The sequence below is a fragment of the Equus przewalskii genome, chromosome 14 (assembly GCF_037783145.1).
Source record: "Equus przewalskii isolate Varuska chromosome 14, EquPr2, whole genome shotgun sequence".
Classification (NCBI taxonomy): Eukaryota; Metazoa; Chordata; class Mammalia; order Perissodactyla; family Equidae; genus Equus; species Equus przewalskii.
Window position 1 is genome coordinate 16,277,036 of NC_091844.1, and position 62,815 is coordinate 16,339,850.

At 38.2% G+C, this 62,815-nt stretch overlaps 1 pseudogene; it reads right to left on the reverse strand.

Moving 5' to 3' along the window:
* Positions 1 to 48,225: 48,225 nt before the first annotated feature.
* On the reverse strand, positions 48,226 to 50,282 carry LOC139075705 (immunoglobulin kappa variable 4-1-like; annotated as a pseudogene).
* Positions 50,283 to 62,815: the final 12,533 nt, after the last annotated feature.

Consider the following 62,815-nt stretch of genomic DNA (forward strand, 5'->3'; position numbering starts at 1 on the left):
TGCAAGTCCGGTCCAAAAGATATCCCTGGTAAAGGAGGGCCAGCCAATATTAAAAAGTCGCCTTCTAAACCATGTCCTTGGTGCTGAAGGGGATTCCATTGGGCAAATCAATGTTGCTCTAAACTTAATGTAGATGGTAATCTAATCAACCGTGACTTGGCGTTGGGAAACTCGAAACGGGGCACACTCCCCAGTGCCGCAAAAAAACAAGTTTGGGGAGCTCTCAATCAGCAGGCTGACTCTATGTGAATGATTTAGTGGCGGCCTCGTCAGGAAGTGCCGGAGTGGATCCCATGGCCTCAGAGACAGTTGTCATGGATTGTGCTGACAAAACCTTTCCTGTTCCTACCAATGTATGGGGACCTTTACAATCAGGATATTTTGGGTTATTAACGGGATGCTCTAGTTCAGCTTTGAAGGGCTTAAACATCATTCCTGGGGTAATTGATGCTGACTATCAAAGCGAAATAAAAATCGTGGTCCATTCATCTAGTTATTATGTGATAGAAGCTTTTACGAGGATAGCTCAGTTGATATTAATACCTTACTTGTCCCCTGCTCATGCCTCCGCTATCAAGAGGGGGGCCAGTGGCTTCAGCCACACTGGCGACGGTGCTTTCTGGATACAGTCATTAACATTAAATTGGCCCATTCTTACAGTATACATACAGGAGATTCCCTTTGAAGGGCTCCTGGATACTGGGGCCAATAAAGCCATTATAGCCTCGCCCACTTGGCCTCCCTGTTGGCCTAAAAAACAAACCTCTGCATCTGTACAAGGTGTAGGGGGGCTTATGATGCCTGAGGGAAGTGATCACGTACTCAAAGTCAGAGGACCTGAAAACAGAATTGCCTTAATTACACCCTACATTCTTCCAACTCCACACTCCCTATGGGGGTGAGATTTTCTTTCTCAATGGAAACTACCTCTAAACGTTAAGACTTTTTCCTAGGGGCCGCTGATGTTATTAACATTCCTCCCATACCTATTCAATGGAAAACTACCACGCCTGTATGGATAGATCAGTGGCCCCTTCCAAAAGAAAAATTACAGGCTTTAAAGATGCTAGTACAGGAGCAACTAAAATTAGGCCATATTGTACCCTCAAACACCCCAGTATTTGTGATAAAAAATAAATCTGAAAAATGGAAATTACTCCAGGACTTAAGGGCAATTAATGCTGTCATGCAACCTATGGGGGCTTTACAGAAGGGATTGCCAAACCCTTCTTTAATACCTGAGAATTGGCAAATTGTTGTTATTGACATTAAAGACTGTTTCTTTTCTCTACCTTTGTGAACCGCTGATAGGAAAAGTTCACATTCACTGTCCCAGTTTAAAACAATCAAGAGGTCCCCCAGAGATATCAGTGGAAGGTCTTGCCTCAGGGCATGAAAAACAGTCCTACCATATGCCAACAATTAGTAGGAGATGTGTTATTAACTTTTCGAAGCAAATACCCTACTATACAACTTTACCGTTATATGGATGATATTTTATTAGCAGTGCCAACTAAAAATTTATCATTAACAGCATACCAACAATTAATTGAATTGCTAAAAGGCAAAGCCCTACTTGTGGCTCAAGATAAGGTACAGTTTACCTCCCCCTGGAAATTTCTAGGATTAATGATTGATAGACACCTGGTAAAGCCATGCATTCCCTCTATTTCCATACCCAATACTTTAACATTAGTTACATTGCAACAGCTTTTAGGAAATATCAATTGGATACGTCCTTTTCTTGGCATCTCGACACATTCTCTGAGTCACTTGTTTTCCATGGTACAGGGTGACTCTTCCCCCTCTTCTATGCGCACTCTTACCCCTGAGGCAAAACAAGAACTAAGCCTAGTAAACAAGGCTCTAACCTCCCAATTTTTAAATCGTTTTGATCTGGAAATTCCCTTATGACTTTATGTGATAAACACACCTAAAAGTCCTACTGGTATTGTCTGTCAAAAAGTGGGCAAGGTTATAAAATGCTTGGAGTGGATATACTTGCCCCACACACCAGCTAAGGTACTCTATACACATTTTGATGGAATAGCGGAGGTTATTCAAAGTGGATGTTTACGGTATTTACAATTGCGAGATTACAGAAGGGATTGCCAAACCCTTCTTTAATACCTGAGAATTGGCAAATTGTTGTTATTGACATTAAAGACTGTTTCTTTTCTCTACCTTTGTGAACCGCTGATAGGAAAAGTTCACATTCACTGTCCCAGTTTATAACAATCAAGAGGTCCCCCAGAGATATCAGTGGAAGGTCTTGCCTCAGGGCATGAAAAACAGTCCTACCGTATGCCAACCCTCAGACCATTTTTTTTTTACCTTGCACGTCTTCTCAATTTGATTATGTTATGATGATCAATTCACAAATACAAATGGCTTTGCAATCTTATATGGGTGAGATTTCTTTTAAATCCCTGTCCCATCCATTCTTTCGTTTTTGTACACAAACTCCACTTCACTGACGGCTCCGGAAAAACCGGTATAGCTTGGTTTGCTAATAATGACTGGCAGACCAAAGTCTCTCATGGACATTCAACTACGCAAATTGCAGATTTGGCAGCTGTGTATCTAGCCCTGTGCACATTTCCTTCTGTTCCTTTGAATATTCTTACGGATTCTGCTTATATAGCTAATGCTGTCCCGCTTTTGCCCTCAGTTTTAAACTTTCATCAAATCACACAAGATATTTTCACTCATTTTCTGAAAATCAGGCAATTGTTGTCCCAGCGTACTCACTCCTGCTTTATTGCACACATACGCTCTCACACTCCTCTTCCCGGTCCTTTATCTCAAGGGAATGCTATTGTTGATTCTGCTGTAGCCAATGTTTCACTTGACTGTCCTGCGTTTACAGCAGCACGTTCGTTTCACACCTTACACCATTGCAATGCTCCAGCCCTGCACTCGCGCTTTCACTTAACAAATTGACAGGCTGCACAAATAATTGCTGGTTGCCCAGCCTGTCAACAGTCTTCCCTAGCCACCTCTCCCTTCACTGCTGATGGGATTAACCCTCGTGGACTATACAGCAATGATCTTTGGCAAACGGACACAACAATATTTCTGCCTTTTGGAAGTTTCAAGTATATTATCGCTTCTGTTGACACTCACTCTGGATTTCTTTTCACATCAGCACATACAAAAAATACTGCTAAACCAGTCATTCGTCATTGGCTTGCTATATTTGCTTTCATCGGGTCTCCTACATGCATTAAAACTGATAATGGTCTCGAGTTCTCACGCAAATTATCCGCCAATTTTGTGCAAATTGGAATATTATCCACAAAACTGGCATCCCCTATAGTTCTATGGGACAAGCTATTATTGAGTGATGTCATAGAATGCTAAAGGCTGCTTTACAAAAAATGAAAGGGGCGGGGGGCTGGCCCCATGGCTGAGTGGTTAAGTTCGCGCGCTCCGCTGCAGGCGGCCCAGTGTTTCGTTGGTTCGAATCCTGGGCGCGGACATGGCACTGCTCATCAGACCACGCTGAGGCAGCGTCCCACATGCCACAACTAGAAGAACCCACAGCGAAGAATACACAACTATGTACCGGGGGGCGTTGGGGAGAAAAAGGAAAAAATAAAATCTTTAAAAAAAAAAAATGAAAGGGGGAAATGAGTATTATAAGAATGATCCGCAAGGTATTCTCAATCACGCCTTATTTACTTTAAATTTTTCGAATCTAGTGGAAGATGGCACATCAGCTGCAGAAAGATATATGGGTCAAACTCAGAACCATATGCATATCTGGAAGGGCCCTTTTATGGTTAAATGTGGGAAGAGAGGAGCTCTTTGTGTTTTCACAGGTAAAGGCATTGAGTGGATTCCATCAAAATGCGCACGGCCTGCTCTGGAATTACCGGAAAATGGACAAACAGATAAGTAAATCAGTTTTTCTCTTTTTCCTCTTTTCTTCTCCAATGCATGTTGAGGTGATTTCAGAGCATGAGAATCTCACATCTTGGGCCTTTATTCCTAATCCTCCTCTCTTTACTCCGGTTGCTTGTTGGCATGCCAATCCCCCTTTGTCCTCTAACGATTCTGATTGGACAGGAGGAACCCAGGTACCCCGACAACAACATACAGGCCTGCATCAAAAGGAAGAAGAACCTCTGGTGATGTATGCTAACAATTCACCTTTTTGTATGGTTTATCAAAACAAAAGCACAACATGTGTCACCTTTCAGGAACAAATGTATTTCTATTACTAACCTAAGAAAGGACAACAGGCAGCCAATCTGACATACGTTACTGCTATATCAACATCTTATGAAGACAAAAGTAATGTCACACAAGTTCCTTCCATCCCAATTTGCCATCCAAAAACTGATTGGCATTACAAACATTACTCAGTACAGTGGTCCCCCTGCCGTACAGCATATCCAAGGCGGGCAACATCTTTGGGGCCAACGTGCTGGATTAGGGACCTCATGGACATCTTTTGAGTGACAACCATACTTGGGCCTTCAACAGATCAAGTCAGAAACCTATAACATGGAGTGAACACAGCCTATTTGGACCCCTTTTACAACTATCTTACGAGACAGTGTGCAGCCCCCTTTACAGAGGAATATGGAGGATCGGGTTGCCTTTTATATCATGACAATTGTCCAATGGCAAGTATGAGAATGAAACTGGCAATTATTTACTAACATTGGTCAAAAATGTTTCTGATACCGTTATGATTTGTACCACCCATCCTTATGTGTTATTATGGGGAAACAGTGTCCCTGCTATCCTAGAATCTTCTGGTATGTATGTGGTTAATATTTCTCCCCCTTTTGGTATTCTGATTGTTTAACACATTATAATATAACCTCATTGAATGTGACCTATGTAATGGTGTTAAAAAGAAGAGCACATATTTGGTTACCTGTTTCTCTAAATCAGACATGGTCCGAAGAGCATGCTCTACATATCCTCCTTGAGTCCACGAGAAAATTACCCCCTAAGCAGTTTTTGGCTATGCTAATTGCATTCATTGTGTCTGCGGTGATTATCATTCCATCAGCCGCTACAGCTACTACTGCCTTGATTAACAGTGTTCCAACAGCCCGTAAGATGGAGTCCATCTTGGTAAATGTCACACAAGAATTACAGACACAGGCGGATATTGATAAAGAGCTGATGTCACGATTGCAGGCATTAGAAGCAGCAGTAGAGTGGCTTGGAGAGCAGCAAAATGCATTAAATATGCGTATGAAACAAAAATGTGATTGGCAATTTACCAGGAAATGCGTTACCCCCCTACCATATAATAGCTTGCTGACATCTTGGCAAGAAACAAAAAAAAAACATTTACAGGGGGCATTTAACACCTCCCTGGCCAATGACATCACTGGGCTATAAGCTCAGTTAGAAAGGCAGTTACAAGAAGTACATAAGGTGTTCTCTCAAAAAATATTTCAAGACATTGAAAATGGGTTACACTGGCTAGAGCACTCCAATTGGTTCTCGGGCCTCAATTTACGCATATTTGTTAATGCTGGTGTGATTTTGATATTATCCACGTTAATAGTTTATGTTTTATGTCTGCTATGCTTCCTGAAAAAACAACAAAGGCAACAAGAGCAAGCATTGGTTGTGATGGGCCTTCTGGCCTTAGCACAATATGACACCTTCCTTGCTTTAAAAAACAAAAAAGGGGGAAATGTAGCTGACCCTGATGCAGGAAGGGTTAATAATCAATGGAAAAGGCTTGCCAACAAACTGTGACCCAGAGCTGAGAAGGCCGGTCAGCCAATGATGGGTAAGACCTCCAGGGAGAGGCTACCTAAGACAGGCGCAGTCACCTAGGGGCACAGATGGAGACACACTATCAATATTGGGAGCAGGAGGGGCCGTTGCCTAGGAGACATTGCCTGCTCCCAGATAAAAATATACGAGCACGGCAATAACATGATAATATCAAAACAGAGGCCGAGGGAGGGCTCCTTGAGAAATCACTAAGAATTCTTGGCATTTGCTAATTACTTCATCCAGAACACCTGTGTACATTTAACAGATGTAAGCTATGTATATATTGAAACGCTGGTTATAATAAACTCAGAGTGGCCATCAGCCCTCTCCGCATCTATCCTGATGTGTACATTGGATTGCAACACTGACAGTGGCAGCTTCAGACCTGTGGGGTGAAATGATCTCATTAGCTCAGGCAGCTGGAATCCACAATAGTGACAACTGCATGACCCTTGATGGTAAGAACAGTGGGAGGTCTGTGGTAGCTCAAGGGCTGGTGAGATCCTCAGCAATGCTTCCAGGTGCAGCAGTGAACAACAGAGCAACCAGCAATGGTAGCCAGAACTAGCAGTGTGCACACACTCAGTGCCAGGGACTGTCTATGCATGCCTGCATGTTTGAAGTGCTGGCTGCAGGCACTCATGAAGTGGTGAGAGTCAGGACCAGCATCAATGGCTGGAGCTGATTGTAGGTGCATGAGCTGCTACTAGTTTGTTGGTTGTTGGTGTACACTCATGTGGCTGTAGATACCAGCTGCAGGTGCATGTACAGTGGTGAAGTGGTGGCATGAGTCAGTGATGTGCTGGTGCATAGTGACAGGGGCTAGACATGTGCATGCTCAGGGAAGTGAAAGCTAGTGATGGGAGTCAGGGTCAGCAATGTGCAAATGAGTGGCTGCTTAGGCTGGCTGCAGGCACACATGGTAATGCAGGCCAGTGGCAGGAGTTGGGGCTTTCAACAGGCACTGGAGATGCTATGCGGGCCTGGGCTGTTGATGTGCCCTCATGTAGCATCAGAAACTAGACACAGTTGCACACAGAGTATTGGGGACCTAGGCTGGCCTGATGCACACATGCAGCCACAGTAGCTGGGACTTGCCATGTGGGAATCCCAGGGTCCAGGACATCCATGGCAGCACAGGCTGGATTGTCTCCACCTTGGGGTGGAGGATGCAGAGAGGTACTCAGGCAGGTGGAGCCTGTGAAAGCAAAATCCTCAGAGGCCTTCTGTGGCAAAACCTACAGATGGTCTGCAGCAACTGTGCTGGCCATGGCTTTCCTCAGTGGTGAAAGCTCTTTAGGACCTTTGTGGAGAAGTCTGCTGGAGTCTGTGATGGGATCCTCAGTGATGAAAGCTCTAGGGGTCTGCAGCCTCCACAAGGACTGTTGAGGTCCTCAGCAGCAAAGGCTGCTAGAGTCCTCTGGAGAGAAGAGGAGCTGTGGTCACTCCTGCCAAGTGACTGGTACTGGTGTTGCTATAATCTTCTTTGTTCCTGCCAGTCCCTAGCTGGAATGCAATTAAAGTAGGCCTTTCATGCAGTGCCCTGAAAAGCTGGGAAAGCTGATCGCTCACACTGTTCTTGTTTTCCCAGCCAGGGGAACTCTCTTGGTCTGGGCAATTCCCTCTTGGTCCAGAGCAGTTCCTTCCTGGAAAACAGGTTGATGCAAGAAAAATAAAACTGTTCCTTCTACCCTTTTTGTGCAGATATTCTCAGGTTTTTTGCTCCACTATGTAGCTGAAGCATCTAAAGTGGTCTCCTGAGCTCTCTTGAGCTATTTTTATGAGTGAATACTGTCTAACTGTTGCTCTTTGTTGGTTGAAGGAGACTGGGTTCTACTATTTTGCCAGTTAATGATATCATTCCCATGTATTTGTAACTACTTTAACTTCTTTCATCAGTATTTTATAGTTTTCAGTGTACAAGTCTTTCATCTCTGTGGTTAAATTTATTCCACAGTAGTTTTTTTCATGCTATTGAAAATGAGACATCCACAAATCAGTCAATGTGATAGACTACAATAACAAAATGAAGGGTAAAATCATATGATCATCTCAATAGATGCAGAAAAAGCATTAGACAAAATTCCACATCCTTTCATCATAAAACCTCTCAACAAAATGCATAAAGAGGGACCATACCTTCACGTAGTAATGGCCATGTATAACAAGACCACAGCTAACATCATATTCAAGGTGAAGAGCTAAAAGCTTTCCTCTAAGATCAGGAACAAAAGAAGGATACTCACTCTCATCACTTTTATTCAACATAGGACTGGAAACTCCTAGCCAGAGCAATTAGGCAAGAAAAAGAAATAAAAGTCATCTAAATCAGAAAGGAAGAAGTAAAACTGCCACTATTTGCAGATGCCATGATATTATATATAAAAAACCCTAAAGACTCCACCAAAAAAACTGTTAGAACCAATAAATAAGCTCAGTAAAGTTGTAGGATACAAAAATCAATATAAAAAAAACCTGTTGCAATTCTGTACACTAATAAAAAATGATCAGAAAGAGAAATTAAGAAAACAATTCCATTTGCAATTGCATCAAAGAGAATCAAATATCTAGGAATAAATTTAACCAGGGGGTGAAAAACCCATATGTTGAAAACTATGAGACATTACTGAAAGATGCTGAAGGAGACACAAGTAAATGGAAAGATATTCTCTGTTCATGGATTGGAAGAATCAATATCGTAAAAATGTAAAATGAGTAAAACTCAATGAAATCCCTATCAAAATTCCTATGGTATTTTTGACAGAAAAAGAACAAATCCTACAATTTGTATGCAACCATAAAAGACTCCAGAGAAAGAGGAACAAAGCTAAAAGCATCAATTCCCTGATTACAAACTACATTACATACAAAGCTAGAGTAACCCAAACAGCATGGTATTGGCATAAAAACAGACACACAGAACAATGGAAGAGAATAGAGAGCCCAGAAATAAACACACACATATATGGCCAATTAATTTATGACAAAGGAGCGAAGAATATACTGAGGAAAGGATAGTCTCTTTAATGCATGCTATTGGGAAAACTCGACAGCCACATGCAAAAGAATGAAACTGAACCCTATCTTACCCAAAATTAACTCAAAATGGAATAAAGACTGAACGTAAGACATGAAACCACAAAACTCTTAGAAAAAAACATAGGCAGCAAGCTCCTTGACATTGATCTTGGTGATGAATTTTTGGATCTGACCCCAAAGCAAAAGTAAGTAAGTAGCACTACATCAAATCAAAAAGCTTCTGCACAGCAAAGAAACCATCAACAAAATGGGAAAGCAATCTATTGAATGGGAGAAAATATTTGCAAATCATATATCTGATAAGGTGTTAATATCTAAAGGTATAAAGAATTCATACAACTCAATCAAAAAAATAAATAATCTGCTTATAAAATGGACAGAGAATCTGAATATCCATTTTTCCAAACATCGCCAACAGATGGCCAACAAGTACATGAAAAGGTGCTCAACATCTCTAATCATCAGGGAAATGCAAATCAAAACCACAGTGAGATATCACCTCACACCTGTTAGAATGGTTATTATCAAAAAGACAAGAGATAACAAGTGTTGGCAAGGATGTGGAGAAAAGAGACCCCTTCTTGGTGGGAATGTAAATTGGTGCAGCCTTTATGAAAAATATTATGGAGGTTCCTCAAAAGATAAAAATAGAACTACCAAATAATCCAGCAATTCCACTTCTGTGTATTTATCCAAAGAAAACAAAAACAATAACGCAAAAAGATATATGCATCTCCATGTTCATTGCTGCATTATTTACAACCACCAAGATTTGGAAAAAGAAATTGTGGTATATGTGTGTGTGTATATATATATGTGTGTGTGTGTGTGTGTGTGTGTAATATATATGTAAATATACATGTGTGTGTGTATATATTTAGAGAGAGAGAATAGAAAATTGCTCATCCATAAAATAGAATGAAATTGTGCCATGTGTGACAACACAGATGGACCTTGAGAGTATTATACTAAGGGATGTAAATTAGACAGAGAAAGAAAAATAACGACCTCACTTATATGTGGAATCTAAAAAAAAAGAACAAAAAAACAACCTAGCTCATAGATACAGAGAAAAGATTGGTGGTTTCCAGAGGCAGGGGATGTGGGTGGGCAAATGAGTGAAGAGAGTGAAATGGTACACATTTCAAATTATGGAATAAATAATTCCTGGGAATGTAATGTACAGCATGGTGACTACAGTTAATGATAATGCTTTGTATATTTGAAAGTTGCTAAGAGTAAATCTTCAAAGTTCTCATCACAAGAAAAACAAATTTTGTAATTACATGTTGTGACGGATGTTAATTAGACTTATTGTGGTGATCATTAAATAATATATACAAACATCAAAGCGTTATTTTGTATATCTGAAACTAATAGAATGTTAATTGTCAATTTTACCTCAATTAAAATAAAATAATAAATAGCTTTCCTTACTTACAAAGAAAATTTCTTTTAGGGATGGATGTTATTAATGGTTCAAACACTGTTTCATTTGTAGCATCACAATTGCCCCTGAAAAACTAGGGGGTTTGGAAGGTGATTTTCAAAATGGAGTGGACACTTGCTGCCGTCTGCTGGTCACATTCATGCACTACATATTTCTGACCTGCAAAGGTAGCATAATCGCTTGCTCTCTAAATAAGGGCTTGTATGAACAGTCACACAAGGGTTTTATTGTCTCTTACTTTAAATCAGTGAAATTGCTTAAAAGGAAGATTGCTCATTAGGTTTTGATTTTCAAAATATCTCTGAATATTAAAGCTAGAAAGAGCCTTACACCACATGTGTTCCAACATTTTCGTTTTACATATAGGAAGCAGAGGCTCAACCAGAAAAGTTTCGTGTAAGGTTATTGGCAAAGTTCATCAGACTTGAATCCTAGTGTTTTTCTCACTATTTCAAGTCCCCCTCCCATTTGCAGCCGGGTACAGTGCACAAGATAATCCGCACATTGTACCAACTCTACCACCTTGTACTCTAATGTTCTTTACTGCTTCTCACACTCACTGACCACACCCAGTGGCAGAAAAAGGAAATTCACGTCTTCCAAAATTCTGAAGACTTATCCTAAAACTTTCTTGGGAAGTATTTCTTCAGTCTTGTGTTTGATTTCTTTTAAAATTTCTAGAAATTTTACATTCTATTCCACAATAGTTCCACTTGCGTTTTAATGTAAAAGGTTTTTATCACAAATTTTATACTTCTAGAAATTCCCCTCACCCTAGTTTAAAAAATACACCCCAAGAAATTTCACAGAATGAAGTTCTCTCAAGTGCACTATAGCTGCATAATAAAACAACCCTTACTGATACTTCTTTATTCACAAGATACATTCCATTTTTGATTAAAATTCTGATTTTTTTATCATGGATTTTTGAATAAATTTTGATTTTTAAAATATTATTTATCTGAAGTACTGAGTTTTTTTGGCACCCCCCCCCCTTAAATTTTGTGCCTCACCCACGTTGCCCTACTCTACACCCTGCATCAGGGAACCCAAAAAGCATGAATAACTTTTCATTACCTGAGGCTTAAACATCTGCACCTTGAAAATCAAATTAGCCCTGTGAAATTCGTAATCAATATATGAAGATGCACAAGTTTCCAAATACAACCAGTAGCGAAAGTCTGTTTGTTAAAGTCGCAGCCCTCCAAAGCCCCAGATTCCTGACGTGAAAGAGAACGTCAGGTTCTGAGCAGGGGCCAGAGTCAGAACAGAAGAGGAATTGGAGGTTGACATTGAAGGGTTGGCAGCACCTAAGCTGGAACCTCAGTAGTGAGGAAGCACTAGGGCCTCCTGAGAGAAAAAAGAACTCAGCACAGGCAAAGATCAGAAAGGAGGCCCAGTGGTTGAGCAGGAAGGGAGAGGAGGCATGGTAGGAAACACCGGTTGGACAGTAGGGAGGGGTGAGGTCAGATCACCCTGGAATCACTTGGAGTGTTCATGAAAACCCAATGCCCAGTCACCACCAAGGCCAGTTTCATCAGAATCTCTAGGAGTGGAATCCAGGCATCATTAGTGCTTAAAGTTCCCCAGCAGATTCCAATCACAGCGGCCAAGGATGAGAACCAATGATGTAGGCCTGAGAGAACATGACAAGGAGTTTCTAAGCACAATAAGAAATCTCTGAAAAGTTTTAGCCTGGGGAACAATTTGATCTAGTTTACTTTTTTTTCAAGATTACTCTGGTTATTTTGTGGAGGAGAGCAATCAAAAAGACCTGCTGTTCACCAGCCACATGTCAGTAAATTTTGCTGCCTCTGTACCTGGGTCTAACCAATGAACATTAGTACATACTAAGAACTTATTACACACCCAGGCACTATGCAAAGTCATTCTTTTATCTTATTCTATTTACTCCTCACAGGACCTTTGTGAGTGAGGTGTTACTATTCCCACATTTCAGATGATAAATTTGAGGCTTAGGAAAAGTTAAACCATTTACCTAATATCATGCCCAGCTCATAAAATGCAGTCAAGGTTGTAATCCTGTCTTACGTGATGTTCTGATGACTACACCACACCTCCTCCAGCTAGGAAGAGAGGAGCTAGTCAGAGGAAGCCACCATCCAGTTTACTAGATGGTTAGATTTTTGGTTGCTAATAAATAAATGGGCATGTGGCTTGGCATTAGGATGAGCCCATTCAGCTCTGAAATAGTAGCAAGAGGGTTATGAGCCGGCAAGTCTAAGAGGTAAACGCTTGACTCTGATGAATTCACCGAGAAAAACTCCCGCTGAGGTCAATGGATGGACAGTCCACCTGAATCCTAGGCCACATACCAACCTTACCATCTGAGGTTCTTTATTCACAGTCAACACTTGTACAAGAAATAATCACAGGAATTCTGTTTTGTGTTTTCTATGAAATTATTATTTAGAATATTACCCAATACACAGCCCCTATTCAATGCTACCAAGACAGAAATTCTCCTCAACTTGATAATAGGAAAACCGTTAGTCACGCATAGGAACTGGCACTTTTCTCCTGTATGTATGAGCTATGTAAGTTAGCACATTTACTTTTTATTGGTTTCCAAGAAGCTCAGAGCCAGGCTTTAATGTTTAATCACAGCACTTCTTTTTTTGGAGTGAAGTTTACTAAAGTATGATTTACATACAATAAACTCTACCTTTTTTTAATGTAAATCTCTATGCATTTTGGCAAAAGTATAGTTATGTAGCCGCAATCCAAGACAGAGAACAGACTCACTGCCCTTAAAAGTTCCTTTGAGTCCCTTTGTGGTCAACCTCTCCTCAGCCCTAGCCCCTGGCCAGCACTGATCCATTCCATGATCCTACAGTTTACCTATTCTAGAGTGTCAGAGAAGCAGAGCCATAAAGTATGCAGACTTTTGAGTATGGTTTCTTTCAATTAGCATGATGCAGTGAGGTTCACCCGTGTAGTTGTGTGTATCAGTAGTTCATTTCTTTATTGCTGCATAGTATCCAGCCACGCTGTACCATAATTTGGTTGTATAGTTACCAGTTTAGAGACATTTAGCTGTTCCCGGTGTTTGACTTATTATGAATAAGCTTGCTGTGAAGGTTTGACTACAGGTTTTTGTGTGGACATAGGGTTTCATTTCTCTTGGGTAAAAACCTGGTAATGGACTACTGAGTCATAAGGTAGGTGTAGGCTTAAGTTTATAAGAAACAGCCCAACTTTTTTCCAAAGTGTCTGCCACTTTGCATCTCCATCAGCAATTCCTGGGCTTCCAGTTGCTCAGGCAGGCTTTGCCACTTTACTGTGTATCTTCTTCAGTGAAATGTCTCTTCAAATATTTGGCCAAGTTTTAATAGGAGTGTTTGTTTTCTTACTATTGGCTGTGAGAGTTCTTTGTATACTCTACATAAAATTCCTCTCCCACATTTGTGTTTTATGAGTATTTTTTCCAAGTATGTGACGTGTCTTTTCATTTTCTTAACTGTGTCTTTTGAAGAGCACAGGTTTAATTTTGGTGAAGTCTAGGTTGTATTTTTTCCTTTCTTTTTTGGATCGTGTAACACTTGTTTTGATTTTTATGATTAGTGTTGTTGTTTTATCTCACTTTGGTTTCCCCCTTAATGGTCTTATTTTTCTAATTTTTTTAACTTCTCTTCCTCCTTCATTCTTTTTTTTTTTTTTTTTTGAGATTCGCCCTGAGTTAACGTCTGTTGCCAATCTCCCTCTCTTTTTTTTAATCCCCAAACCCCTCAGTAGTTAGTTGTATATTCTAGTTGTAGATCCTTCTAGTTCTGCGATGTGGGATGCCTCCCTCAGTATGACTGGATGAGAAGTGCTAGGTCTGCACCCAGGATCCAAACCAGGGAACCCTGGGCCACTGAAGCAGAGTGCATGAACTTTACCACTCAGCCACTGCACCAGCTCCTTATTTTCCTAATTTTTAACAAATTTTTAATTAAATTCAAATTTTGGGGGGAAAGGTTGCAAGGGATAAACAGTCTAACTTGTGCACAAATTCTAGAGTCATCTTGATCTGCTGAGAATGGGAATTAGCTCTTTTAGGATGATTGTCTAATTTTACATCTCATTACTTCATAGGGATGCTCATATTACAGGCATTTTAAATAATAATATTTGAGTTAAAAAAATAAGTTATTTGTCTACAATCACACAAGAAAGGATTCTAACATGTGTTGGCCCACAAACAGAGTCTATATTATTTCTATACATCATATTCCACAGCCACTCCTTAAAGCTATTTTAGATAGCTTAAGTTAATTTAAGTTAAAATGCAATAGTATTGGTTGAATAAATAGTTTATTGGTGATGAAATTTTGCCTATTGTTGTGCTCAGAAAATCTCTTAAAGTATGCAGCTCTTTCTAAAGTTTGAACTACACCAACTAAACAGGATGGTCTTTATGAAAGCAAAGTCCAAAATCATTGATAAAAGGATAGATAGATAGATATTAAAAATACAGATATAGGTAGATGAGATAGAGAGATAGAGGTGGAGATAGAGAGAAAGAAAGAGAAAGAGAAAGAGAGAGACCAAAATATTTAAACAGGTGTAAATAGTTTATAGGTTTATGGAGTTTTTGTTTTATTTTACAGTTCTACCTAAATTCTCTATTAAACATTTATAAATCACTTTAAAATAATTTCAGATTGTTAAACAATTATAGCATAAAGGTTAAAGGGGAAAAATGCATTAAAGTAACTAAAGCTACATCAATATGGTAATGAGCTCACAATATAAAAAGAGATAATTTGGGGCAGGCCTGATGGCATAGTGATCAAGTTCACATGCTTGACTTCAGTGGACCAGGGTGAGCCTGTTTGGATCCTGAGTGTGGACCTACACACTGCTCTTCAAGCCATGCTGTGGCGGAGTGCCACATACAAAATAGAGAAAGATTGGCACAGATGTTGGCTCAAGGACAATCTTCCTCACCAAAAAAAAGCAAAAATATCCCACAATAGATAATTTGTGGCAATAAAAACATAGAAGAGTGGAGGAAAAGAACAAAACTTGTGTAGGCAAATTAAGATAAGATGCTGTCAGCAGAAAAGAGACTATCTTATCTATGAGACATTTTATATAGATTTCATAGTAACCACAGAACGAAAGTCTGTAGCAGAACCACAAGACATAAATAAGGAGGAAATAGAGAAACACATTATTGAAAACCACAAAAGTGAAATGGCACGCAGAAAGACAAACAAAAAGAAGCAATGGAAATATAAGAGCAAACAGAAAACAAAAGACAAAATGGCAGTGTTAAGTCCTCAGATACCAATAACCACCCTTCAGGTAAATGGATTAATTCACCAACCAAAAGACACCAAGTGACTGGATGGATGGAAAAATACGACTCAACAATATGCTGCCTCTGGGAGATCCATCTCAGCTCTAAAGATAAAGATAGGTTCAAGTAAAGGGATGGAAGAGGATACTCCAATAAATGGCAACCAAAAGTAATTGGGTGTGGCCATACTTAAATCAGACAGAATAGACTTCAAGCCAAAAAGATAACAAGAGACAAAGGATGACATTATATAAAAATAAAGGGGACAATGCATCAAGAAGACATAACATTTATTAATATGCAGGCACCTAACCTAGGAGCACCAAAATATAGAGAATAACATTAAAAGACCTAAAGGGAGAAATTGACAGCAGGACAATAATAGTAGGGAACATTAATACCCTAATTACATCAATGAATAGATCATCCAGACAGAAAATCAGCAAGAAAGCATTGGCCTCAAAGGACACATTAGACCAGATGGAATATATATAAATTTCCATCCAAAAGTAGCAGAATACACATTCCTCTCAAGTAAACCTGGAACATTCTCAAAGACAGACCATATGTCACAAAACAAAACAAGTCTCAATAAATTTAGGAAGATTGAAATCATGTCAAGCATCTTTCCTGAGCACAATGCTATGAAACTAGAATCAACTACAAGAAAAAACTAGAAAGTGAACAATTATTTTAAGCCTAGACAACATGGTACTAACCAACTATTTGATCAATGAAGAAATCAAAGGATAAATCAAAAAATACTTCAAGACAATTGAAAATGAAAATATGACATATCAAAATATGCGGGATGCAGGAAAAGCGGTATGAAGAGGGAAGTATACAGCAATACAGGTTACCTCAAGAAACAAGAAAAATCTCGAATAAACACTCTAATATTACACCTAGAGGAATTAGAAGAGAAGAGCAAACAAAGCCCAAAGTCAGTAGAAGGAAGGAAATAATAAAAATCAAAACATAAATAAATGAAATAAAGACCGAAAAGACAATAGAAAATATGAATGAAACTAAGAGCTTGTTCTTTGAAAAGATAAACAAAATTGACAAACTTTTAGCCAGACTCACCAAGAAAAAAAGGGAGAAGGCTCAAACAAATAAAATCAGAAATGAAAGAGGAGTAAGTGCAATGGGCAGCCCAGAAATACAAAAGATTATGAGAGAATACAATGAAAAGCAATACACCAACAAATTTGATAACCTAGAAGAAATGGATAAATTCTTAGAATCATACAATCTTCTGAGATTGGACAGTGAAGAAATATAAAATCTGAATAGACCTGTCACTAATATGGAAATTGAAACAGTAATCAAAAACGCCCCAAATACAAAAGTCAAGGACCAAAGGGCTTCTCTGAATTCTACCAAACACTAAAAGGAGATAGTATCTACACTTCTCAGACTCTCTCGAAGAATTGAAGAGGATAGGATGCTTCCTAATTCATTTTATGAGCACAACATTACCCTGTTACCAAAATCAGACAAGGGTAACACACAAAAGGAAAATCACAGGACAATATCTCTGATGAACATACATGTAAAAATTCTCAAAAAAAAAAAAAAAACCCTGGAAAATTGAATATAATACCTTGAAAGGATCACACACCATAATCAAGCAGAATTTATTCCAGGGATGCAAGGATGGTTCAACATCCAAAAATCAATCAGCGTGATACACCACATGAACAAAATGAAGAACAAAAATCATATCATCTCAATAGATACAACGAAAGCATTTGACAAGATTTGGCATCATTTATGGTAAAAATTATGAATAAAATGGATATAGAAGTACATCAAGATAATAAAGGCCATATATGACAAACCAACAGCCAACATCATACTCAACAGTGAAAAACTGAAAACTATTCCTCTAAAAACAGGAATAAGACAAGGATGCCCACTCTCACCACTTTTATTCAACATAGTGTTGGGAGTCCTAGCCAGCACAATTGGGCAAGAAAAAGAAAAAAAGGCATCCAATTGGAAAGAAAGAAATAAAGTTGTCATTATTTGTGGATGTCATGATTTTATATACAGAAAATCCTAAAGACACCACAAAAAAAATCTACTGGAAATAACAAAAGATTAAACTAAAAATGCAGGATATAATATACAAAACTCTGTTGTCTTTCTCCACATTAACAACTATCAGAAAGAGAAATTAAGGAAACAATCCTATTTACAATCACAATAAAAGAATAAAATAATGAGGAAGAAATTTAACCAAAGAGGTGAAAGCATGTACACTGAAACCTATAACACATTGCTGAAAGAAATTGAAAGTAAGAAAGAAATGGAAAGATATTCCACGCTGATTGATTGGAAGAATTAGTATTGTTAAAATGTGCATATTACATAAAGAAATCTACAGATTCAATGCAATACCTATCAAAATTCCAATGCATTTTTCACAGAAAAAGTAAAAATAGTCCTAAAGTTAGAATGGAACCACACCTGAATAGCCAAAGCAAGGCTGAGAAAAAAGAACAAAACCAGAGGTATCACTCTCCCTCATTTCCAACTAAGCTACAAAACTATAGCACCAAAACACTATGGAATTGGCATGAAAACAGACACACAGATTGATGGAACAGAATTGAGGGCCCAGAAATAAACCTGCATGTCTATGAACAACTAATTTACAACAGAGGAGTCAAGAACATACAATGGAAAAAGAACTTCTCTTTGAAAAATGGTGCTGGGAAAACTGGACCACGGAAAACTGGTGCCATATGCAAAAGAGTGAAACTGGACCACTATGTCACACCATACAAAAAACTAACTCAAAATAGGCTAACAGCTTGAGCATAAGACCTGAAATCATAAAATACCTAGAAGAAAACAGTTGGTAAGCTCCTTGTCATCAAACTTGGCAATTGTTTTTTGGATTTGACAACAAAAGCAAAAATAAACAATAGGGCCTACATCACTCTGAAAAGCTCTGCACAGCAAAGGAATCCATCAACAAAATGAAAAGGCAACCTAGTGAATAGGAGAGAATATTTGCAAATCATATGTCTGATGAGGGGTTAATATTTAAAATATATAAACAACTAATATAACTCAACGACAAAAAAGCAATGGGCAGAGGATTTGAATAGACATTTTCCCAGAAAAGACATATAGATGCCAACAGATACATGTAAAGGTGCTACACATTACTAATCATCAGGGAAATGCAAATCAAAACCACAATGTGATATCACCTCACACTTATTTCAACGGCTATTATCAATAAAACAAGTGCTAGCAAGAATGTGGGCAAAATGGAACCCTGTGCACTGTTGGCGGGAATTTAAATAGATACAGCCACCATGGAAAACAGTGTGGAGGTTCCTCAAAAAATTAAGAATAAAACCACCATGTGATCCAGCTATTTCAGTTCTGGGTAAATCAAAAAGATATCTGCACCTCCATGTTCATTGCAGCGTTATTTACAATAGCAATGATATAGAAACAACGTGTGTTCATTGATGGATGAATGGATGAAGAAAATGTGTATATACATATACAATGGAACATTATTCAGCCATAAAAAAAATGAAATCTTGCTATTTGCAACAACATGAATGGATCTTGAGGTCATTATGATAAGTGAAATAAGCTAGACAAAGAAAGACAAATGCTGTACGATCTCACTTACATGGGCATTAAAAAAAAAAAAGGCTAAGCTCATAGATACAGAGAACAGATTGGTGCTTGTCAGAGGTAGGGGGTGGAGGGCAGGCAAAAGGGGTGAAGGGAGTCAAAGGTATAAACACTCAGTTATGAAAGAAATAAGTCAAGAGGATATAATGTACAGCATGGCAACTATAGTTAATAATACTGTATTGCGTAATTGAATGTTGCCAAGAGAGTAAATCTTAAAAAGTCTCAACACAAGAAAAAAAATTGTAATTCTGTATTGTGATAAATGTTAACAAGACTTATTCTGGTGATCATTTCACAATATACAAATACTGAATCATTATGTTGTACATCTGAAACCAGTGGAATGTTGTATGTCAATTATACCTGAATTAAAAAAATAATAATTTTTTAAATGTGCCCTCTGACTTGGAGGAAACGTATAGTAACTGTGCAAAGAATTTTCCTGGTTAGCAAAGATTTTGCCAATTGTCTCAGGAAATGTAATAGAAGTACATTAACTGGGAGTCAAGACACCTGGTTCTGCCTCCAGCCCAGCCTAACATGGTTCCAGGGTGAGGTGCAGCCGAGACAATATCGGATTAAGGCACCACCATCAGATGCAGTTTTCAGGGATTCAGAAACTTCTGAAGATGGTCATATGAGGGCACCAGAGTAAGCAAGGAGAAAACAGCAAGCACCATGTGACTGCTGAACAATACTTGCTCATTTCATTCATTTATTCTATAAATAGCTATTGAACACTAACTGTATGCCAGTAGCTTGTTAGTCACTTAAAGCACAATGGTGAGTATAAGCCCACATGAGATGTCCCTTGAAAAGCAAGAAATAATGAGAGAGGCGAACAATAATGTTGTTCATTGGATTGGACGATATGGTATCCTGGGTAGAGATAAGAGTCAGTGACATGTTGTGTGTGGTTATTCTTGTGATCCTAGTTTTACTTCTAGGTGTGTGTCCTGGTATAGACACCTTACATTTGGGTGGACTCCTCTTGGTTTCTGTTGTTAATGTTGGCCCCTGTCCCTTGTGTGTCATACCTCAAATTCCCAGCCAGGCGATTAGAAGAGTTGACTAAATATCTAACCTTTCTCTTCACTTCACTTAAAAACGACATGAAATTACCGGATTTAAGGTTGAAGGAGTGAACATCAAGATACGGGCCCTTGTAATCTGTAGTGGTCCTAGGTGTCTTTTTAGAGGTACTCCAATTCAGCTGCAGAATCACAGTCAAGCCATTAAGAGAACAAATTGAAAAGTATCCCATATCTGCTTATCTTCTTGACATAAGAATTACCAGTTTCATAAGAACAAGTTTATAAAGAAACTGCTTGAAAACCATCTTACATTAAGGTTCTTTTGGAGGAGGTAAGTCTTTGGCAAGCACTTCAATTTCTTCTGTAATTGTGAGTTTACTATATTTTATATAGCTTTTTGAACCAATTATTTGAATTATTTTTGGAGATGAGGAATTGTCTGCTTCCTTTACATGTTGCAAAAGCCATGGTTTAAGGGAGTTTTGCTCTGAATATGGGTAGAAATGGGGTAAATAAATTCTATCAACGAAACCGTGTATAACCAGGAAATCCAGCATAAGTGACTTTTTGTTATAATGAAAGAAGAAGAGTCAAACATGAGGCAAGGAGGGACAGAGAAAAGGCAGAGGCCACATGAACCATGCCAGCCTTCAAGGAGATCAATAATCCCTTTGGAACAAGAATCTGAAACATAAAGGAACCATCCATTTGAGAAACTTCTGAGAATAAAGGTGCAGCCTTCACCAACATGTCACAGGGAGGCCCAAGTAGTATTATATGGGTAATAAAAAGAGTGTTATCAACTGGTGAATAAATAAGCAAAATGTGATATAACCATACAGTGTAATATCATTTAGTCATAAAAGAAGAAAGAGGTACTGATACATGCTACAACAGGAGTGAACATTGAAAACACCGTGGTTAGTGAAGGAAACCACACACAGACATGAAATCATATTATGATTATGTGAAATATCCAGAATGAGCAAGTGTAGAGAAACAGAAAGTAAACTAGCAGTTGCCAGGCTCTGGGAAGGATGGGAGTGCTATAGATAAGGGGTACAAGGTTTCTTTTTGAGATGATGAAAATGTTCCAAAATTGTTGATGGCGATGGTTACATTTGTATCCTGGTACTGTTGAATTTTACACTTTAAAAAGGCGAATTGTGTGGCATGTGCATTATATCTCAGTAGACCTGTTACACTCCACTCGCTACCAAGAAAAGAAAAAGAGAAAAAATAAGCATGAGGTTGGCTCCAGAAGGCTGGATGAATGGGAGGATTCAGGCAGCATGTGCTTTAATTCTTAAAAGGTTTGTTTATGTTATTACAATCTCTTTCTCATTCCCAATGTCTATTTGTGTTTCTCTCTTTTTCCTTTGTCAGACTTTCCAATAATTTGTCTATTTTATTGATCCTTTTCAAGGAAAGATTTCTTGGTTATATTCACCAAAATCTTTTATTTGTTTTTCATTTGCTTCTGTTTTTATTTTTACTGATTGCTTCCTTCTACATTTTTTTTTTTTTTTGGTTTGTTCTATTCTGTGGCCAGCTTCTTGAGTTTAATCCTAGTTTGTCTATGTTTGATCTCTTGGTTCTTTAATCAGTAAAGAAAATACATTTTCACTTGAGAGCCACTTTGATTCCTTCTCGTAGATTTTGATATGTAGTATTCTCACTGCTGTTTACTTTTAAATAATACGATGCCTGTAATTTGATATATTTCCTGCTTAAGATTTCTAAAATGGTGTGAAATTTTTTGGTTTCCAAGTCAGTCATTTGTTAGTCAGCTATTTTATGGCTAAGTTCTAGTTTTATTGCATTGTGGTTAAGAGAATGTTACCAATGATTCCTACGTGGGATAATGAATTGTTCCATTTTTTTGGATGGGAGCCTAGTATAGTCAAATGTTATAAATACTCTGTGGGCATTTGAGAAGATTGCATTTTCTATGTAATAAACACAAATATATATACATATGTATGTATATATATATCAGAATGAATTGAGACATATCTCTCCTTCTATTTTTCTTTTGAGGGTCACTATAGGGATTAGAAAAAATTTACTTGAAGCTTGTGCTTCTGGATCAGGGAAACTAGACAGAAATATTCTCAACTACCTTACTACCTTTTGAAATGTCCTTTGTTACGTGAGCACACTTGGGAAGGGGGCAGATAATCTTTAACACTTTGATGCCAACACCATTATCTCACACTATGATCAGTTCCATGATTCCACAAAAGGTATAGAATGATGGGTGTGAGAAGGAAAGGAGGAAGGGGAGAGAGATTCAGGTTTTTATTGTGTTGGTCCAATGTTCTATATACATATATAGAAGGTTTTCTAGTCTTATTGTCATTTTTTCATGTTCTTATTCTGTCCTAATAAGAATTTATCATATCTATCTCTCTCTCTATATGTATATATATATATATGAGAGAGAGAGAGAGAGAGAGAGAGATGCACTGTGACTCAATATAAAAGTAGATCATTAAGTTTTCTTGGTGAATTTTATTTTTTATTTACAGTCAAAATATCCTAAATCATGAGCTTTGGATTCAGAATATACCAAAGAAAAACAGAGCAACGGACATTTCATTTCCTAACGGTATCCTTGCATTTCCTAAAAGCAAACCGAGCTCCATTTTGAGGAATTACTTCTTCCTGATTGGATTCGGTCAGGTGAGGAAGTCACGGGGCCCACTTTTTTCTACACCAGGGGTGAGCATCTGACCCAAATGAGGCTACACAAACCTCTCTTCTTGCAGCCTGAATCTTGAGAGAAAGGACACAGAGACTGAAAGTATTTCATTCCATCTAATGACAGCAACTTGACCAGACTGTTCCTGCTATAAAGAATATTTTGGGGGAGAAAATGAGCATAAATTGGAGCCACTGCCTTCCAGCAACGTTGGTGCTGCCGGATGAGATTTGACCCTCCCCATCTTCCCTACCACCATCACCACCAGAGCCTCTCTCAGCTGCTACTGATCCCTGAGTCCCAAGGGACACACCCCTCAGTAAGTTCCAAGGCCCACCATCACCTGTCCTTAGGAATGTTGGCAGTCACAATATCCACTGCAATGCTCCCATGGTTCCCAAAACACATTCACAAAAATAAATCAACCTGATAGAGATGCATCTCCCACACTTAGGGCTCTTCAGTCTTATAATTGATCATCTTTTTATATATCACTACCTATATTTGATTTTGTCCCTAGAAGTACTCTTTCCTCTCATTCCATTTTTCTGATATTACATATTGTCTCTTTTTCAGTTAGCAGTTGCCTTTCTTATCCTCATCCATTGCATTAGTTGTTCCAATCATTTTATGTATTTGTTTTAGATACATCTCATGTAAATGGTGTACATGGATTGGTGTGTTTTATTCACTCTTCTTTGTCTTTCAGTTGTGAAATTTTTGCCATTTATATTGTCAGGGTATAAATTTTCCCAAAAATTAAGCAAAGCTCTCATGCATATATATTGTGAGCATGTGTCAAAGATTAATTTAATACATTAGTGACAGGACCAGATGATAAAGCTGGTTCAAAGAAGGATATATATCTACACATCCACACAAACACACACACACATATCAATGATGCAATAATATTGATAAATAAGATACAAAACTAGTTAATATCTTACAGAGCAATAAAACTGTAAGTATCAGGGTTATCTTCTCAGACAAAAATCATTTATCATTTCCATGATATCAGTTTTCTCTAGGTTAACATCTAATGTTTTAGAATCTAGTTTTTAATGAGTAGTAAATAGAAGCCAAACAAACTGTTTTCTCTAGCAAATCAAATGATCTTGAAAAGACACATAGTGTTGAAGAAAACATGATTTATGACACTTTTTAAAAACAGTAAGTCAGGCTTTATTCAGGACCATCACCATAGGTGTAGGGTCTATTGCAATGGGGTTATATAGTGGAGGAGAGAGGTTGGGCTCAACTCCTAATACAATAAGAAAAAGTAGGCGTTTATAGCCAAGGAGTAAGGTAGAGGTCAGTGGATGGAAAATTACAACATCAGGGGTCAAGGTTGATTCTGGCTAAACCAACCTAACAAAATGCTTGCAGTAGGCACGCCAGGGTGATCAGACATCACCTGGGAGATGGTGGAGGAAGAGGAACCCGATCAGATATCGAAGAGAGAGGATTCTGGTTAAACTCATTTAGCAAGATTCTTGCTAAAATTGAACAATGCAAAAATATGAAAGCTCAAAAGTTATGGCCTGGTTGAGAAAGAAATTTGAAAAGTAATGGAGGAAAATTTCCAAACCTGGTGAGCATCATAAATTTACAACTTAAGAAGCTCAGCGCACTCCAACAACATATACTCAAAGAAAACCCCATCTATTCATATGAGAATCAAACTGCTAAAGAAGAAAGAAAAAATTCTTGAAAGGAGACACGGGGCAAATGATATATAGAGAGAACAACACCAATTCAAATGTATGCACACTTCTCATTGGTATCTATGAAAAACAGGAGACAATGGAATGATAGATTCAAAGTGAAATACAGAAGAAATACCAACCCAAATTCTACATCTAGTGAAAATATGCTTTGGGAATAATGGGAAATGAAGACACACTGTGATGAAGGAAAAGCAAGAGAATTTTTTGCTATCGTACCTCCTTTAAAAGAAATGTGAGAGAAAATTCTTCAGTCTAAAGAGAAATAATACTAGAGGAAACTTGGAACTTCAGGAATGAAGAAAAATGCAACATAAGTGATAAATATCTGAGTAAACATAGTAGACTCTTTCTCTCCTCGTAAGTACTTTAAATCATGTATGATTGTTGAAAGCAAACAATATAGCAATGTCCAGTGGAGATTAAAATAGACATAGTGGTACAGTATGTAAAGAAGAAAACTAAAGACACCTATGTTTTTCCAGAGCTCCTACATTTTACTTGAGGTGGTAAAATACTAGCTCCAAGTAGACTGTAATAATTTTTATACATCTTGCAGAACACAGAGCAGACCCAGGCACATTTGGCTGGTCTGCAAAGAATCTGACAGGGACAGAGCATCAAATACAGTCATGCACCACATAATGACATTTTGGTCAATGACAGACCCCATATCCAATGGTGATCCCATAAGATTAGTACCACATAGCCTAGGTGTGTAGTAGGCTATACCATCTAGGTTTGTGTAAGTATGCTCTATGATGGTCATACCATGATGAAATTGCCTAACGACACATTTCTTCAGAACATATCCCTGTCCTTAAGTGACACATGACCCTATTCCACCATCACCATCTGAGAGTAGGAGAAATTAACTGTCCCAAAATGAAAAAGAAAAGACCCAGAGCAAGTGAGGTGGGTTGTTGCCTGTAATGCAATGTAATGTATTAATAATGACACTTATTAGAAAATTAAAAGTCTGGAGAAATGCTAAGCTGGACAAGACACTAAGGCAATTGATAGAAACCAGGATTGTTTCAGGCAAGATTACTCTACAAATGAATGAACTCAATCAAAGAAATTAACTTACACAAAGTCACATAATCAAAGAGGATGATCAGTATTTCTCAGAGGACTTCCATATCAGAATCAGCTGGGAAACTTGTTAACAATATGAATCTTGAGCCACAATCCAGGAAAACTGGTCAGGATTCTCAAAATTTGGGTTTTGGAATCTGTATCTTATCAAGGTCCCCAGACTTTTCCTTGCTAGTCTGTCTGCTCCAGTCAGTGAAGCAACTCCAATGATATTGTGGACAATGAGAAACTCTACTTCACATGGTTTTTGAGTATTAAATGAGAAGTGTACAGCACATCATAAATGATGTTATCATTATTATCCAAATATCCAAGGAATGACAACCCAGCTAATGACTAAAAAATGCCTACTTAATCTGGAAATTATTCAAGATTCATGGTTGACTTTCAACGTGTGGTGGGTTGAAAATCAAGACTGTGCAGAGTATTAAAGAGTAGATCAGACAAAGAAATGGAAGTGGGCCTGGCTCTGTGGCTGAGTAGTTAAAGTTCTGTGTACTTTGCTTTAGAGGCTTGGGTTCACAGGTTTGGATCCTGGGTGTAGACATACTTCACTCACCAACCACAATGTGGAGATGTCCCACATACAAAAAAATGGAGGAAGATTGGCACAGATGTTAGCGCTCAGGGCTAATCTTCCTCGAGCAAAAAAAAAAAAAGAAAGAAAGAAGATTGCTAATGGATGCTAGCTCAGGGTGAATCTTCTTCAGCAAAAAAAGAAAGAACGAAAGAAAGAAATGGAAGCAACAAATGCAAGTTAAATTAGTAGCTGGAAGACTCATGAGCTTTAAGAATATATTTCTTAATGTGATAAAAATTGAGCATGGTAATAAACAGAGAAGAAAGAGCCACTTGTGAAGGATGATAATGAGAATAATGCCCAAGCACTGTTCAAAGCATTTGACATACACTGACTCTTTTTGCCCCACAACAATCATTAAAAATAGATACAATTATTGTATCCATTTTACCTGTAAGGAAACCTTGTCACTGAGGAGTCAAGTAACTTACTCAAGGTCACTTGGATAGGAAATGTCAGAGCTGAAAGAAAAGATATGATACCTGAAGGATTAAGGTCATGGGGCAATCTGTCCTCAATAATACATAGGATTACAGAATTAGAGAATGGTCTTTAAAAGAAGAAATATGAATAAGGAATTTATTTTCCTTATTTTTTTTTTTTTTACTTTCTGTGTCTTTCAAAATAAAAGCAGTACTAAGCAAAGAAACTGAAGTAGGACTACAAAAATCACAATCAGAAGACATTAAGCAAAAAGTCTGGCTGGTAAAAATGGTCCATAGGCAGGGAGGGCAACAGGTAGATCTGGGTCAGTGGTGGAGTTTTTGAACCTGAAGCTCCAAGATTTGGAGGATAATAGCAAGGAAAAGGGGAAGGGGAGGAGCCTGAGAAGAAATTAAATAGGAAAATTAAGAGGCAAGAAACCATAGGGAAGTGATTCATCAGGGCATAAATCTCATTGGATCTTATATATCCAATGGACTACCTGAAACGACATATGGAGGTCTGATACACATCTCAAACTCAAAAAGTCCAAAACGAAATTCTTGACCTCAGTCCCCAGTACTGTCCGCACAGTTTATCTAAATAAAGAAGTCTCCTTCTAGTGCTAAGAGAAATGCTTGGAGTCATCTTGAGATTTCTCTTTCTCTAACACTCCTTCTCAACACCATCCCCATATTGTTATCTTTATCTTCAAAATGTATTACTGCTCACCTCCTGTACTCCTACTGCCATAGACCAAAGCTGTCATTGTCTCTACCCTGGATGATTGCAGTGGTCTCCGAACGCAGAGATCCTGTAAAACTACATATCAAATCATGCCCTGCTCTATTCAAAACTATCCCATTTACCACATAACTCAAAACCAAACCTAAATCCTTAAAGAAGTCTACAAAATCCTACACAATGTGGCCTCCTCATTGTTTCTCTCATCTTATTTCCACTACTCTCCCTTTGCACACTCCACTTTAACAACATTGACTTCCTTCTATTTCTCCACCATGCTGGTCACATTTCTGCCTCAGAAATGTGCAATTTCCTCTAACTAAAACTCTATTCCCTACAGATATATCTATGGCTCATTCACTCACCACATTTAGACTTTAAGTCACACCTTCTTATTCTCACTATTTCCAGGAGTTTCTATAGTAGATTCACAGCAAAAACCGATCCCCTATTCTTAAAGTGGATCCCCTCACCCGATCTATATCCATGCTTTTTGCAATATAATTTTGTATTTCCTCATACCAAGACATAGGGGCAATATGTTCTCTCCTTCAATAGGATCACTTACGTTAATCATTAGAATGCATCAAATGGGACATTGTGACAGTACTTAGTCTAAGCTTGAAGATGCTTTATGTGGTTTTTACTTTCTCTCTTGGGACCCTACCAGCTGCCATAGGAAATTGAGATTAGTCTGCTGGTTGATGAGAGATATGAGGCCTAGTCACCTAGACAGCCCCAGCTGATGGTGAGCCAGCTACAGAAATGTGAAAGAGATGAAAGAAATGTGAGCCTTTCTATATTAACCAGCATCCAGTTGACCTGTCGCTTAACTTCAAACACACAAGCAAGCCAGCCAAGGTCAACCTAGTCAGGCCCATATTAAGAGAACTAATCAACTGACCTATAAACATCGTGGCAAAAAATACGCTGCGATTTTAAACCACAACATTTGAGGGTGGTTTATTTCACAACAATAGCTAACCACTACATCATTCAGTTTTAACTTTCTACTCACTCTTACCCCTGCAATATTTTACTCCCTTCCTTGCTTTATTTTTCTTCAGACACTTAGAAAACAACAGTAAATATTTACTGATGCACTTGTTTCTTGTCTGGTTTCCCAAACTGAAATGAAAGCAGATTTTTTTAGCTCCTGATACAGAGGAAGCACTCAAAAAACATATCTTGAATGTACGAGTGACATGGATTCCTCAATATTGATACATAAATACATTTCTAATTATTATGAGGAGCTGTTATGAAGGTAAGAGTACACTGATCAGGTTTGCTGTGAACTTTCCTGAAGCTAAATTTCATTAACCCATGTGTTAAGAAGGAAGTGAATATATAACACTAAAATGATAGGAGTTTTTCTGTTTTTACACTGAAATTGGGCATGTTACTTAAATGTTATCCAAGGGACTCAAGTTGTAGCACACTAAGAGCCACGATTTCCTTCAGTCACTTGGGTGCCCAAGGGATGTATTTAAAGAGAAAGCTGACAAATGATAAGAAAGGATAATAGGGAACACTACCATATATTTCTAGAGTGACAGGGCTAAAGAATTAGAGAATTGCCTTTGCAACAATGAGCATGACTGGGGGGTTGGAGAGAAGATAAAAGGGTGATACAAAAGGAGAGAGAGTAAGAAAGCAATTTCAGTGACATTGACCAAAAAGGCTTGGCTGGAAAATAGGTCCAGGGAAGGGAAGAGAGAGAGAGGGATATTATCTTCTATGTGTAATGTTTTGAATAGGAGATGTCAAGGGTTTAATCGTGGAATAGTCCAGAGTTAGAAGGGTGATTGTAGATAAAGGAAGGAGACCAAGAGAATCAAAAAGTAAAATAGAAATGTTCCAGAATCAAGGAGGCACAGGGAAGAGAGAATGGATCCATCAGGGTATAAAATTCACTGGATCCTTCTCCAGAGGGTAGAGACAAACCTTATTTACTTAATCATGCAATTAGTCCATGGTAAGCATGAAGGTTCCTGTGACACAAACCCCCGATCTTTAATAGATCTCTATAGCAGTTTTCTTTACAACAATTTTCTTGAATTATCTCCCACAAAAAGGGATCCAAAAAAGCCAACTCCCATAATTTTCTCCTGGGCCCCATAATCTCTCCAAGGAATAAGTCAGGCAATATGACCTCTCAGGCAGACAGAGGAATGTGCATGTAGAGGCCTCTGTGGGGATGAAGCAGCTGCTGCAGCTAAGACTCACTGACTCGTGGCACCAAGGAGGAGGTTTGTGTTCGAGGGTGAAGCACTGTGGGAAGATTGTCATAACCCTGCTGACAGTAATAAACTGCCACATCTTCAGCTTGGAGGCTGCTGATGGTGAGAGAGAAATCTGTCCCAGATCCACTGCCACTGAATCCGTCAGGAACCCCAGATGCTTTGCTGGATGCTGCATAGGATTAGCTTAGGAGCCTGTCTTGGTTTCTGCTGGTACCAGGCTAAGGAGCTGCTAACACTCTGACTGGCCTTGCACTTAATGTTGACTCTCTGTCCTAGAGACACAGCCAAGGAGCTTGGAGACTGGGTCATCACGATGTCCCCGAAGGCACCTGCAATCACAAATCAATAATGATGATACACACACACTTTATCATAGACACACTGAAATATGTAATTTAAAATGTGTTTTCTAATGACATTACATGTCAGCACATAACTGGATCTACTTTAGAAATAATTGTTTTTTCCCAGTAAACCATAAAACTATTTTTTTTACCTTTAAAAAGATATTACTCTAAAAGCACTGAGACACTTGTAAAATTTCTCACCTGAGACCCAGAGCAACAAGCAACTGTGTCCAAGACATCATCTTGCTGCCCCTGCCTGCCTGATGCAGCTCAGCTCACACTGCAAAGGCCCGTCTTATAAAAGCTGAGGAGCTGCTCTGGGCCTGCAGGGGCCTATGCAAAGCACTCAATGATGATAGAAGCAAATTGCATGCGCAGTGGGTCGTGAAAGGATCTAATGCAAATCAACAGCCCAAAATATCATCACCAACAGCATACTTGTATCACCAGAAGCCACAGAAGCCAACTTAGAAGCTCTAAGATTGACTTAGAAGATCTGAAACTGCAAAACTGCTAGGTGATCTAATGAATAGCTTCTACTTTAAATTTAGAAAAGTTGTTAAATGGGTCCAGTTTCCAGAAATGATAGGCTAGTTTAGTCACATCAACAATCTTGCTGAAATAATGAAACAAGTTAGGAACAAAAGCTATAAAAGGAAAGAAAAAAGGAAGGGGAGGGGAAGGAAGGAGAAGGCAAGGAATAGAAAGTAAATGGGAAAATTTGGGCCCAATGTTTTTAAAACCTATGGCCAGAAAATGTCTGAATTCTAAGGCCGTTTTTATCCTGAAGGTATGTAAGGACATTGCAAACACTTCAGCTTGGGTTTGGAGGCCGTGCGATGGCCAGAGATAGAACACAGGCCTGGAATGTACTCATTTGGAATGACACCAGGGCCCTAATCTGAGTTAGGAGCCAGAGGGGTTCTAATCTCAAGTTAAGTGTCAACCAAAGAGAAACCGGGATCAATCCTTCCTACAACTGCTAGGAACTGAAAAAACGGCACTGCGTTCATTGCAGATATGGTGAGAAAAAAAATAAACAAATAAGATTTCCTTGGGAAGCTATGGCTGCAGACCAACCTTTGCAATGATTTTTACTCCAGAAGTGCATGGCCTATATGGGTCTGTAACTCTCCATCCTTGGAACTGGGTTAAGATATTCCTACTGATATGGCCCCCAAATGGAAGCTGCTCCAGAGAAGGGCCCAGGAAACCTCACAAATAAGTTTTCAACGACTCTTGCCACCCAGAAATCAAAGATTCTTGCATCCAAGAAAATAAGTTAACTTGAATATGAATGAGAAAAAACAGAAATAACAAAGAATAGAGTTTGGCCAAGATGTAAATTTGGAAATGATGAAATTGTGAGAGCTTGTTTAAAGAAATAAATTACAAATTTGACATTGTGTGGAAGGTACAGGAAACTGAAAAAAAAAAAAAGCCGCTGTATATTTTAAAAGAACCAAATAAAATTTCTAGAAATTATTAATAAAATAACCGCAATTTTAAAAATCAATTGTCTTAACAATAATACCATAAACGAGACGGCATATAAACAAAAGAAATTTATTGCTCACAGTTCTAGAGGCTGGGAAGCCCATAATAAACCCATCAGCAGATTCAGTGTCTGGTGAGTTCCTGCTACCTGGTTCATATGTGGCAGCCTTCTTGTTGTATTCTCATATGGTGAAAGTGGTGAAGGAACTGTATGGGGCCTCTTTTATAAGAGAACTAATTCCAGTCACAAGGCCCCACCTCATTATACCATCACATTGGAGGTTAGGATTTAAGACATTAATTTGGGGGGATACAAATGTTCAACTCTTGACATCTATGGAGAAGGGACTTCCACTTCCAGGCAGAATGGGGAAAAAAGGATAAGATTTACACTCCCACGTTTACATGTCTGTATCTTTGAAAAAAAATGGTTTTCAAGACATTGGACATCAGGCAATGAAGGACAGTCTGAGAGACAGAAAAACAAATGATCTGAGTCTTATGAGTGTACCAAATTGTTGCCATGAGAGAGTTTTCAGGCTGAAGCACAGGGAGGAAGAACCCAAGGAGCTGGTGGCTGTTCAGGAGTTTGTTGTTTAATCTCCACCTACGTAAATTTTCCAGGTTTCTTCCTGCTATTGATTTCCAGTTTCATATCACTGTGGCCAGAAAAGATATTGGTATGATTTCAATATTCTTTTATTTACTAATACTTTTTGTGATTTAATATAGAATCTATCCTGGGAAATGTTCTCTGTGCACTTGAGAGGAAGGTGTATTCTGCTGCTATTGGATGGAATGTTCTATATATGTCAGTTCGGCCTATTTGGTATAATGTATAGTTCAAATCCAAAATTGTCTTATTGATTTTCTGTCTGGATGATCTATCTATTGTTGGAAGTCAGGTATTGAAGTCCCCTACTATTATTACATAGCTATCTGTTTCTTCCTCAGATCTGTTAATATTTGATTTATATATTTAGGTGTTCTGATGTTGGGTGCATATATATTTACCATACTTATTTCTCCTCGATGAATTGATCCCTTTATATGTATATAATGCACTGCTTTGTCTCTTATTATGGTTTTTAATTAAAGTCTATTTTTTCTGTTGTAAGTATAGCCATGCCTGTTCTCTTTTGGTTGCCATTTTCATGGAATATCTTTATCTAGCCCATTATTCTAGCCTATGTGTGTCTTTAAAGCTGAAGTGAATTTCTTGCAGGCAACATATCTTGGGTCTCATATTTTTATGCATTCAGCCACTTGAGGTCTTTCATTCGAGAATTTAGTCAGTACATATTTAAAGTAATTATTGATAGGTAAGTAGATTCTATTACCGTCTTGTTCATTGATTTATGGGTGTTTTGTAGACCCTTTGTTTCTTTCTTCCTTTCTTGCTGTCTTCCATTTTGAATTGATGATTTTCTATAGTGGTATGCTTTGATAGTTTTCTCTTTATCTTCTGTATATCTACTATTGTTTTTTTTTCAATGTGTTTAGCATGAGGCTGGCATAAAGATAATTACAACAACCTATTTTCAGTTGATAACAACTTAACTTTGCATACAAAAGCAGAACATCTTCACTGCCCCTGCCACATTTTGTTTTTAATGTCACAATATACAAATCTATATACTGTGTATCCATTCACAAATTATTGTGGCTAGATTTATTTTTAATTACATTACATTACACTATTAGCATATTCTGGATTTTGCTATATATTTACCTGTGCCAGCGAGTTTTATACTTTCATATGGCTTCTTGTTTCTAGTTAGCACCCTTTCATTTCAACTTGAAGAACTTGCTCTAGCATTTCTTGTAAGGCAGGTCTAGTAATGATGAATCCCTTCATCTTTTGTTTGTCTAGGAATGTCTTTATCTCTCTTCCATTCTGAAGAATAGCTCTGCAAGGTAAAGTATTCTTGGCTGCCAGTTTTTTTCTTTGAATATATCTTCCCACTCTCTTCTGACCTGTAAGATTTCTGATGAGAAATCCACTGATAGCACTGGAGGAGTTCTCTTGAATGTTACAAGATTTTCTTTTGTTACTTAGAAGAATCTCTCTTTCTCTTTGACCTTTGACAGTTTTATTATCATGTGTTTCAGTGAAGTCTTTTTGTTGAACTTGATTTGGGACCTTTGAGCTTCATGTACCTATATGTCCATATCTTTCCCCACATATAGGGAGTTTTCAGCCATTATTTCTTTAAATAGTCTTTCTGATCCTTTTTCTTTCTCTTCTCCTTCTGAGATTCCCATAATGAATATATTGTTTCACTTTATGTTGTCTAATAAGTACCAGAGGATTTCTTCATTCCTTTCCATTGTTTTTTTTTTTTTTCTCCTTTGACTGCATAATTTCAAATGACCTCTTTTGATTTTGCTGCCATTTTCTTATGCTTGATCAACTCTACTATTTGAAACTCTCTATTGTACTTTTTAGCTCAGTGTTTGTATTCTTCAGCTCCAAAATTTCTATTTGGTTGGTTTTCTTAAAGTTTTCTATCTCTTTGTTGAACTTCTCATTTTGTTCTTGTATTGTTTACCTGATTTCATTAAAATTGTTTATTTTTGCTTTCTTGGAGCACTCTGAGCTTCTTTACAAGTATTTTGAGTTCTTTGCAGACTATTCATGGATTTCCATTTCTTTGGGATCACATACTGGAAGTTTTTTGGGTTCCTTTGGTGGTGTCACGTTTTCCTGATTCTTCATAATCCCTGTAGCCTTGCATAGGTTTCTGCACATTTGAAAAACCAATCAACTCTTCCAGACTTTATGAACTGAACTCATTAAAGGACAACCTTCACCTGCAGTTGGGGGCATGCTGGATCATGCAATGGCTCCAGGTCTAGTGATACAGGGCATCAAATGTGGGGGCATGTGGCATCTTCATACCTGAGGGGGAAAGGTGTCTAACTAGCTCAGGCAGCTGGAGTCTATGATAGCGGCAACTGCATGCTCTTTGATGGTAAGAACAGCGGGAGGTCTGTGCTAGCTTCAAGGACTGTTGAGGTCCTCAGCAGTGCCTCCAGGTTCAGCAGTGAAGAACAGGGCAGCCAGCAGTGGTAGTCAGAACTAACATTGTGCACACAGTCAGCAGCAGGGGCTGTGTACAGGTGCCTGCATGGTGGAAGGGCCAGCTGCAGTCATTCATGCAGTTGTGAGGATCAGGACCAAATACAGATGCTGGAGCTGACTGTCGGTGCATGAGCCACTACTAGTAAGGGGGTTGTTGGCATACACTCATGTGGCTGCAGATACTAGCTACAGGCACTTGTAGAGTGGTGAAGGTGGTGGCATGAGTCAGTGGTGTGCTGGTGCACAGCTGCAGGGGCTAGCTGTGGGCATGTTCATGGAGGTGGAGGCAGGTGATGGGATTCATGGTCAGCAATGTCCAAGTGAGTGACTAAAGAGTCTAGCTGCCAGTACACAAAGAGGTGTAGGCCAGTGATAGGATTTGAGGCTGTCTTCAAGCACTAGAGCAGCTCTGGGGTGTTGATGTGTCCTCATGAAGCTGTAGGGAATAGCCACAGTTGTACACAGAGCATTGGGGACCTGGGATGGCATTATGCACACATGCAGCCACAGAAGCTGTGGCTAGCCACTGGTGTGAATCCCAGGGCCCAGGAAATCCATGGTAGCACAGGCTGGAGTGTCTCCACCAGGGAGTGGGGGACACAGAAAGGGACTCAGACAGGTGAAGCCTGCAAATGTAAAAACCTTGGAGTTCCTTATTGGCAACGGAGTACTACTCAGCAATAAAAAAGACAAAATGATGCCTTTTGTGACAATGTGAATGAATCTTGAGGGCATTATGCTAAGTGTAATAAGTCAGACAGAGAAAGACAAATGCTGTGTGATCTCATTTATGTGGGGAATAAAAATAAAAGCCAAGCACATAGATACAGAGAACAGATTTCTGGTTGTCAGAGGTAGGGGGTAGAGGGCAGGCAAAATGGGTGAAGGCAGTCAAAGGTACAAACTTTCAGTTATGAAATAAGTAAGTCATGGGGATATAATGTACCACACAGTGACTATACTTAATAATGCTGTATTACATATTTGAAGGTTGCTAAGAGTAAATCATAAACGGTCTCATCACAACAACAAAAAATTATAATTCTGTATTGTGATGAATGTTAACTAGACTTGTTGTGGTGATAATTTCATAATGTAAAAAGACATTGAATCATTATATTGTACACCTGAAACTAATGGAATATTGTATGTCAATTACACCTCAATTAAACATTTGCTTTAAACTTTTTAAAATGTCGCCTCTGATTGGAGGAACCAGATGGCAACCATGCAAATACTGCTGGTTTGCAAGGATTTTGCCAATTGTCTCAGCAAATGTAATAGACGTAGATTAACTTGGAGGGAAGACACCTGCTTCTACCTCCTGCCTAGTCCTTCCCAAGCTACGTAGCCTTGAGTGAATCACTTTTCTCTCTTAGGAACCCAGTTTTCTGCTGTTTGTAGTGAATGGAGCTAGATATGGTTTGTGTCTTCCAGTTCAAACAGTCCACAAACCTACAAAATCCCTCCAAGGACACTCTAAGTATATTCTCTATTCAGTCCAATATGGTTCCAGGGTGAGGTGCAGCCAAGACAAATACTGGATTAAGGCACCACCAACAGAGCCAGTTTTCAGGGCTTCAAAATCTGCTGAAGATGGCCATGCAAGGGCACCAGAGTAAGCAAGGAGAAAACAGCCAGTGTCATGTGACTGCTGAACGAAACTTGTTCATTTCATTCATTTATTTGATAAATAACTATTGAACACCTACTGTATGGCAGATGCTTGTTAGTCACTGAAAGCACAATGGTGAATGTGAACCCCCATGAGATGCCCCATGAAATGCAAGAAATAATGAGGGAGGCAAACAATAATATTGTTATAATATTGTTCATGGGATTGGAAGATATGATGTCCTGAATAGAGATAAGAGTCAGTGACATCTTGTGCGTGGTTATTCTTGTGACCCTTGTTTTACTTCTAGGTTGATGTGTCCTGATGTATATGCCTTACATTTGGGTGGACTCCTCTTGGTTTCTGTTATTAATGTTGGCACTTGCCCCTTGTGTGAAGTACCTCAAATTCCCAGCCAGGTGATTACAAGAGTTGACTAAATATCTAGGCTTTCTCTTCACTTCACTTGAAAAGGACATGAAATTACTGGAATTAAGGTTCAAGGAGTGAACATCAAGAGATGAGCCCTTCTAATCTGTGGTGATCGTAGGTATGTTTTGAAGGCTACACTAGTCCAGCTGCAGAATCATAGTGAAGCCATTCAGAGAACAAATTGAAAAGTATCCCATATCTGTTTATCTTTTTGACATAGGAATTACCAGTTTCAAAAAAAAAGAAAAATCTTATAGGGGACAGCCCAGTGGTGTTTCAGTTAAGTTCACACACTCCACTTCAGAGGCCCAGGTTCACCCGTTGGGATCCCGGGTGTGGACCTACATACCGCTTATCAAGCCACACTGTGATAGGCGTCCCATGTATAAAATAGAGGAAGATGGGCATGGATGTTAGCTCAGGGCCAATCTTCCTCAGCAAAAAGAGGAGGATTGGCAGCAGATGTTTGCTCAGGGCTAATCACTCTCAAAAAAAAAAAGTATAAAGAAACCACTTGAAAACCATTTTATATTAAGGTTCTTTTGGAGGAGGTAGGTCTTTTGGCAAACTCCTCAATTTCTTCTATAACTATGAGTTTATTCTAGTTTATATCTCTTTTTGAACCAATTATTTCATTGATTTTTGGAGATGAGGAGTTGTCCACTTCCTTTAGGTGCTCAAAAAGCCATGGTTTAAGGGAGTTTTACTCTGAATACAGGTAGAAAATGGGGTAAATAAATTCTATCAACTGAACCCTGTCTAATCAGAAAATCAGGCATAAGTGGGTTTCTGTTAAAATGGAGGTAGAAGAAGAGACAAGCATGAGATGAGGAGGGGCAGACAAAAGGCAGTGGCCACATGAACCATGCCAGCAGTCAGAGAGATCAGTAATCCCTTTGGAACAAGAATCTGAATCATGAAAGAACCATGCATTTGAGAAACTTCTGAGAATAAAGGTGCAGCCTTCACCAACATGTCAAAGGGAGGTCTGAGTAATATTATTTGGGCAATAAAAAGAGTAAATCAACTGATAAATGAATAAACAAAATGTGGTATAACCATGCAGTGGAATATTATTCAGTCGCAAAAAGGAAATAAGTACTGATACAACAGGGATGAACCTTGAAAACACCATGCGAAGTGAAGGAAACCACATAGAAAAGACCACATATGATGATTTCATTTATATGAAATGTCCAGAATGAGCAAGTGTAGAGAAACAGAAAGTGAATTAGTAGTTGCCAGGGTCTGGGAAGGATGGGAGTGCTATAGATAAGGTGTACAAGTTTTCTGATTGAGGTGATGAAAATGTTCCAAAATTGATGATGGTGATGGTTACATTTGTAGTGTTGTATGGTGAATATATTAAAAACCATTGAATTGAACATTTTAAATGGGTGAATTTTATGGCATGTGCATTCTATCTCAAGAGAGCTGTTACCCCCCCCCCCCAATAACTACCAAAGAAAAAGAAAAAGATAATCATAAGCGTGGCCCCAGAAGACTGGAAGAAAGGGGGGAATCCAGGCAGCATGTGTTTTACTTCTTAAAAGGTTTGTTTATGTTATTACAGTCTCTTTCTCATTCCCAGTGCCTATTTGTGCTTCTCTCTTTTTCTTTTGTCAGACTTTACAGAAATGTGTCTATTTTAGTGATTCTTTGTAAAGAAATATTTCTTGATTTTATTCACCAAAATCATTTTTTGTGTTTCATTTGCCTCTGTTTTTATGTTTGCTAATTACTTCCTTCTACATTCTTTTGTTTTATCTTGATCTGTGGCCAGCTTCTTGAGTTTAAGCCTAGTTTATGTTTGATCTCTTGGTTCCTTAATCAATAAAGAAAATACATTTCCATTTGAGAGCCACTTTGATTCTTTCCCATAGATTTTCATAAGTAGTATTCGCACTGCTGTTTGCTCTTAAATCATCTGATGCCTGTAATTTGATATATTTCCTTATCAAGATTTTTAGTATGGTGTGAAACTTTTTAATTTCCAAGTTAATAATTTGTTAGCTGGCTATTTTATGGCTAAGTTCTAACTTAATTGCACTGTGGTTAAAAGAATGCTACCAATGATCTCTACTTTGGATAATATATTGTTTCAGTTTTTGGAGTGTGAGGCTAGGGCTAGTACATAGATAAATGTTGTAAATATTCAGTGAGCATTTGAGAAGATTATGTTTTCTATGTTGTCAACAGAAATATATTCTGTGGAGATATGTATATTTATATATCAGAATGAATTGAGACATACGTCTCTTTCTATTTTTCCATTGGGAGTCAGTATGGAAATTAGAAAGAATTTCTTTGAAGCTTGTGTCTCTTGATCAGGCAACTCAGACAGAAATATTCTCAGCTACCTTGTGAAATGTTCCTTGTTACATAAGCACACTTGGGAAGGAGGCAAACAATCTTTCACACATTGCTGCCAACACCATTATCTCACACTATGATCAATTCTGTGACTGCACAAAGGGTATAGAATTATGTGTGTGAGAAGGAAAGAAGGAAGAGGAGAGAGATTCAAGTTTTTATTCTGTTGGTCCAATCTTCTATTTATATATATACATAGAAGGTTTTCTAGTATAACTGTCATTTCTCAAGCTCTTATTGTGTCTCTAATAAGCTTTTATTTTATATATATATTTTGATCCGATGTGACTCAATATAAAATTCCATCACTATTAAGTCCCCTTGGTGAATTGTATTTTTTACTTATAGTCAAAATATCGTAATTTATGAGCTTTGGGTTCAAAATATACAGAAGGAACAGAGAGCAATGAACGTTCCATTTCCTAACTGCATCCTTGCATTTCCTAAAAGCACACTGACCTCCCTGTTGAGGATTTACTTCTTTATGATTGAATACAGCCAGGTGAGGAAGTCATGGGACCCACCATTTTCTAGCCAAAGGTGAGCATCTGACCCAAGGGAGGCTAGACAAATCTTCTTTCTTGCAACCTGAATCTTGAGGAAAAGGACACAAAGACTGAAAATATTTCATTCCATCTAGTAATGGAAACTTGACCAGACTGTTATTGCTATAAAAATTATTTGAGGGTGTCAGTGAACATAAATTAGAGATTTAGAGGCATGGCCCTTACAGCAAGAGAGGTGACCCCAGGTGAGATTTGACCCGCCCCAGCTTCCCCACCACCACCACCTCAATGTCGTCTCTCAGCTGCTACTGATCCCTGAGTCCCAAGGGACATAGCTGCTCCTTGCGTGCCAAGGCTCACTATCACTTGTTCTTAGAAAAACTGGCAGTCACAATATCCACTGCCTTGCTCCCATGCTTCCTAAAATATATGCACAAAAACAAATCGATCTGATATAAATGTCTTTCCCATACTCAGGGCTCTTCAGTCTTATAATTGATCATCTTGTTATACACCATTTATTATATTTGATTTTGTCCCTGGAAGTAATCTTTCCTATAATTCTATTTTTCTGATATTACATATTGTCTCTCCTTCTGTTAGCAGTGGCCTGACATCTTCATCAATTGCATTAGTTGTCAAATCATTTTATGTATTTGTTTTAGATACATCTCATTTAAACGACATATGGCTGGATTTGTGTGTTTTGTTACTCTTCTTTCTCTTTCAGTTGTAAAATTTTTGCCATTTATTGAAAGTGATGTATAGAGGGAAACACAACAATTCAAATGTATGCATACTTCTCATTGGAATCCATGAAAAACAGAAGACAATGGAATGATAGACTCAAAGTGAAAAACAGAAGAAATACCAACAGAAATTCTACATCTAGTGAAAATATGCTTTGGGAATAATGGGAAATGAAGACACACTGTGATGAAGGAAAAGCAAGAGAATTTGTTGCTAGCATACCTCCTTTAAAAGAAATATGAAAGAAAGTTCTTGAGTCTGAAGAGAAATAATACTAGAGGAAACTTGGAACTTCAGGAATGAAGAAAAATGCAACATAAGTGATAAATATCTGAGTAAATATAACAGACTCTTTCTCTCCTCCTAAGTACTTTAAAACATGTATGATTGTTGAAAGCAAATAACATAGCAATGTCCAGTGGAGATTAAAATGTATATGGTGGTACAGTATGTAAAGGAGAAAGCTAAAGACATCAATGTTTTTCCAGAGCTCCTACAGTTTTCTTGAGGTGGCAAAATACTATCTCCAAGCAGACTGTAAGAATTTATATTCATCTTTAAGACCAGAGAGTAGACCAAGGCACCATTGACTGGCAAAGAATCTGACAGGGACAGAGCATCAAATACTGTCATGCACCATGTAATGACATTTTGGTCAGCAATAGACTGCATATGATTAGTGCCGCATAACCAGGTGTGTAGTAGGCTATAACAGCTAGCTTTGTGTTTGCTCTATGATGTTCACACAATGATGAAATTTCCTAATGACATATTTCTCAGAACATATTCTCATCATTAAGCCACACATGACCCTATTTCACTATCACCATCTGAGAGCAGGAGAAGTTAACTGTTCCAAGATGAAAAGGAAAAGACCTAGGGCAAGTGAGATGGGTTGTTGCTGATCCCTCTGAAATTTGACCACATCTTAAATGATCATGGAGAAACTGTGAGTAAAAACAAGAGAGAGAGAGAGATTTAAAACTGTTTTGACTTACTGTAATACAAAGAACTATATTAATAATGACACTTTATTAGAAAATTAAAAGTCTGGGGAAAATGCTTAACTTGACAAGACACTAAGGCAATTGATATAAAACACGATTGTTTCAGGTAAGATTACTCTATAAATGAATGAACTCAAAGAAAGTTTCTTACGCAAAATCTCATAATCAACAAGGATGATCAGTGTTTCTCAGATAAGCTGCATATCAGAATCAGCAGGGAAACTTGTTAACAATATGAATCTTGAGCCACAATCCAGTCAAATTGGTCAGGATTCCCAGAATTGGGGTTGGGGAATCTGTATTTTATCAAGGTCCCCAGAGTTTTCTTTGGTAGTCTCTCTGCCCCAGTCAGTGAATGGGCATTTGGGGACCACTGCTGCAGCCTGCAAGCAACTCCAGTGAGATTTTTATAAGGATAAAATCTATTTCACATGGTTTTTATCAGTATTAAGTGAGAACTGTAAAGCATATCATAAATGATACTATCGTTATCCAAATAGCCAAGTAATGACAACCCAGCTAATGACTAAAAAGATTCCTATTCAATCTGAAAATTATTCAAGACTCATGGCTGACTTTCAATGTGTGATGGGTTGAAAATCAAGGCTGTGCAAGAGTATTCAAGAGGAGATCAGACAAAGAAACGGAAGCAACAAATGTAAGTTAAATCAGTAGCTGGAAGACTCCTGAGGTTTGAGAATATATTTATTAATATGATAAAAATTGAGGATGGTAATAAACTGGGAAGAAAGAGCCACTTGTGAAGCATGATAATGAGAATAGTGCCCAGGCACTTTCACATCGAAGGGTCCAAACATTTTATATATGTTGACTCATTTTGCCTCACACCAATCATTAAAAATAGATACAATTATTGTAACCATTTCACATGTAAGAAAACATGCCACTGAGGAGTTAAGCAACTTACTCAAGGTCACTTGGATAGGAAATGTCAGAGCCGAGAGAAAAAATGTGATAACTGAAGGATTAAGGTCATGGAGCAATCTGTACCCAATGATACATAGGATTACAGAATTAGAGAATGCTCTTTAAAAGAAGAAATATGAATAAGGGAAATCATTTTCCTTCTTTTTTTTCTTTTACTTTCTTTTGCTTTCAAAATAAAGGCAGTACTAAGCAAAGAAACTGAGGTAGGACTACAAAGCACAATCAGAAGACATTAAGCAAAAGGCCTGGACGGTAAAATGAGTCTTTAGGGAGGGAGGGCAAGAGACAGATCTGGGTCTGTGGTGAAAGTTTTGAACCTGAAGCTCCAAGATTTGGAGGATAATAGCAAGGAAAAGAGGAAAGTAGGAGCCTGAGAAGGAATTAAATAGGAAAATTTAGAGGCAACAAGTCACCAGGAAGTGATTCATCAGGGTATGATGGTTCATCAGGATCTAAATCTCATTGGATCTTGTAAACTAGTGAGTCAAGCTGGAGCCTGATTGGGTTCAATCCTGTGCATCTAACTGAATAAAACATGGTGACAAAGTTCCTGGCAATGTAAGAGAAGAGTCCAAGGGAAGCTGTGAGAAGGCAAGATAATGGCCCCCAAGGCTGACCAGACCCTAAACCTGGAACCTGGTAATATGTTACCTCACAGGGTGGCAAAAGGAAATTTGAAGATGTGATTAAGGTAAGGAACCTTGAGATGATGAGATTCTCCTGGATTATCTGGGTGGGCCCAATCTAATGATATAAATCCTTAAAAGCAGAGAATGTCTCCTGGCTCTGATCTGAGGAAGATGTGACTATAGAAGAAAGGTCAGAAAGATGCAACGATGCTGCCTTTGAATAAGAGGAAGGGGCCACTCGCCAAGGAATCTGAGAGGCCTCCAGGAGCTGGCAAAGGCAAGAAAACAGATTCTCTCCTAGAACCTCCAAAAGAGAAAGCAGCCTTGCCAGCATCTTGATTTTAGCCCAGTGGGACTCATTTTGGTGTTTTGACCACAGGAACTGTAGAATGATAAATTTCTAATGGGAAGCCACTTAGTTTGCAGTAATTCGTTACAGCAGCAATAGATAACTAATACAGAGGTTTAACAGCATTTTTCTGTAGGAAGCTTCCACAACAGAGGGGTCAAAGTGACACTGAGAGCCATAATTAGCTCTTGAGCCCTGCAAACCATCCCATAAGTCAGGATACACAGCCTCTCTGGCAGAAGAGAAAGTATACGAGTCCGCGCGGCTGCAAGGGGAGGAAGCAGCTGGTGCTTTAGACACTTGCTGACAAGCAGACCTAAGGAAGTTTGTGTTCAAGGCTGAAGCACTGTAGGAGGAGAGCTATAACAATGCTGACAGTAAAAGTCAGCCACATCTTCAGCCTGGAGGTTGCTGACAGTGAAAGTGAAAATCTGTCACAGGTCCATTGCCACTGAGTCAGTCAGGGACCCCAGGTGCCTGGGTGGATGCCCAGGAGGTGAGCAGTTTCCAAGCCTTTCCTTGTTTCTGCTGGTACCAGGCTAATTAGTTTCTAATGCTCTGGCTGGACTTGCACTTGACGGTGAATCTCTCTCCTGTAGAAACAGCCAGGAACCCTGAAGACTGGACCATCACAATGTCCAGACAGGCAGCTAAAATCGAGAATGAACAGTGACCATATATACTGGCATTATGTCAAGAAATTTTAAAACATCTTTTACAGTGTTACATGCGAGAACAGACCCTATTAAGTATAATAGGGTCTGTTTTTGAAATAATGCTTATTTTGCTCTGCAACTTAAATCATTTTCTAATCAACAAAAATATTAATCTGGATAGACTGAGGTACTTTTAAATCTCTCACCTGAGACCCAGAGCAGCAAAAACATGAGGAGCTTGGCCTGTGATATCATCTTTCTGCCATTGCACTGCCTGATGCAACTAAGTTCACGTCGCAGAGGGAAAGAGCACATTTGTAAAGCTCTGGGCAGCCAGCCAGGACCCAGAGGGGACCATGCGAACAAATAGTGATTATGGAAGTAAATCATAGCAGTGGTGTGGAAGTATGTAATTTAAAGAAAGAGCCAAAATAACATCAGAAAATGTGACTGTTTGACTATGAAAGACATATAAATTTAGAAACTGCAGTTTCCAATAAATATTCAGAAACCAGTTGAAATATAAAATATTTTCCAAAATCAATAGCATTCTCTTACACAAGTTACAACCAATACAAGGCAATGTAACAAAGAACATTTATGTTAAACACACACACACACATAAGTGTGTGTGTATGTCTGTGTGTGTCCTTAAAACCATTCAAGCTCTGCAAAGATAGATAGTGGGAAATTTTGGATTTTCTGTAAGAAAATATATTTTATTACTAAAGCTGCTTTGTCCTGAAGGCATCTATGTACACTGTAAACCCATGAGCTTGGGTTCCAGGGCCATGTAAAGACCAGAGAGACAGAAGTGGAGGCCCAGAGACAGCCCAGGTGAGAAGTTCTGAGGGAGATCAATCATACGTTAGGCTGGAGCCCCTAAGAACTCCACTCTCAGGAAAAGAGCAAACTAAATCTACACTGAACTTTAGCCTCTCCTCAACTGCTGGAAACTGAACTGCAAGGAGAACTGCTTAGGTTTGTTGCAGAACAGGAAAGGAGAAAGGAAGAGGGAAAAAAAAATCCTTCCCTAGGGAGTTGTGATTGTAGATCAGTCCACACATGGGTTCACATCCCAAGCATGCATGGCCTAAATGAGTCTGGAACTTTCCAACTTTGAACTTGATTTACCCATCCAACTAGTAGAGGCCACAAGCACCTGGAATAAAAAAACATAAAACTTCTCTTCAGGAGGACGCATCCATTCTACAATCTCAGGAGACCTCACAAATTATTTTTGAAAGGTCAACATGAGCAAGATGTCGGAGGTTTCTTGAAATCTAAGAAAACGAGACTAGCAGAATGTGAACAACATGAGTAACAACAGAATCACAGAAAGCAGATAAGCAAGTCCACCTAGAATTTCAGATTTTGAAATTAGCACAAATATGTTTTCTTTAATGAATTACAAACACGGACATATCTAGCGGGAAGAGGACCCTATAAGTGGTGATATTACAGTCTTTAAAAGGAACCACACAAAAATCCAGAAGAGCCAACACAGTACTGAAGAAGAAAAAGTCAAAGGACTGACACTACCTGACTTCACTCCATGTGGTATGCCATTGCCAGTAATTCTTACCCTTCATCAGGACCTGAAATCTGTAGGGAAAAAATGTTATATTTCAATGGAAAATAGGCATATCTATAGTATGCCTTTTTGAGTTATCAGAGTCTACTCCTGTTTATTTTCTTTGAGCTATTTTGCAACTCTTTATAAATTGTAGGTAACTGATAGATATGTGAATTCTGTCCTATCTAGTAGAGATTTAATTGACTTTCTTATCTCCTCTTGGAAAAACTAGTTAGTCTCCATTTGAAATTAATTCCTTTACTCCATATGCATCCATGCTGTTTTGACTTTTCCTTTGAACCAGTTATAACATCTCCCTAGTTCCCTCAAATCATGTAAAATAAATTATTTAACACATCTGCATTATTATTATATATCCATGAGAGTCACAATTTTACTGTTTTCTGAAAATTATCTTTTAAGAAATCTATTGACCTTCCTACATTTTCTCTGTCCTTCATATTTTCATTTCCCTCTTTACTCTGCTTAAATTCCATGATCCTTCTTTATAATGACTTCTTTATGCAGAAAAACTCTCTTGGTCTTCCATAATTTCATTTCCTACAGCAATATGCCACATCCCTGTCCCCTCCACATACCTGTCCCCACATCTCAATATGGCTGGAGAAAAACAGACAATTCTTACTTATCTCACTTTAGATTCATGATGACTAACTTCCTGAGGGCCCTCAATCCTGCACCACAACCATATTTCATTTCCCTAGTTTATTCAGTCTTCCTTCTTTTCCTTTACTTCTTTCTTCAAGTTCTAACACCTTCCCCGCATCCTAACTTTAAGACAATTACCCCATTTCCTGCTTCCTACCTAAAGAGATGCAATGAGAAGAAAAATTCCACAGCTCATTCCATAAGTTCTTCTGATCCATTGCTATCTATATCACCACACTCTGCCTTCCTTCCTGTTACTGTAGATGAGCAGACAGCCCTCCCAACTGAGGCCACTTCCTCTGATCCCATACCTCTTGCCTACTCAACAGCATTGTTTGGCACTTCTCCTTCTTTCCTGAATTATCACTATTCTCTCTTTAGCATCATTCCCATCAGCATGTAAACATCTTTGTTAAAAACTCTCTGGATCTCACATCTTTCTCCAGTTATGGTCTGGTTCATCTTCTGCTTTACTGTAAAGCTCACTGAAAGAGTTGTATATAGTCACCACTTCCAAACCTTCTATTCCCATTCCTTCTTGAGCTTCTTCCGTTCGAGATCTTACCCACACCATCTCATTGAAACCTCTGTTCTCAAGGTCACCAGTATCTTCCATATTAAGAAATTCTGTGCCCACATCCCAGTCTGCCCTTCACCAGACCCATCAGCAGCATTTAATATGTTGACAACACCCTCCACCTAGATACACCTTTTTCTCTGAACTCCAGTACATCACGTTATCTTGCTTCTCTTCCATCCTGCTGTTCCTTCTCAGACTCCTTGCCTAGTTCTTGCTCATATCTCCTGCCTCAGAGCTCAGTCCTTGGACCTGCAATCAATTCAACACTTATTCCATTGTAACCAGTTATAACATTTTAATCTCCAGTCCAGTTCTCTCCCCTGAGCTCTAGACTCATATATCCAATGGTCTGCTCTACAACCACACTTGGAGGTTTTATACAATTCTAAAATTTAAAATGCCCAAAAAGAAATTCCTGCTCTCCCACAACAAATCTACTCTTGTCACATTTATCTCTATCTAAATAAATGGCAACTCCACCCTTGTGTTACTCAGAGAAAAACAATGTAGTCCCCAGACTTCTCTCTCACACTCCTTGTCAATATGAATAGAGTATTGTTATCTCTATCTTCAAAATATAACACTTCTCACCTCCTCTACTGCTACTGCCATAGACAAAAGCTGTCATCATCCCCAGTCTGGACGATAGCAATGGGCCCCTAACAGACAGATACTATAAAAGTACATATCAAATCATGCCCTGTTCTATTCAAAACTATCACACTTACCAGATCATTGAAAATAAAACCCAAATCAGAGAAGTTTACAAAGTCTTATATAATGTGGTCTCCTCATTATTTCTTTGATCTTATTTCCACTACTTTCCCCTTTCACACTCCATTTTAGCAACACTGGCTTCCCTCTATTTCTCTAACACACTGCTCACATTTCTGCCCCAGAAATCTGCCATTTCCTCTAACTAAACCTCTATTGCCTGGAGATAATTCTATGACTTATTACCTCACCACATTAAGACTTTGATTGTCATTCCTTAACAGGCCCACCTTCTCCATGACCATCTATAGCAGATGGATTGCAAAAATGGATCCTCTTTTCTTAAGGGGGGTCCACCATGCCTCCTTATATCCATGCTTTTTGCAATATAACTTTGTATTTCCTCTTATCAAGAGGTAGGGGCTATTTACACTCTCTTTCAATAGCATCAATTACACTGATCATTAAAATGCATCAAATGGGACATTGTGACAGTACTGAGTCTAGGCGTGAAGATGCCTTATGTGGCTTGACTTTCTCTCTTGAGACCCTGCCAACTGACATAGGAAGTTGAGACTAGTCTGCCGGTTGAAGAAGGACATGAGGTCCTCACCCAGACAGTCCCAGCTGATGGTCAACCAACTACAGAAATGTGAAAGAGATGAAAGAAACATGAGCCTTTCTATATTAATTAGCATCCAGTTGGCCTGTCAGCTGACTTTAAACACAGAAGCAGGCCAGCCAAGATCAATCAAGTCTGGCCCGTATTAACAGAACTACTCAGCTAACCCATAAACATAACAGGAATAAGCCACTGTATTTTGTGAGTAGTTTATTACATGACAATAACTAACTACTACACCATCTAGTCTTAAATTTCCACTCACTCTTACCCCTGCATGCTTTTATACCTTCCTTGCTTTAGTTTTACTAATAGCACCTACAAAAGGATAGAATAAATATTTACTAATGTTCTTGTTTATTTTCCGGCTCGGCCATCTAGAATGAAAGCAGATATTATTGCACTTGTCACATAGTAAGCACTCAAAACAAACATCTTGAATGAATTAAAGACATGAATTCCTCAATGACAATAATTTAAATGTATTTCTGATTATTATTAGAATCTGTTATGCAGGTGAGAGTATTCAGACTTCACTGATCAGGTTTGCTGGGATCTTTCTTGAAGCTAAATTTCATTAACCCCTGTATTTCAGAAGGAGGTGAAGAAAAAATACTAAACTGACTGACTTTCTCCATTTTTACACTGAAATTGGCATGTTACTTAAATGTTGTCCAAGGGACTCAAGATATAGCACACGTAGAACCATGATTTTCTGCAGTCACAAAGTTAGACTTCAGTGCCCATTGGGGTGAATTTGAAGAGAAAGTTGAAAAATGATGAGAAAAGAGTGAACACTATATATTTCAAGAGTCACAGGGTTAAAGAATTAGAGAATTGCCCTTGTAAGGATGAGTATGAAGGAGGAAATGGAGAAAAGACAAAAGGGTTGTACAAAAGGAGATAGAATAGGAAAGCAACTTCAGTGACAGTGACCAGAAAGGCTTGGTTGGAAACTGTGTCCAAGGGAAGAAAGAAAGCAAGAGAGGGATACTACCTTCTTTTTGGAAGGTTTTGGACAGGAGAGGTCAAGTGTTTATTACTGGGATGGTCCAGAGTTAGAAGGGTGATTGCAGACAAAGAAAGGAGATCAGGAGAATTAGGAATTGATATAGAAATGTTCCAGAGTCAAGGAGACACAAAGAAGTGAGAAATGATCCATCAGGGTATAAAATTCACTGAACTTTTCTCCAGAGAGTAGAGACAAGGCTTACTGGCTGAATCATGCCATCAGTCCATAGGAAACATGCAGGTCCTGTGACACAAAACTTTCTGATCTCTAAGAGATCTTTACAGCATTTTTGTTTTCAATAAAACAGGATCCAGAAACAGCAAACACCCTTAATTTTATCCTGGGCCCTACAAATGCTTCCAGAAATAAGTCAGGAGATACGACCTCTCAGGTAGATAGAGGAATGTGTATGTTCACAGCTGTGTGGGGAAGAAGCAGCTGGTGCAGAAAAGACTCACTGACCCATGGTTTGGGGAGGAGGTTTCTGTTCGAGGCTGAAGCACTGTGGGAGGAGTACTATTATACTGCATACAGTAATAAACGGCCAGCATATTCAGCCTGGAGGCTGCTGATGGTGAGAATGAAATCTGTCCCAGATCCACTGCCACTGAATCGGTCAGGGACCCCAGATGGTCTGGTAGATGCTGAGTAGATGAGGGGCTTAGGAGCCTGTCCTGGTTTTTGCTGGTACCAGGCTAAGTAGTGGTAAACACTCTGACTGGCCGTGCACTTCATGTCGACCCTCTCTCCTAGAGACACTGCCAAGGAGTCTGGAGACTGGGTCATCATGATGTCCCCCAAGGCACCTGCAAACACAAATGGATAATGATGATACACACACACTTTATCATAGACACATTGAAATATGTAATTTAAAATGTGCTTTCTAATGACATTACATGTCAGCACATATTTGGGTCTATTTTGGAAATAGCCAGCATTTCCCACTATATCTTAAAATTAATTTTTTAACTCTAAAAAGGTATTACTCCAAAAGTACTTAGGCACTTTTAAATTTCTCACCTGAGACCCAGAGCAATAAGGACATAAGGACCTGTGTCTGCCACATCATCTTGCCTGCCTGCTTGCCTGATGCAGCTCAGCTCACACTGCAAAGGCCCCTTTTATAAAACCTGAGCAGCTGCTCTGCACCTGCAGAGGCCTATGCAAAGCACTCATGAATAAAGAAGCAAATTGCATGTGCAGTGGGCTGTGAAAGTATCTAATGCAAATCCAGAGCTAAAAATATCATCACCAAAAGTGTACTTGTATGATGAGAAGACACAGAAGTCAACTTAGAAGCCCTAAAACTACAAACTGTTAGGTGATCTAATGAAGAGCTTCTATTTTAAATTTAAAAATGTTTTTAAATGGGTTCAGTTTCCAGAAATGATAGACTAGACTCCTCATATCAACATCCTGGTGAAATAAAAAAACATGCTGAAAAAATACTACAAAGAAAAAAGAAAGGGAGCCAAGGAAGGAGGGGAAAGGGAAGGAAGGAAGGGAAGACGGGAGGAGAAAAGGAGGAAGAAAGGAAGGAAATAAAGAAGGGGCAAAGGGAGGGAGCAACAAATGGAGAGAAGGAGGGAAAGAAGAGGAGAAAAGGAGGAAGAAAGGAAGGAAATAAAGAAGGGGCAAAGGGAGGGAGCAACAAATGGAGAGAAGGAGGGAAAGAAGAAGGGATAAAAAGAAAATGGGGAACTTTTGGCTCAATTTTTTTAAAAATCTATGATGGGCAAATGAGCTCTGAAGCAATTTTTACCTTAAAGGTTTATAAGGACACCACAAACACATGAGTGTGGGTTTGGGGGCCATGCAAGGCCCAGAGGGATAGAAAACAGGAACATAATTGACTCATTTGGAAACACATGAGGGCCCTAATTTGAGCTAGGGGCCAGAGGGGCTCTAATATCAAATGAAGGGTCAACAAAAGAGAAACTGGAAACTATCCTTCCCACAACTGCTAGTAACTGAAAAGAGGGCTCTGCATTCATTGAAGAAATAGAGAGAGAAAAAATAAAAACAATATCTCTTTAGGAAGTTATGGCTGCTGATCAACAATTGGGAGGATTTTTACTCCATGTGTGGATGGCCTATGTGGGTCTGAGATTCCCCAATCGTGGAATTGCATTAAAATATTCCCACTGGTACATCCCCCAAATGAAAGTTGTTCTGGAGAAGGGCACATCATTCCAAAGTCCTCAGGAAACCTCATAAGTAATTTTTTAAGGATCAGCAATATCAAGAAATCAAAGATTCCTAGCATCCAAGAAATTAAGGCACATTGAATAGGAATGACAAACAATAAAAACAAAGAAAAAAGAGTTCTGCCGAGACTTCAGCTTTCGGAATTATGAAATTATGAGAGATTATTTAAAGAAATAAATTGCAAATTTGACGTTGTGTGCAAGGTACAGGAGACGTAAAATGAAAGATCACTGTCGATTTGAAGAGGAATCAAACAAATTTCTAGAAATTAGAAATAGAATCACCACAACTTTAAAAATCAGTTCTCCTAACAAAAATACCACAAACGAGGTGGCTTATAAAGAACAGAAGTATACATCTCCCAGTTCTAAAGCCTGGTAATCTCAAGATCCAGCAGATTCAGTGTCTGATGAAAGCCCACTTTCCAGTACATAAACGGTCCTCTTCTTGCTGTGTTTTCACATCATGGAAGGAGTGAAGGGGTTCTCTAGGGTCTCTTTTGTAAGAGCACTAATCTCATTCATGAGGGCTTCACCTTCATTACCTAATCACCTTGCAATGGCCCCAGTTCCTAAGACCATTGCATTGGGGATAAGGAATTAACATATGAATTGTGGGGGCACAAGCATTCAGTCTTTAGCATAAATAGAAGATGACTTCTACTTCCAAGCAAGACGAGGTAACAAGGATGAGATTTACATTCCTGCACGTGTGTGTATTTGAGTGTGAGTGTATGTGTATGTATCTTTAAAAAAAGTGGTTTTCAAGACACTGGACATCACACAATGAAGGACATTCTGAGAGACAGGAGGCAAATGAGCTGAGTCCTGTGAGTGTACCAGTGCGTTGCCTTGAGAGAGTTTTCAGGCTGAAACACAAGGAGGAGGAAACAGGCAGAGCCCCATGGACTTTCTGGTTGAGGAAACAAAGCTAAATGTCCAGAAAGACTAAAGTAGCTAAAGTTCTCAGGACAAAATAACAGAATAAAGAGTTGCAGTGATCAAGAAAACTCCCTATATCTGTTGATAGTTCATCTAGAACATTCAATGACATCTGTTTGGTGCATGGCTATGAGGAAGCTATCTGAGGCTGAGCAAAGAACATTCCAAGGAAATTGGAGGTAACAGGATCTGACACTCACACAGGGCCAGGAATAGTGCCTGGTTCCAGTAGCCAGATTTGAAAACCTCCCAATTCACAGGAGATTGAGCAAAGTATTCAGAAGCACTTTGTCTGTGTAGTGGGGAAAAATTAGCTCTAGACTAAATACTGCTCTAGTCTCAACAAACAAACCTTAAATGCAAGACCAAAAAGAATCAAACTATTTCTTATAATTTGGCTATATCCTAGAGCAAAGCTTAAGAACATTTATAGGAATACAATGAGTTCCAGCACCAAAGTAAAATTTGCTAGGCCTTGTATCCAATGAAAGGTTAGCAGTGATGCAAAAAAGTAGGACTATGACTCATCATGAGGAGAATAATTAATCTAAACCAACCCAGAACAGATGCAAATATTAGAATTATCAGGCAAGAACATTAAAAGTTATTATAAGTGTATTACATATGTTCAAAAGTTAAGCAGAGACACAGAAGATATTAAGAAAGAGAGTTAGACTGAACTACTAGAGATGAAAACCACAGTGCATCTGATATAAAAATGTGTACGAAATTAATCAGAGATGAAAAAAGATGATATTGTAAAACTGGGAGGAATTAGTCAGAGATAACAGAATAAATTGGTAAACATGAAGACATTAGAATAAAAACTATTCAATATGAAACAAAAGAAAAAGAATCCAAAAATTTGTCAAGTTCATCAGTGAGCTATAGGACAGCCTCAAGTAAATAATGTACATTTAACTGCAGTCTTGAAGGAGAAGGAGGGTACAATACAGAAAATTATTTGAAGAAATAATGGTTAAAAATATTCCAAATTCTATGACAGTTATAAATGAACATATCCAGGAAATTCAATAAGCTGCAAACACAAGAAATGTGAAGAAAAATGTACCAAACCTTATCATCATAATCAAATTGCTCAAAGCCAATGATAAAAAGAATATCTTGAAAGCACTAAGAGAAAAAGACATTATACACAGAGGAAAAAAGATAAGGATGTTGGCAGATTTCTCTTTGGTAACAATGCAAACCAGAAGACAGTGGAACAACATCTTGAAAGCACTGAGAGTAGCTGTCAATCAAAAATTCTATACCTAGAAAAATGATATTTCAAAAGCAAATGTAGAATAAAAATTTTGAAAACATACCAAATCTGAAAGAATATGTCACTACTAGTTCTACACTACAAGATATACTGAAAGCAATCCTCCAGACAAAAGGAAAATGATAGCAGATGAAAATATGAATAGAACTGGGAAAGGTAATCAAATGAGTAAATTTACAAGATTTTCAAATTATTATTATTTAACTCTCTTTAGAAGTTAGTTGACTATGTATTCAAAATTTGTAGCAGCGTATTGTGGGATTTATAACACGTATAAAAGTAAAATGTATGATAACAATAGCAAAAAGTTCAGGGGGGATAGAAATTGAATATATTACAGAAATATCCCAGCACTAGAAAGGAAGTGATGGTAGAGTATGGTAAGTTAAAATTATACTACAAATCCCAAATCAACCACTAAATAAACATGCAAAAAAACTACACATTATAAGCCAACAATGAAACAAAAAGGAGGCATAAAAAATACTCAATTAATCAAAAAGTAAACAAGAGAAAAAGAGGAAGAAAGAATAGATGGGACAAAAAGCAAGATACAAACAGATTAAAATTTAAAAGATTAACCATTCTAACACTAGTCTAAAAAATGGAGTTATTATTTTAATATCAGATGAAGTTGATTTCACAACAAAAAATATTATCAGGGAAAAGGAAGATCATTTTGTAGTGATAAAGGGGTCAGTTATTCAAGAGGACATAACAATATTAAACATTTATGTGAGTACATTCACCATCTTGATTGTAGAGATTAAGCCACAGGTATATACATATAGCTTCTGAAGTCGGGCACTTTAAAAACACACAACTCCTTGTATGTTAATTTTACCTCAAAAAGTTATTTTTTCAATCACTCACTATCAAGCCAAAGAACACAAAAGACGGAAAAAAGAATCACTCTCTTTATTCTGCCAGAAAAATAATCTTATATCAATTAGAACTTCTAGAATTTCATGGACAATTGAGGAACTATTCAGTACTTAACCCCATTGATCTTCCTCTTGTCTTATTTGCTATTATAACATGTTTTACTTCCATGTATATTTTAACCATGCAAAATATTGTTCTTGTTTTATACAGCTGATAAACATCATACTTATGCCTATATTTTACTTCACATCTTACTGCATCTCTACATTAGTTATTCACTGCTGTGTAACAAATTGCCCCAAATTTCAGCAACATGAATATTAAACATTATTCTCTCATACCATTTCTGTGAGTCATGAATTTGAAGATGGCTTCCCTGGCTGGTTCTGACTCCAGCTTGCTGTCAAGATGTCAGCCAGAGCTTCATTCAGCAAATGACTTGACTGGTAGCTTTGGAGGCAACCCATTCACATGCTGGCAAGTTAGTGCTGCCCATTGGCAAGAGACCTCAGTTTCTTGTGAATCTGTCTTTGAAGCTACTTGCCTGTTCTCACAAGGTGGCATCTGGCTTCCTCTACAACAAATTATCCAAAAGAGAGTAGTAAGAAGTCACAGTCTCTTTAATGTCCTAGCTTCTCAGGTCACACACTGTTATTTCTTCAATGTTGTATTGGTTACATAGGTTATATTTATTTAATGTGCCTGGGAGGATATTAATATCAGGAGAAAGGAATACTAGGAGACAGGAAACATTGGGAGACTTCCCAGTGGCTGGCTATCATAATATCTGACTTTCCAACTAGATTCCACTTGCCTAAAATATCGCCTGTAACCTTCTTTTCAGCATGGGTCTATAGGTAATAAAATATTCCAATTTTTTCTCAATATGTCTTTATTTTGTCTTAATTCTTGAAAGACACTTTCCTTTGGTAGGTAATTTTAATTTGGTAGGTAATTTTAATTTGGTAGGTAATTTTTTCTGGTGCTTTGAATACACACTATTTCATTATCTTCTTGCTTTACTCTTTCATATAAGAAGTCAGATGTAATTCTTATTATATGTTTTTAAAGGAAATTTATCATTTTTCTCTGGTTGCTTTCAGAGCTTTATTTTATTTGTTTTTGTTTTTGCTTTGCTTTGTTTCTCGTTGCTGAGGAATATTTGCCATGAGCTAACATCTTTGCCAATCTTTCTCTATTTTGTATGTGGGCCATGGCCACAGCATGGCTGACAAGTGGTGTAGGTCCACGCCTGGGATCTGAACCTATGAACCCAGATTGGTGAAGTGGAGTATGCCAAACCCAACTACTCCACCATAGGATTGGCCCCAAAGGCTTTGTTTTATTCTTTGCTTTTAAGCACCTTTACTATGATATGCTTAGGTTGAGTTTTCAGTCTAACACAATCTTGCTTGTATTTCTTGGAGCTTCCTAAAACCATGACTTGATATCTTTCATCTGCTTTGGGAAGTGATCAAGCATTATATCATCAAACATCGGTTTTTTTCTCCATTACTTTCTTTTCTTCTACCAATTCAATTGCACATTCCCTTCTTAACAAACTCCTGTGTTTAAGAATCTCTTTTCTATATTTTCCTTCCTTTTGTCTCTCTTTTCTTAATTCTAGACTTTTTCTTCTAATCTATTTTTTAGTTAACCCACTTCTCTTCAGCTTAGTTTAATCATCTGTGAAATCTGTCCATGGAATCCTAAATTTTACATATTTCATTTTTTCAGAACAATATTTCTATTACATGTTAAATTAACCAATTAAATAAATCTAGGCTTTTTCAAGTAAATTCAGTTCCACACAGTGTTTTAAAAAGCCAGTCAGTGTAACTATCTCAACCCCCTTCTTGTCACAGAGACTTTGTCAGATTTTGTTCCTTCTCCTGTTTCTAGTCCAGCTGTTCATTATAAAATGGAGGGAAGAGTGAAGGGAAAATCCCTTGAAAGGCATAGGTTATTGTGGCTTCAGGTGTACTACAAGGTCAGCTACTGAAACTTTTGTAATCTGTTCTCCAAGTGAGGGAGATAATGATGGTTCAATCGGGTGTCACATTGGGTATTCTATGGGTGTCCATCTGGCCTCTGCACTGCATCTTGGCATGAGAAATTTCCTAAGACCCAGTCATATTCTTTATCTATTAGACCCTAGCTGGAGATCATTACCTCAGCCCTCACAAAAGGTCAATTCTTGCTTCACTAAGCCCATCAATTTCACCCTTATGATGGCTAATTTTATGTGTCAACATGGCTGGCTATGGTGTCAGTTGTTCAGTCAAACATCAGTCGAGATGTTGTGAAGGCATGTTTTGGTGTTTTTAACATTTAAATCAGCACTTCACAACAAGCTTATTATGCCCCATAACATGGTTGGCCTCATTCAATCAGTTGAAACCTTAAGAACAAAGACTGAGGTTTCCCAGAGAAGAAAGAATTTTTCCTCAAGACTGCAACATAGAAACCCTGCGTGAGTTTCCAGCCTGCAGATTTCAAACTCCAGACTCCAACATCAACACTAACCTGAATGTCCAACCTGTCAGCCTGCTCTACAGATTTCGGACTTAGCAGCCCCCACCCTTGCAATTCCTTAAATATTGCTATCTGTGTATATTCTATTGGTTCTGTATCTCTGCAGTACTCTAACAAAACAACACTCTTCAAACCTTATGTTCCACCACTTAAGCTGACAGGAATGAAAAATTTCTGATCTTCATGCCAAATATAGTCATTGCTTTATTTCTCACGTACTATCCTCCCACTGGAGGACTCTTACTACTTCTCTTACTTTCTCCAAGCTTTCATGAGGCTTGACTTCATTTTTGGGCTGCACTTATTGGAAATCTAGGCAAGATACGGTGTGGTACATGAGCATACTCTCCATTCCTTCCACCCCCAAAAAAACAATTTAAGGGAAAATCCAATTTCATTTATACTTGTTCTTCTCTGTTCCTGAATTACTGTGGGTAAAAAAAAAAAAAAAAACACTAATTGTCTCCATCAATTTCTTTGAACTCTCAACTTCCTCAAAAAGGCAGAGTAGGGAGGAGATAGATGGGGCAACCAGCCATCGCAGTTTTTGCAGGACTTCCCTGATTTTAACACTGAAATCTCAGGTCTTGAGAAATCCTCACTCCTAGGAAAACTGTAATTATTGACCAAAGTAGACAGCTAATCAGACCAACCTATCAAATAGTCTAGCTTTAATATTTCTTGAATATTCTCCATCTATGACCCATATACTAGGCTATTAATCTCTGCAGTCAATAATCTGACAGATTTGGGTGCCTGACAACTCTCTCACCGAAAGGAGACTTCATGTCTCCATTCTGAATCGTGGGAGTGGTGTTTGCAGAAGAAGTTTACATACTATATGATGTCTCAACATATTAATCTTTTGACAATCAATAATTCATATATTAAGCTAAGAGTATACTTGGATAATCTTCCAAATCATTTATTAAGCCTCAGAAATAATGAATCTGGCATGGATTATCAATGAAGGCATAGAGTCAAACTATGGCTGTGCCAGTAGAAAAGTGTCTTTTTAGAAGGAATTAATGTATATTAGGGCAGGTTTTGAATGATATTTTGCATAAATTTAATATAAATTCTCTGCATTGAAGATTTATCTTAAATCAATAATATCTTGTAGTCTAGGAAACTCATAATTATTTTTAATAATTTAGTAAAAACAGAAAATGTGGAAATGGTACTATCAGCCCACAGAATTCCACAGTCACATCTAGGACAGGTGAACAAATGGAGCAAGCTGCCATGAGGAGAGGAATGAAAATGCAGATAAACAGGAATGGCCTTTCAGCTGTCACTGACTACATAAGGTAGCAAGGTCCGGGAAATGGGCTGAGAAAGGCAGTAGCAGCAAGATCCTGTAGATATAGGAAGGCCACTCAAAGTCATGTGATGTGAAAAGATATGTTTTGAAAGATATTGAGTACACCATGAAAGTAGTCCTGGTTTTCAAGGTAAATTCTGCCCCTAATTTAGGCAGGGACAGAAAATATAAACACAAATAATAGAAGTGAAAAGACATGTGAGATGACACCTTGCTACTACACCCCTGCTCTGAATAGACTTTCAAAGATAAAGTGAGAGCAAACGGATGTGACGGAATGTGTGCCCCATAGCCCTTATCTTTCTAAAGACCTACCAGTATAATTATATTACATAGTTTCATTTAAATGTTTATTGTACTCACTTTCAGTTAATTAAATAAATACTATCTTAATTGTTTTAGAGGAGGAATGTCCATTTTGTTCTTCATTATTGTTTCCAATTCTCAAGTGAAAAGATGAGTTTTCTTTTTCATCTCTTGAACATTGAAGTATGTCATTAAATATGTAACTCCATTATCTGAATACTATGATTCTATTATTTGCTGTTTCTCTTAGTTTTCAATCACATGGTCTTGTCTGCTCATGCACCTAGTTACCTTTTATTGGTTTCTAGACACTTTATTTGAAAAGCTGTATCAATAATTTTAGGCTATGATCGTACTGTATTTCAGATTTTGGCATCAATTCAGACAGCTAGGAGTCCTATATTATTTTAATTCAATTTTAGGAATTTAGATAACTGGAAGTTTACCTTTAATCTCTGCAAGGGCTGGTCAATATCTGGCTTACCTTTATTCCCCGCATGCAGCCCTTTGGGGTTGTTTGTTAGGTTCATCTTCCTTGATAAACCCCAAATTCCAATTTTTCGGTCTGTCTAGTCTGACAGCATTGTCAAAACCTCTACTCAGCTTCTCCGCCTCTCAGTTGCTTTTTCTATACTTGAAAGATATTCCTGTGGGAAAGTGGCCTCAAATAATGGGTTCACCTCTATAAGTTTTCTTCTTTCCAAGATCTTGGAAATTCTTCACTGCTTAGCAATTTTAGTCAGGAGCATAGATGTGAAATACCTTCTCCATTGTAACAAAAAGCAGAAGAGCAGGCCATTTTAATTTCTTCAGTGATTTGTACCTGAGTTAATCAACCATATGTTGGCCTGAATAGTGAACATTCTCAATAAAATTTCACTGATACTCTTCAGTCTGTGCCCGAACATAACATTTTCTGAAGACAGCTCAGGACATTCAATAGCTCTTAAGGGCCAGCCTTCCAGTGAAACATAAACAGTTCCCAAGGGGTCTTTTCACATTACGAAGATGTTAGAAATCTCAAAAAAATAGGTGACTATACCAGCTAGTATAACTGTGAGACCAGGCTCATCCTGCTGACACTTCACTTAACAATATCCCACTTGCTCTTGATCATTTATTGTACGCAGAAAATAAATCAGGAGAAGGCTTTCACCGGGAGAATCAAAATGTTCTTTTTATTCTAAGAGGAGATTCACAAAGAAATATTTGACTTTCTTGCTTTCAGCGGCAAACTCCAAAGCCAAGTAAAATGCCAATCCAAAGCTCATTAGTTGCATGACTCTAAGCATTCCAGCTCTAATTTAAACTACGATGCACTCCAACAGGACATTTATGATTTTGTGAGAGTAAGCATAGAAGTTTTAGAGTATATGTGCTTTAGATCTTTCTTGCCAAAAGTGGAATGAGAATTGCCATATCAAAGCTTTATGCTCAAACACATAGAATTGACAACACAGAATTAAGTTATGCACATAAGTAAGGATTTTTTTCTTATTTTCATTCATGACACTAGAAACTAATCTTCGGAAAACAAGCCAATAAAGGCTTGTAATTTTATTCATTAAATGTGTTATAATAGAAACAAAATAAATTGACACTTAAATCTCAGGCATTAAGAGTATGCATTCACAAACTATCATGTGTAAACAAAATAGAATAGTGTACAGTCATATAGTGATACATATAAAGACTGTGTAAATCTATTAAAATATTTCATGAAATGCTACTCAAAGCTTATTGCATTGGTTGTAATATTTTAATCTCCAGTCCAATTCTCTCCCCCAAATTCTAGACTCATATATCCAATGGACTGCCCGACAACCACACATGGCAGTCTAATACGCATCTCAAACTTAAAATGTCCAAAACCAAATTCTTGATCTCGGTCTCCACCACTGTCCCCACAGTTTTCTCTATCTAAATAGAGAACTCTCCCTTCTCGTGCTCAGAGAAAATCTTTGGAGTTATCTTGAGACCTCTCTTTCCCTCACACTCCTTGTCAAAACCAACAGCATATTGTTATCTCTATCTTCAAAATATATTACTTCTCACCTCCTCTACTCCTACTGCCATAGACCAAAACTGTCATAATCTCTAACCTGTATGATTGCAATTGTCTCCTAACACAGAGATCCTGTAAAACTACATATCAAATAATGCCCAGCTCTATTCAAAACTAACCCACTTAATGCATCATTCAAAACAAAACCTAAATCCTTACAGAAGTCTACAAAGTCCTACACAATGTGGCCTCCTCATTGTCTCTCTGATCTTATTTCCACTACTCTCCACTTGCACACTCCACTTTAGCAACATTGTCTTCCTTCTATCTCTCCAACATGCTGGTCACATTTCTGCCTCAGAAGTGTGCAATTTTCCCTGGCTAAAACTGTATTCAATGGAGATATATCTATGGCTCATTTCCTCCCCACATTAAGACTTTGATTAAGACTATCGCTAGGCCTCCTCAGTCTCACCATCTCCATGAACTTCTATAGCAGATTCAATGCAAAAACGGATCCCCTATTCTTAAGGGGGGGTATCCCATGCTTTCTTACATCCATGCTGTTTGCAACTTAACTTTGTATATCCTCCTATCAAGACGTAGGGGATATTTACCCTTTTCTTCAATAGGATCAATTGCATTGATCATTAGAATGCATCAGATGGGACATTGTAAGTCTAGGCTTCATGATGCATTATGTGGTTTGACTTTCTCTCTTTGGGCCCTGCCAAATGCCATAGGAAATTGAGATTAGTCTGCCGGCTGATGAAAGATATGAGGCCTACCCACCCAGACAGCCCCAACTGATGGTCAGCCAACTACTGAAATGTGAAAGAGATGACATGTGAGCCTTTCTGTATTAACCAGCACCCGGTTGACCTATCAGCTGACTTCAAACACACAAGCAATCCAGCCAAGATCAGTCAAATTTGGTCCATATTAACAGAGCTAATCAACTGACCCATAAACATGACAGCAATAAAAACGCTACCATTTTAAACCACAGCATTTTGTGGGTGGTTTATTAGATGACAATAGCTAATTACTACATCATACAGTTTTAAATTTCTACCCTGTCTTACCCCAGCAATCTTTTACCCCCTTCCTTGCTTTACTTTTCTTCCAAAACTTAGAAGTCTACAGTAAATATTTCCTGATACAATCCTTTATTTTTTCTGGTTCCACCAACTGGAAGTAAAGCAGATAGTTTTGCTCCTGACACATAGGAAGCACTCAAAAACATATCTTGAATGAATGAATGAATGACATAGCTTCCTCAATATCAATATTTAAATATATTTCTAATTATTATGAGGAGCTGTTATGCAGGTAAGAGTGTTCAGACTACATTGATCAGGTTTGAGATCTTCCATGAAGCTAAATTTCATGAATTCATGTATTTCAGAAAGAGGTGGAGAAATCATACTAAAATAACTGGAATTGTTCTGTTTCTACTCTGAAATGGGCATGTTAATTAGATGTTGTCCAAGGGACTCAAGTTGTAACACACTTAGAGCCACGATTTCCTTCAGTCACGAAGTTAGCCTTGGGTGCTCACTGGGATGGACTTAAAGAGAAAGGTGACAAACGATGAGAAAAGGTAAAAAGGAACACTATCGTATATTTCTAGAGTAAAAGGGGTAGAGAATTGCCTTTGTAAGAATGAGTACAACTTTGGAAATGGAGAGAAGATAAAAGAGTGTTACAAAATGACATAGAGTCGAACAGCAAATTCAGTGACATTGACCAGAGAGGCCTGGCTGGAAAATAGGTCCAGGCAAGGAAACAAGCACGAGAAGGATACTACCTTCTGTGTGGAAGTTTTTGAATAGGAGAAATCAGGGGTTTAATAATGGGATAGGCTAGATTTATAAAGGTGATGGCAAATAAAGAAAGGAAACCAAGAGAATCACAAATTAAAATAGAAATGTTCCAGAATCAAGGAGGCACAGGGAAGAAAGACTGGATCCATCAGGATGTGAAATTGACTGGATCCTTCTCCAGAGGGTAGAGACAAACATTACTGAATTAATCATGTGATCAGTCCATGGGAAACATGCAGGTTCCTGCGACACAAAAATCCTGTTCTGTAAGAGATCTTTGCAGCCTTTTTTTCAATAATCTCCCTCAAAAAGGGATCCAGAAAGAGAAAATTGCCTTAATTTTTCCTT